The sequence below is a fragment of the Triticum aestivum genome, chromosome 6A, assembly GCF_018294505.1.
Source record: "Triticum aestivum cultivar Chinese Spring chromosome 6A, IWGSC CS RefSeq v2.1, whole genome shotgun sequence".
Lineage (NCBI taxonomy): Eukaryota > Viridiplantae > Streptophyta > Magnoliopsida > Poales > Poaceae > Triticum > Triticum aestivum.
The window spans coordinates 284,679,121-284,751,209 of NC_057809.1; the positions used below are offsets into that span (position 1 = coordinate 284,679,121).

Sequence of the window (72,089 nt, forward strand, 5' to 3'; positions counted from 1 at the left end):
GAGGAATAGGAGGGGACTGCCCCCCCCCCCAACCCAATAGTCGGGCAGGTTGTGAATTGTCAGGAGGAGCTTAGGGTTGTTAGTATTTGTAGGTTGTGAATTGTGTTTTGTGTTGTCTATTTTGAGAGTACTTTCAGATATGAATGTCTTTTGAATTTCATATTTGCAGTGCTGAGCAAATGAAGTATTTTATGAATTCTAGAGATCTATTTTTAGCACTTAAAAAATGTAGTTTCATGTAAAAGTGCAGACAATCTAATTCTCAAATAAGAAACTAGAAGTTTCACAGGCAGAGCATTTATATTAACACGCCCTTTTCAAGCAGGGATAACATCATATTGGAAGTTTTATTCATGGTCGAAAATGGAACTACCAGCCAGATAACATGATGCTGATCAACATTCATGCATAGCACATCTTCATATGATGCACAGTCAAAAAGATATGTTATTTTCAAAATGCCCACACAATGTCGAGTGTGCGAAAAATAGAGAAACCGAGGGACGAAGTTTTGGCAAGTGTTGGATGTGGTGTGCGTAGATGACAATGAAGACCCACATGTCAATAATGACAGGCAAAAAAATTGGAGATATTTTCGTTGCATCAGGTGGAATTGAACCCGGGCGGAACAGCGGTCGGGTAGAGTCACTTGGCCACTGGGCTAGTTCGGTAGTTTCGGTAGAAATAAGGCATTGCATCTAGTATGCCTTCGCCGGCTCGGGTGGTTCGTTCTCATCCGCTGCCTTTGTGCGCTCGCCGGGGCGCCGCTGTCTGCCGTTGTGAACATGCTGAACAAATAAGAGGAATCTGGAGAGGGCTATACGTGGAGAGGTGGACAGTCAGGACCCACCAGGTATATGGCCGTACGCAAGCAAGTGCCTCATTGAAAAAATACTTCCTTCTAATGCTATACTGACATTGGGGCTCACGGGTTTGTCAACATAGTTACATTTTTTTAGGTGCTTCAACGTAGTTACTAAGAGCATCTCCAACAGGCGCCGAACGCGGCGCGTGCAAAAAACAACTTTAGAGCGTGCCCATCGCCTGGTTTGGCACGGCGCGCAGCGACCTCTCCAGCAGTCGTGCTAAAATGCAGCGCGCACGCGCCGCTCCAGCAGCGCGCAAAAAATGCAGCGCGCGCGCTCATTCTACAAACTAGAAATGTAGGCATTGGAAGCATAAAAACTAGATAGATTGCATAGATTTTAAACGATACAAAGGTATTTTACATCAGAAACATAGATTGCATAATAATAAACGACAAACGATAAAAAACGAGATAGATTGCATAAAAAACTACTCTAAGTCGCTAAGATCATCACCATTATCATCCTCGGCGGTGTCGTCCGAGGTATCTAGCCAGATGTCCAGCCATCGATCCGGCGTGAAGAATGACTGCCCACCTGCTGCAACGAGATCGGACTGCGCATTCATCGACGCCTTCCGCCGACGCTTGTCCAACCGCTCCTTGCGGCGCCTTCGCGTGTCCTCCTTGCGGCGTCTTGCCCAGTAGACCTGCTCGTAGGCGACGTCCTCCGGGTGGCGCCGGCGCCATTCCGCCATGACCCGCTCGCCCTCCTAGGCGACGAGGAGGCGGTGCTGCCGCTCGGCGTGCTCCGCACGGTCATAAGCCATGTTCAGACGAGGCGGCGGGGCGACGTCGAGCGCCTGCTGGAGCGTGTACACATCTTGGAAGTTCATCTGGTCGCGCGGCCAGCCTAGGCGCCGCGCCCCCGCGTCGTACGCGCGGGCGGCCTTGTGCGTCGTCCCGTAGGTGCCGAGGCCGAGCCGGAGATCGCCGGAGCGTATCTCCGAGTAGTAGCCGCCGTTGGGGCACAGGCGGACGCCGCGGTAGCCGGATGCTCCTCGGCGACGCGGCGGCATGGCGGCGCGGCGATGGCGGGGCGCTGGAGCAGTGGAGGCGCGTCGGTGACGGGGCGCTGGAGCGGTGCGTGGCAGAGAGGGAGAGGAAGAGGAGAAGAGGAGGCATGGAGAAGGCGCGTGGCGCGCGCCGCACTTTATAGGCGTGCCGGAAGCGGTGCGCAAAAAATGGTGCGCGAGCTGGCGCCTTTTCACGCGTGCGCGCAAACGGTTCCCGCATGCGCGTGTTTCCCGCCGCCGCTGGAGCGCGGCAAAAAGCCCCGCACACGCTAAAAGCTGGGTTTACCGCGCGCACGTCGTTTGGCGCGGCCGTTGGAGATGCTCTAAAGGACATAAATTTACAACGAAGCCGGGGAGCTGGCAAGTATCATTTATTATCAGCGGGCCAGCAAGTTACTAAAGGAGATAAATTTACAACGAAGCCGGGGAGTTGGGTTGTGGGCTGCCCCGTCTAGACTTTCTATTTTAACTTGTACAGTCCACGACATGCTGGTTTGTATTTTCTTGAGGAACATCATGTATCGACCGGCCTATGGATCTCCCATCCTAGGTTTTATTTTGCCTGAAACATTCGCAGCCCAACTTATGTATTTTTTTGAAGAAAACGCAGAGGTCTGTTCTATTTTTCTATATAAGAATAGGAACGACAGGTCCAACTTATGTTTCCCTTCTAACTATATTATATATATTTATATTATTTTATATATTATTATATATTATTGTTATTGTCATCATATGTTTAATAGATACTTACATATATAAGAAAACAATATCCCACGTCTTATTAACTTATAAAAATAATTTTTTAACAATAAAATCCTAGATTTTTTTACATTAAGGCAACGAAAATCCTGATGATTGTGTACAAAAGCTTGGTAAGATTTAACGACCAATGTAATAATAAACCACTTATTATTTAAATATATTTCTAAGAAAATGCTCAGCCCCTGTTTATTTTTGATAACATTGCTGCGCCCAACCCAACATTATAATTAGAACCAGCCCAGCAAAATCATGTATTTCGAGAAAGTGCAGATGGGCTATAATTTTTAGGAAAAAAATAAATAGGCCGCATGGACGCTACATTATTTGTTCAGCCAGCCCAGCAAAATTCGTGTATTTCGAGAAAGTGAAAATGGGTTGTAGTTTTGAAAAAATGGGCCGCATGGACGCTACATTATTTGTTCACCCAGCCCAGCAAATGGACTGTAATTCTTAAAAAAAGCTCAAATAGACTATAAATTCTGAAAAAATGGGTTGAATATGTGCCACATTTTTGGAGGCTGAAATGTGGGCCAATAGGTCGAAGCCAACGCAAGTCGTTGTCAACTTAGTAGATAAATGATTCTAACATTGATAGCCATTGGATTTACATCCAATGACCGGAATCCATCTTTAATCTCTCGTCTTCTTCCTCTAGCGCCGCCAAGACCACCTGCTAGCAGTTCTGCTTAGCACGCTTCGCTGTGAAGCGCTACCCCATCGCCGGCCAGGCCATCCCTCCACCCCTCCACACCTCCTTTTCTTCTCCACTGACTGCCGAACCATGCCGCACCAGAACCAGTTAACCCTCGTACACCTCCCCATCTATGAGTCCACTCCCGCGCCGTCCCATCTCCGGCTCGTTGCTGTCCGGGGCCTCGCCGTCATCCACCACCTTGGATGCGCTCGACGCGGCGTGGTCAACACACAAAAAATGAATACTCCCCCTGCTAGCTGGGACCCACCATAGTGGGAGGCTGACTTGTGGGGCTACTAAGTTGACGCGGACGGAGGGCTTTGTCAACTTAGTCAATATGAACGATTCTAGCTCTAGTGACCGTACGATGTCCATCCAACGGCCGTAATGCTTCATCAACCTATGGTATTCTTGCTCCAGCCACCCAAACCAGCGCCGGTCGTGCCGCCTGCTCCTGCCTCTCGTGGCCGGCTGTGCTGCCGTGGAGACCTCACCGCTCCCTACTAGTCCCATCGCTAGCCAGGCCATCCCTCTACTCACCCACACCCCCTATTATTTTGCGATGACAATAGCCTCATGCCGCAACCGAACCAGTCAACCCTCATACTACTCTCCATGTGGGCATCCACTACCGTGTCTTCCCCGGATCCATGTCATCTCCTTCCTAGGCCTCGCCATCGTCCACTGCCTTGGTGCTCTCGGCGTGGCGTGGTCAATGTGGTCAAGGAACGACTTTCATCGAAAGAGTACTGTACGTGGAGAGGCTGAGATTTGGGTCCACAACCGCAGCAAGGAAGTGCAACCTTATTACACGTAAGATAATGATTCCTCCACCTGACAGCAGGGACCCATCGGACGGGCCACCGTATTTCATGAAAAAAATATTCCCCCCCCCCTGACTACTGGGACCCACTAGCTACATCTTCGCACGCAAGGAAGTGCCTCCTTATCCTCCCTGACAGTCGGGACCCACCTGGTCGAAGCGTACGTAGCGTTGTCATTCTGGTCGCAAACATGTACGTACATGCTGGTCGATCGGTCTGTCTACAGGCTGCAGCGATGAACCGTGGCCGAGTAAGGAAAGGCACGTGCTGTAGTAGAGGCGCGCACGTAGCATGTCACACGGTCCCGTCAATATCATGTACACGTACGTACAGCCAGGGTGCAAGAAAGAAAATACGGCCATGTACGTACATACGGGCAGGGTCTTGAATGCTTACTCATGCATAAGTACGGCTAGGGCTCGAGTACATGGAGAGGCAGCGATGGCGTCCTGTTCATCGGCAGCCAACCGGCTGGGGCGGAACGGAGAAACGGTGTCGTCTTCATCGGGAGGCAACAGAATGCGTGTTGTTCATCGGGAGCCAACCGGCTTGGACGGAACAGCCGAAACGAGGCCTGGCGTACCACAGAATGGAGGAAACGGCCTTGTGTTCAATCGCCTATGGTCAAAACGGGATCCTGTTCACTGAGAGGGGTCTGGCGTACCGCAAAATGGAGGAAACGGACTTCTCTTCGACCTCCTACAGTCGAAACAGGGTCCTGTTGATCGGGAGGGGTGTAGCATACCGCAAAACGGAGGAAACAGACTTCTCTTCGACCTCCTATGGTCGAAAGGGGGTCTTGTTCATCGGGAGGGGTGTGGCATACCACAAAACGGGACTCCATGGGTTACTGTTCATCCACCGTCTACTACCTCGCTCCAGCCTCCACGGGCTACTGTTCATCCACTGTCGACCTCCTCCAGCCTCCGCATGTGTCTGTTCATCCATGGCATCTCCCTCCTGTCTCCACCAGCTATTGTTCATCCACGGGCTCCTGTTCATCCAGCCCCCACCGGCTACTGTTCAACCAGCCCTCTCCATAGGGTCCTGTTGAACCACCCCTCCACGGGCTACTGTTCATCTAGCCCTCCACCGGCTACTGTTCAACCAGCCCTCCACCGTCTACTGTTCATCCAGCCCTCCACGGGGTCCTGTTCATCCACCCCCAACCAGCTCGATCGGGGTCCTGTTTATCCAACAGCAACGGCCTCTACTACCACGGGGTCCTGTTCATCCAACCCCCACCGGGAACTGTTCATCCAACTCCCAACAACGCTCACTGCTCATCAAGAGGCAGCAGGTTCGATCGGCTTCAGTTAGCAGCAGTAGCAAAGGAATCGCTCGATCGGGTTCAGTTAACAGCCAGATCAATCGATCGCTCGTGTTTCAGTCATGCGTAGCCTGCAGTGCAATTGCTCGGGTTCAGTAAGCGAACGCCTCGCTCGGGTTTAGTTAGAGCCCAACGCCTCGCACCCACGCGCGTATGTGTACGAGAGAAACGCGCATCGCTCGGCCTCAACCACCCACCGTAACCAGGAACTCCCTGATATTTTCCTCGCCCTCGGTTCTACCACGGTTTTTTCCGTCATGGACGGCCCAAAGAATGTCATGCAGCTGCGTCTCTGGCCCGCCCTGGACGAAAAGCCCATTTTCTGTCATGATTTTTTGTCATAGAAGTAGGATCCCACCACATCTACGATGATACCGGGTTTTGTCACATCGTCATAGAAGTGTCATACGCATGACAGAAAAAAAATTCGTTCAGCCCAAAATGTCACGGATGTGTCTTTTTTTGTAGTGTTTGCCGAGGTTTAAACCATTAACCACCTCAGCTTGTTTTAAGAAAAGCCCATCATTTAACACGGATGACCTCCAATGATCTTTGTTTGACACAGTCATCGGGTCACCGACCAGTTTATGCTTACTAAAACAGTCGGTTTTGGCTTTCTCCACTGAGGCGCTTTACACTCTTAGCCAAGCGAAGCGGAAACATAAGCGGTAAGCACAGGAGTCGGACAACCCAATGATACGTCTCCAACGTATCTATAACTTTTGATTGTTCCATGCTATTATATTATCAGTTTTAGATGTTTTATAAGCATTAATATGCTATTTTATATGATTTTTGGGACTAACCTATTAACCTAGAGCCTAGTGCCAGTTCCTGTTTTTTCCTTGTTTTAGAGTTTCGCAGAAAAGGAATACCAAACGGAATAAAACTTTCACGATGATTTTTCTTGGACCAGAAGACACCCAGGAGACTTGGAGTGCAAGTTAGAAGAGCCATGAGGCGGTCACAAGGATGGAGGGCGCACCCCCCAACCTTGTGGGCCCCTCGGTGACCCCCTGGCCTAGATCTTCCTCCTCTCTATTCTCAAATACCCCCAAAAACTTACAGGGGAGCCACGAAACCACTTTTCCATCGCTGCAACCTTTTGTACCCGTGAGATCCCATCTAGGGGCCTTTTCCGGCATCCTGCCGGAGGGGGGTTCGATCACAGAGGGCTTCCACATCAACACCATTGCCTCTCTGATGAAGCATGAGTAGTTTACCACAGACCTACGGGTGCATAGCTAGTAGCTAGATGGCTTATTCTCTCTCTTTGATTCTCAATACTCTTTTGCGATGTGTTTGCCGAGATCCAATGAATTGTGCATTTATGATCAGCTTATCTATGAATATTATTTGAATCTTCTCCAAATTCTTATATGCATGATTTGATATCTTCGCAAGTCTCTTCGAACTATCGATTTGGTTTCGCCAACTAGATTGGTTTTTCTTGCAATGGGAGAAGTGCTTAGCTTTGGGTTCAATCTTGTGGTGCTCGATCCTAGTGACAGAAGGGGAACTGACATGTATTGTATTGTTGCCATCGAGGATAAAAAGATGGGACTTTCATCATATTGTTTGATTTAATTCATCTACATCATGTCATCTTGCTTAAGGCGTTACTCCGTTCCTTATGAACTTAATAGTCTAGATGCATGCTGGATAGCAGTCGATGTGTGGAGTAATAGTAGTACATGCCGAATCGTTTCGGTCTAGTTGACACGGATGTGATGCCTATATTCATGATCATTGCCTTAGATATCATCATAACTTTGCGTTTTTCTATCAATTGCTTAGCAGTAATTTGTTCACCCACCGCAATAATTTCTATCTTGAGAGAAGCCTCTAGTGAAACCTATGGCCCTGGGGTCTATTTTCCATCATATAAGTTTCCGATATACAGTTCTAGTTTCCTACTTATTTTCTTTGCAATCTTTTACTTTCCATTCCATAAACCAAAAATACCAAAAATAATACTTTACCGTTTATCCATCTATATCAGATCTCACTTTGCAAATAACCGTGAAGGGATTGACAACCCCTTTATCACGTTGGGTGCAAGTTGGTGTTTTTTGTGAAGGTATTCGGTGGCTTGTTGCGTTGTCTCCTACTGGATTGATACCTTGGTTCTCAAAAGTTGAGGGAAATACTTACTCTACTTTGTTGCATCACCCTTTCCTCTTCAAGGGAAAAACCAACACAAGCTCAAGAGGTAGCAGGAAGAATTTCTGGCGCCGTTGCCGGGGAGATCTACGCCAAGCCGAGACATACCAAGTACCCATCATAAACTCTCATCCCTCACATTACATTATTCGTCTTTCACCTCTCGTTTTCCTCTCCCCCACTTCTAAAGCGATTTTCAGAAAGATTTCCCTTTTCTTCGCCCTTCTTCTTTTCGTCTTTTTGTTCGCCTTGATGTCTTATTTGGCTCGTTTGCTCGTTTGGTTGGAATAATCGTGTATTTATTGCAAATCAGAGAACCTAAGATTTATGGATCCTCATCCGCTTGCTAATCTTTTTAAGAGATCCAATTACGATGAACCAATTGCTAGTGAGTTTTGTGCACTAGATTGTCCTTATGAAGTTTTGCTTGAAATTCGTGAATCTGAAAATTGTGATGAAGTACTTTATGAAGTGATTCACGATAGATCTTTAAATAAAAAGCATGATTGCAATGATGTTATTATAAATTCTATTAATGGCAATTGTGCTAATAATATGCAAAACTCTAAGCTTGGGGATGCTAGTTTTGCTATGTCCACTACTTGTTCCAATGATCATGATTGGGGTGATTCTTCTTACGATCTTGAAAATTTATTTAAGCCCCACGATGAATATGAGATTGATAATAATGTTTGCAATAATATCGAAAGTGGGTTTGGAAGTTTCAACTATAGATCCTACATATTTGGATAATGTTCAATCTTATGAATTTCTTGATAAAAGTGGGTTTGGAGAGGTCATGACTTTATTTGATGATGATCCCACTATTTTGGAAGAGTGTCAACTTTGCATGCATGTGGATCGTGTTGAAAATATGTTATGTGATAGCTATATTATTGAATTTGCTTATGATCCTACATGTAATTATTATGAGATAGGAAAATATGGTTGTAGAAATTCTCATGTTACTAAATTTCCTCTCGTTATGATGAGATTGTTATTGTTTCTTTCTTCTTCATTGAATATGCTAGATCTTGCTTGTCTTGCTAATTTGTTTTCCTATAAAATGCCTATGCATAGGAAGTATGTTAGACTTAGATGTGTTTTTACGTGCTATATGATGCTCTCTTTGTGCTTCAATTCTTGTCTTTCATGAGAGCATCGTTGAAATTATCAATGCCTAGCTTAATGGCTTAAAAGAAAAGCGCTTGTTGGGAGACAACCCAATATTTTTCTTTGCTATTTTGCAATAAATATTTAATCTAGCCTCTGGGTTAGATGTGATTTTGTGTTTTAATTAGTGTTTGTGCCAAGTAAGACCTTTGGGATAGCCTACGGTAATAGTTGATTTGATCTTGCTAAAAAACAGAAACTTTTGCACTCACGAAAACAATTCTAGTTTTTAGATGGAGAGTGCTTTTTAGTTGATTCTGTTTTCAGAAGATTAATAGACAAATTTTCTAGGACTTCCTAATTTCGCGGGATTTTTGGAGTTACAGAAGTATGCTAAATATCCAAATTGCTACAGACTGTTCTGTTTTTCACGTGTTGTTTGCTTATTTTAATGAATCTATGGCTAGTATCGGGAGGTATGAACCATGGAAAAGTTGGAATACAGTAGATATTACACCAATAAAAGTAAATAATGAGTTCATAATAGTACCAAAAGTGGTGATTTATTTTCTTATACTAACGGAGCTTATGAGATTTTTTGTTGGAGTTTTGTGTTGTGAAGTTTTCAAGTTTTGGGTAAGGATTTGATGGACTATGGAATAAGGAGTGGCAAGAGCCTAAACTTGGGGATGCCCAAGGCACCCCAAGTTAATATTCAAGTACACCAAGATCCTAAGCTTGGACATGCCCCGGGAAGGCATCCCCTCTTTCGTCTTTGTCTATCGGTAACTTTACTTGAGGCTATATTTTTATTCACCACATGATATGTGTTTTGCTTGGAGCGTCTTGTATGATTGAGTCTTTGCTTTTTAGTTTGCCATAATCATCCTTGTTGTACACACCTTTTGAGAGAGACACGGATGAATCGTGATTTATTAGAATGCTCTATGTGCTTCACTTATATCTTTTGAGCTAGGCAATTTTGCTCTAGTGCTTCACTTATATCTTTTTAGAGCACGGCGCTGGTTTTATTTTAAAGAAATTGATGAACTCTCGTACTTTACTTATATTATTTTGAGAGTCTTTAAAACATCATGGTAATTTCCTTTGGTTATAAAATTAGTCCTAGTATGATAGGCATCCAAGAGGGATATAATAAAAACTTTCATATAAAGTGCATTGAATACTATGAGAAGTTTGATTCCTTATGATTGTTTTGAGATATGAAGATGGTGATATTAGAGTCATGCTAGTAAGTAGTTCTAAATTTGAGAAATACTTGTGTTAAAGTTTGTGAGTCTCGTAGCATGCACGTATGGTGAACCGTTATGTGATGAAGTCAGAGCATGACTTATTTATTGATTGTCTTCCTTATGAGTGGCGGTCGGCGACGAGCGATGGTCTTTTCCTACCAATCTATCCCCATAGGAGCATGCGCATAATACTTTGTTTCGATGACTAATAGATTTTTGCAATAAGTATGTGAGTTCTTTATGACTAATGTTGAGTCCATGGATTATACGCACTCTCACCTTTCCGCCATTAATAGCCTCTCTAGTACTGCGCAACTTTCACCGGTACCATAAACCCACCATATACCTCCCTCAAAATAGCCACCATACCTACCTATTATGGCATTTCCATAGCCATTTCGAGATATATAGCCATGCAACTCTCCACCATTCCATTTATTATGACACGCATCATCATTATCATATTACTTTGCATCATCATGTAATTAACATCGTATTTGTGGCAAAGCCACCGTTCATAATTTTTATACATGTCCCTCTTGATTCATTGCACATCCCAGTACACCACCAAAGGCATTCACATAGAGTCATATTTAGTTCTAAGTATCGAGTTGTAATTTTTGAGTTGTAAGTAAACAAAAGTGTGATGATCTTCATTATTAGAGCATTGTCGCATGTGAGGAAAGGATGATGGAGACTGTGATTCCCCCACAAGTTGGGATGAGACTCCGGACAAAAAAAAAAGAGGCCCAAAAAATGAGAGAAGGCCCAACAAAAAAATGAGAGAAAAGAGAGAAGGGGCAATGCTACTATCCTTTTACCACACTTGTGCTTCAAAGTAGCACCATGATCTTCATGATAGAGAGTCTCCTATGATATCACTTTCATATACTAGTGGCAATTTTCATTATAGAACTTGGCTTGTATATTCCAATGACGGGCTTCCTCAAAATGCCCTAGGTCTTCGTGAACAAGCGAGTTGGATGCACACCCACTTAGTTTTCTTTTTGAGCTTTCATAAACTTATAGCTCTAGTGCATCCGTTGCATGCCAATCCCTACTCACTCACATTGATATCTATTAATGGGAATCTCCATAGCCCGTTGATATGCCTAGTTGATTTGAGACTATCTCCTTCTTTTTGTCTTCTCCACAACCACCTTTTATTCCACCTATAGTGTTATGTCCATGGCTCACGCTCTGCGTGAAAGTTGAAAATGTTTGAGAACATCAAAAGTATGAAACAATTGCTTGGCTTGTCATCGGGGTTGTGCATGATTTGAATATTTTTTGTGATGAAGATGGAGCATAGTCGGACTATATGATTTTGTAGGGACAAGCTTTCTTTGACCATGTTATTTTGACAAGACATAATTATTTTGTTAGTATGCTTGAAGTATTATTGTTTTTATGTCAATATTAAATTTTTGTTTTGAATCTTACGGATCTGAATATTCATGCCACAATAAAGAGAATTACATGGATAAATATGTTAGGTAGCATCCCACGTCAAAAATTTTGTTTTTATCATTTACCTACTGGAGGACGAGTAGGAATTAAGCTTGGGGATGCCTGATACGTCTCCAACGTATCTATAATTTTTTATTGCTCCATGCTATTATGTTATCTATTATGGATGTTTTATATGCTATGATATTTTATATGCTTTTTGGGACTAACCTATTAACCTCAGTGTCAGTTCCTGTTTTTTTCCTTGTTTTAGAGTTTCGCAGAAAAGGAATACCAAACGGAGTCCAAACGGAATAAAACTTTCGCGATGATTTTTCTTGGACCAGAAGACACCCAGGAGACTTGGAGTGAAATTTAGAAGAGCCACGAGGCGGTCACAAGGGTGGAGGGCGCGTCCAGGGGGTAGGGCGCGCCCCCTGACCTTGTGGGCCCCTCGGTGACTCCTGACCTAGATCTTCCTCCTATATATTCTCGAATACCCCAAACACTTCCAGGGGAGCCAAGAAACTACTTTTCCACCGCCGCAACCTTCTGTACCCGTGAGATCCCATCTAGGGGCCTTTTCCAGCATCCTGGCGGAGGGGATTCGATCACGGAGGGCTTCTATACCAACACCATTGCCTCTCTGATGAAGCGTGAGTAGTTTACCACACACCTACGGGTCCATATCTAGTAGCTAGATGGCTTCTTCTCTCTCTTTGATTCTCAATACAAAGTTCTCCTCGATGTTCTTGGAGATCTATTCGATGTAATACTCTTTTGCAGTGTGTTTGTCGAGATCCGATGAATTGTGCATTTATTGTCAGCTTATCTATGAATATTATTTGAATCTTCTCTGAATTCATATATGCATGATTTGATATCTTTGCAAGTCTCTTCGAACTATCGATTTGGTTTCGCCAACTAGATTGGTTTTTCTTGCAATGGGAGAAGTGCTTAGCTTTGGGTTCAATCTTGCGGTGCTCGATCCTAGTGACAGAAGGGGAACCGGCACGTGTTGTATTGTTGCCATTGAGGATAAGAAGATGGGGTTTTCATCATATTGTTTGAGCTATTTCCTCTACATCGTGTCATCTTGCTTAAGGCGTTACTTCGTTGTTTATGAACTTAATACTCTAGATGCATGTTGGATAGCGGTCGATGTGTGCAGTAATAGTAATAGATGCGGAATCGTTTCGGTCTACTTGACACGGACGTGATGCTTATATTCATGATCATTGCCTTAGATATCGTCATAACTTTGCGCTTTTCTATCAATTGCTCGACAGTAATTTGTTCACGCGCCATAATAATTTCTATCTTGAGAGAAGCCTCTAGTGAAACCTATGGCCCCCGGGTCTATTTTCAATCATATAAGTTTCCAATCTACAATTCTAGTTTCCTATTTATTTTCTTTGCAGTCTTTTACTTTTCGTTCCATAAACCAAAAATACCAAAAATATTACTTTACCATTTATCCATCTATATCAGATCTCACTTTCCAAAAAAAACGTGAAGGGATTGACAACCCCTTTATCGCGTTGGGTGCAAGTTGTTTGTTTGTGAACGTATTCAGTGGCTTGTTGCGTTGTCTCCTACTGGATTGATACCTTGGTTCTCAAAAGCTGAGGGAAATACTTACTCTACTTTTTTGCATCACAGTTTCCTCTTCAAGGGAAAACCAACGCAAGCTCAAGATGTAGCACCCAACTATTGACCAAAATCATGGTTCGAAACTAACTCATATAATGCAACATCTGAGATGCTGAATAGACTATTGATGCGGAGCATCCCAAGGCCATCCCCATGGACCCAACTACATCTCCTACGACACCTCTTGGACTCATGACACGAGCACGTGCAAGAGCTCTTGAAACCGAGGTGACATCTTTCCTCTCACAATTCCACTTCAATGCACATGAGGCGTGGCTACTACCTCACATGGACACTTTGTGCATACTCAGGTATCATGGAGAAGCTAAGGAGCAAGGACAATAAGAAGAAGAAGATGGAAGAGAAGACGGAGAAGGAGGAGGGCTGCAGGAAAAGTCCCAGCCACCGGACGACCGGCCGGGACCGGACGTCCGGCGCCTGATGCTCCAGCCGAACCCCAGCGAGCGGACGTCCGGCCCAGACCGGACGACCGATGCCCCTGCACCCGAGCCAAATGAGCGGGACGATCGGTGCCAGCGGACGACCGACAGCCACCAGAAATCCGCTACACCAGCATCCGAGCCAGAATGAGCGGATGATCGGCAGCCACCGGACATCCGGCCGCTCTTGAGACACCGGATGACCGGTCCCCAGCGGATGTCCGGTACCTGGCTGTGTCCAGATTTGGGCCCGAGGCCCATGTACCCCTACTTTCACCCCCATTTGCACTTAGACTATAAATAGACCCCCTATTCATCCTAGCTAGGGTTAGCGTTGGTTTAGCTCATTTCAGAGATCGAGCTACGCTCATCCACATTGGATCTACTCCTCGTGAGAGACCGCGGCCTCTTCGGAGAAGATCCCAATGGATTCAAGACCTCCTTGCAGAGAAGAACATCAAGACCTCCTCACGGAGAAGACCGTTACCCTTGTATCATCCTTAGTTGATCATGTACCGTGTGAACTCTATGTATCCGTGGATCTAGCACATGTGTGACTATCTTGTGTTGGTTTAGTGTTTCTCCCATGTTTTCCTTTGTGTTCCCCTTGTTTTTTCCCTTGTGTTCTTCATGTTCATCGCGGAATCTGCTCCTACCGTGAAAGATCGGCCCCTAGGGTTCCTACCCTACATCATCTTGGTATCTAGAGCCACGTTGATCATGATTTTGGAGCCTCCCCGTTGTGTTTCTAGCCTTGTTTTTGTTGTTTTTCGTCCTAATTCGAAAATTCCCCTCAAAAATAGACCAAAATTTGTTTTGTGATTTGTTGGTGTGTTGAAATTTTGTTGGTTTTGATCCGTGGATTTGCTTTGTTTTGAGTGGATCTAGCTTTTCCCCCTTGTCTCCACCATTTCCATCCATGAAATCGCCCGCAATCGACGAATTTCACCTCATCCGCCTCGGCCAAGTGAAGTCCATCCCTTTCCCGAACAGTGCCCGGGCACCGGACGTCCGCTCGCCACCGGATGTCCGACGACCGGATGACCGCTCACCCACCGAACGTCCGGAGTTCCCTGACGAAACTAAATTTTATTCAGCCTAGTCACCACCACCGCCCCACATTTCCGCATACGCACTCCCACCAATATACACCATCACCACTTCCGCATACCACCACCATTTCTTACCCATTTCGCTCTTCGACACGTTTGCTACCTAGAGCTTTGAGAATTTGAGTTGCGGTACCGTGTCCTACTTGCGTTTCGGCTATCTAGGTTCGGTTCGACATCGACATCACCGCCGCTCATCTTCGCCATGGACGCATCATCAACAACGACAACCTCGACTACACCTTGGTATTGGACATATCATTCTTGCCATTACATTGATAACCATCATAGCCTTACTTCTTTGTGTTGCTTACCCATCGAGACTAGCCTTTGAGTATTGCCGGCAACAAGACTTGTGCACATTAGTGATCATACTTCCCATAGCATACATACATCATTGTTGCATATCTTGGCATCATCTCTTGTGTCACAAAGTTGTCATCGCATACACAATTGCTATCTTGGTTCGTCAAGCGTTGCATGAGAAAAGAGCTCAAACAACAAAGAGCCAAACAAGTTTTTAAGCAAAAAGGAAAGATAAGTAAAGAGCTTTTAAGCAAGAACCATAGCATCATACAACATTAAGATTGTCATACTAGATCATCTTGGATCATATCATAGAAACACCTTGCATAGAGCATACTTGGGATAGAAGTCGTTACATTTTTGCTAAGTAGGTTGTGCACAAGTTCTTTGTATCCGCCTATTGTGCAATCGTGCTAGCGTCTCTCTAGTGTTGTGCAACAAGAGCATTTTTGTGGATTCCATATTTTGGCTCACCCTTGGTTGCACGACCCCACTTATCTTTTTGCGTGTGTGTTTCCGTGTACCTTATATGCTTGGTCTACTTGTTACGTTGCATCTTGTGAATCTTTTCCAACATTATTGAAGCTCACTTACAATTGCATCAAATTTTGTGCCACCATCCTAACCAAGCTCCACCATAAGCTTTTACCTGTGTAGGTGTGACAAACCAACAAGAGCTAGTACCAATTGTGGTATTTCCTTGTCCTACATTGGAGTGATCATCGATCCACTTTCAACTTCGGTCAAGGTACATTTGGTATTCGTTCTTCTCTTTCTACCACTCACATTTTTCTTGGAATGATGGATAGGCCAAGTACTTCTACCAACCCACTCTTCATTGAGCACAACGACGACATGAACTCCTACGTCACCAAGAGTCACCTCTTTGGTGCACAACGTGCTTTGCATCAGAGCAATAAGCTATGAGTGAATGCATCGACAACCTTGCCGCCGACTTGCGACTCTCCGAGCAACGTACAAGGGACTACTTCGACCACAAGCTCGATGATCACAAACAAGAGAATGACACAAGGATGGACGAGATTCGCGCTTTGTTGCTCAACCGCTCTTCTTCCACTTCGTCCTCGACAAGGAGCCATGCAAGTCGCCACTCCGACTTCACCCTCTCCGGCTCAAGTACACCCACATCGAACACTCTACGCCGTGTTGCGCGCAATGATCGTCAAGCAAGCCTCAATCCTCTACGCGACACCGACTCTCAAGAGCATCGACGACGTCAAACCCAAGAGGCTTTTGCGCTAGCACGAGAACGGCAACGACAACGCCAACATGAAGAGGAAGAGCGAGCACGCCTACACCAAGTAGCACAAGATGCCGAAGCACAACACCAAGAACAACAACTCCGTGAAACTCAAGCACTTGAGGCGCAACAAGCCCTCCAAGATTCAAGTCGAACCGTAGCCAACCGAGGCCGACAAGCACATGAACAAGAGGAAGCACTTCGCGAAGAAATCCATGAACGACGACATCAAGCTCGCGTGCACCGTCAAGCTCGACAAGCTCCTACACAAGCTCGCCAAGAACATCAAGTTCATCAAGAGCATGAAGAGAATGGACATCCTCCACGACAAGTCCAACATGAGGTCGACAACCCTCCGCGCCATGAGCAACACGAGTTGGACAATTATCAACAACATGGGCGTCATCATCCCCGACCCCGACACAATGAAGAGCAACGCTATGGCAAGCTCAAGTTCACCATGCCCAAGTTCAACGGAAGCAACGATCCCGAAGAGTACCTTTCGTGGGCATTGAAAGTTGACAAGATCTTCTGTTTGCACAACTATGACGAAGATAAGAACATCGCGATGGCATCCCTTGAGTTCCAAGACTATGTCCTCATTTGGTGGGAACAAGTCATCGAGCGCCGTGAGGCAAGAGGTGAACCACCCATCACTACTTGGGCACAAATGAAGGACGTCATGAGAGCACGCTTCGTGCCTACCTACTACAACCGCGACCTCTTCAAGAAACTCCAACTACTCAAGCAAGGAACCAAGAGCGTTGAAGAGTACTACAAGGAGATGGAGATTGCCATGATACGAGCCAATGTCACGGAAGATGATGAGCAAACTATGGCACGTTTCTTGAATGGACTAAACCATCCTATCAAGAAGATCGCCGACTTCCAACCATACTCGAACCTTATCGAGGTAGTGCATCAAGCTACCAAAGCGGAACGCCAAGTGCAAGATGATTTCAAGTATGCCAAGTTCTCATCCAAGTCATACGGCTTCTCCAACACCCAAGCTTCAACGACTCCAACACCGTCTACCAAGCCTTCTACTATCAACATCGACAAGTCGAGTTCCAAGAAAGCTTCGTCTACTCCAAGTCATCCTCCTACTACAAGCACTTCAAGTCGAGAGCTTCATCATCATCAACCCCAACCGATGAGACCGTCAAGACGAGTTTCTTCAAATGCTTCACGTGCGGAGGCCGAGGCCACAAGTCCTACGTGTGCACCAACAAGCGGACCATGATCCTCAACGACGACGGAACCTACGACTCGATGAGTGAAGGAGAAATGGACGCTCTTTAGCAAGTCGCCATGCACCGGCAAGTGAACGATGAAGAAGAACAAGTCTTTTGCGATGAATATTCAAGTCCCGCTCTTGTTGTCTCCAAAGTCTTGACTCTCCAACATCATCAAGATGAAGACCAATGATGCCACATATTCCACACCAAGGCCGGCATCAATGGACGATCCGTCAAGGTCATCATCGATGGAGGGAGTTGTCATAACCTCGCAAGTGAAGAACTTTGCTCCAAGATCCAATTTCCCAAGACGAAGCACCCACATCCATACAAAGTGCAATGGCTTAGCGACTCCGGCACTATCCAAGTCGAGCATCGAGTACAAGTTTGTAGCGACCCAACCTCAGACGGTCAAGTCTCTGTGCTTAAGTGTCATCCCTGGATCGGTATGCTGACACACATAGTACTCGAGGATTTATAAAAGAGGTAAATCACATGTATAAAGTAATGTAAAATATTATTACCTCAATCCAAATAGCGGAAGTAACAACAAGGTTGTGGATTCCCATCAACACCAACGGCAAAGTTGAGTGTAGAAATCGTAACCCTAACGTATCACTTACTCGTCGTAAGATTTCCTACAACATGAGACGTTGCAGCCACAAGGGTCAGTACATTGAATGTACTGGCAAATTCACACCATAGGGTAAGAGATGAATAATAACTATCACTACATGCATATATGGCTGGTGGAAAGGCTCTATGGTTATAATGTTTTTGCAAAAAGCCAATTTTTTCCTACTGCAAAGGAATATATTTTATTAAACTACAAAGTTGGTTGAAAACATTGAGAATGGTAAACCCCATCTCAATCCCAATTAAAAGGTAAATAATAGCCCAATCAAATTATATTTAAGAGTGATGAGATCCACATGATAATTCAAGAACTAGATACTCAAGATGTCCATAACCGGGGACACGGCTAACCATGATTAGTTTGTACACTCTGCAGAGGTTTGTGCACTTTTCCCCACAAGACTCGATCTCCTCCGTTGGATTTCTCGCACTACAAGATGTTTGAGAAACGGATGACCGAGACACAGTCTTCCGAAGAGGTCCCCTTAACCGATAGATAGGCCGGTACACCTACAATCCCCTACATCTGCTAGCCCATCATGGAAAGGTTTCCCACAACTTACTCAACTATGTCAGAGCCCATAATGGCATGTGGCTGCACACGGAAGTTTCCAGCATGAATAAACTTATGATCCCTTTGAGCCTGGGTGGCAGTCCATAAGAAAATCACACGGTACCCCGGGATTTCCAAAAATACAGTCAATCACTGGGTTCCCCAGGTGCCTCAATCCATCCAGATGTGTATTAAAGATGCCACCTTAAGTTAACCATTAAATTAACAACTCACACCTATCATGGATACACTCAAACCCAAACCACGTCTACGAGCATAGCATGGCAATATAAGCAACGTAGAAGTAACTCCCAGGGTCTGATAATAAAACAGGTGAATAGGTACTACCTCATCTACTTCCCAACCCACAATTTATTTAGATCCTAACCATGCAATTATTTGAGGGTTGATCTAATGCAATAAAACTGGGTAGTAAAGAGGTATGATCAAAGTGTTACTTGCCTTGTTGTTGATCTGTCAAACCTCGAGACTCGTAGTAGCATGCTTCGCACTCCGGGTACTCTATCGCAATCAAACAAGCATACAATAAGCAATCAAGCAAGGGCCACGGGTAAAACTCAAATAAGAAGATCTAACCAAAAAGTTCAACTTAAGAACTCCGGTTTGCAAAAAGAATCAAATCAAACGAAGCAACGAAACTCAAACTGCGAAAGAAACAAGCTTTGTTTACTAATCTGGACTAAAGTCAAATTTTACAGTAGCAAAAACTTGTTTAAGTTGGTTAAACAGAAAGCGAGCTTCGAGACGAAACTCTAGGCGCTTGAACTGCCTAATTCCGATAAACGAGCTCAAAGATAAACTAAAACGAAAATCGGATCAGAAATCACGATCAAAAATAATCACGATAAATCTGAGAAAAAGAAAAACTAAGGAACAGGCTAACGAACGAACGATCGCTGTCTGCGGCTAACGGGCAAAAACCGTTCGTTAAAACGAACGTATGGATGAACGTCCGCTAAATTACTAAACCAGAAAAAAAAACCGAACCAAAACTAAAAAAATGGATCTAGGGTTTTCGAAAAAAACGATCGGTTTTTCTCGCGAAAACCAAGGCAGCGGCTACCTCCGAGGGTCCGGCGAGACGGCGGTGGCGGCGGTGCGGCTGCGCGGCTAGCGGGACGGCGGCGGGTGGCGGCGCGGACGGCGGCTAGCGGGGTCGACGGCTAGGGTTGCGGGGCGGCGGGCTATTGGGCTCGGGGCTCGGCTGGCGCAGCTTATAAAGCCCCCCCCCCCCCCCCCACGGCGGAGTCCCGCTCGGGTACGGCCCGTAGTCGGTTGACTTTTTTTTTAAAATAATTCTAACATGCAGAAAAAGAAAGAAAAGAAATACTAAACGGACTCCAAAAATCCCAAAATAAATTTTTCCCGTCTACTAAAAATATGTCGGACAAGGTGAACATTTATTTGGGCCTAAAATACAATTTTGAAAAACGCAATGTTTTTCCTAATTCAAATAAAATAGCAATAAAACTCCGAATAAAAATATTATTTGATTTTAATATTAAATCTCCAATATTTCTTTGTTTTGAGGATGTCATTTTATCCTCTCTCTTTTATTTTTATAAAAGAAATATTCGAAGAGAAAATAATTGAAATCAAACGATCCTCTTTTCAAAATTTGAGAAAAACTCAAATATGAAAATAACGAAATCCCTAACTCTCTCTGTAGGTCCTTGAGTTGCGTAGAATTTCTAGGATCAAGCCAAAATGCAATAACATATGATATGCAATGATGATCTAATGTATAACATTCCAAATTGAAAATTTGGGATGTTACAAAGTCTCCTTCGAAATTGGCGCCTACGAAGACAACTTGGAGTGCGACGTCGTGCCAATGACCGCTTGCCACCTTCTCCTTGGACGCCCATGGCAATTTGATAGAGGAGTCATCCACAACGGCCGAACGAATCACTACATCTTCAAGATGAAGGGCAAGGAGTACGTCCTTCGTCCAATGTCGCCAAGCCAAGTGATCGCCGACAAGCAAGCCACCCATCGTGGAGATCATAGTGAGAGAGCGAGCCACCAACAAGAGAGTGAGCGCCACAAGCCCAAATCAAACACCTCCACGATAAGCGAAAAGAAGAACTTAGTCCTATTTGCTACCAAAAGTGAGATAAGAGGAGTGTGTGAGAACCCATCTAGTGTCCTACACTACGTCCTTGTGTGCAAGGACAATGCACCACAAACTAACACTTCTCACACTCTTCCTCTAGTGTTGTCTTCTCTTTTGCAGGAATTTCATGATGTTTTCCCCGACGAGCTACCTCCGGGACTACCTCCACTACGAGGCATTGAGCATCGCATCGAGCTCATCCCCGGAGCACCGCTTCCGAACAAAGCTCCCTACCGCGTCAACCCCGAAGAAACTTAAGAAATACAAATGCAAGTAAAGTATCTCATAGACCATGGACATGTGCGTGAAAGTTTGAGCCCTTGTGGCGTCCCGGTCATTCTTGTGCCAAAACGAGACGGTAGCTTTCGCATGTGCTCCGATTGTAGACCTATCAATGCTATTACCGTTTGCTGTAGGTATCCCATTCCACGCCTAGATGATATGCTTGATGAACTTAGCGGTGCCACTATCTTTTCCAAAATTGATCTTAAGAGTGGTTACTATCAAATCCGCATACATGAGGGTGATGAATGGAAAACCGCTTTCAAAACCAAGTTTGGGTTGTATGAGTGGTTAGTCATGCCTATGGGTTTTCCGGAAGCACCGGGTACTTTTATGCGTCTTATGAATCATGTCTTTCGCCCTTACATTGGTATATTTGTTGTGGTCTACTTTGAAGATATCCTTGTTTATAGCAAATCTCTTAGACATCATGTCACCCATGTTCAAACCGTTTTGCAAACTCTTCGAAAAGAGCATCTCTATGCTAATATGGAGAAATGCCTTTTTGGCGTTGACAAGCTCGTTTTCTTGGGTTTTGTTGTTTCCTCTAAGGGTGTTCATGTTGACGAGTCCAAGATCAATGCTATTAAGACTTGGCCACAGCCAACCAATTGCAACAAGTGCGTAGCTTTCTTGGCCTTGCGGGTTTCTACTGTCGCTTTGTGAAAGATTTTAGCACCATTGCTTCGCCTTTGCATGCTTTGAGCAAGAAGAATGCGCCTTTTGTTTGGGGACCATCCCAAGATACCGCTTCCAATGAGCTTAAGAATTTTCTTACTCATGCTCCGTGCTTGCTTTACCCAACTTTGACAAACCCTTTGAGATTCATTGTGATGCTAGTGATAATGGCATAGGAGGTGTGTTAACACAAGAGAAGCGCCCCATAGCTTACTTTAGTGAGAAACTCCCCGGCGTGCAACTCAATTACCCCATCTATGACAAAGAGCTATATGCTTTAGTCCGTGTTTTGCATGAATGGGAACACTATCTTCGCCCTCATGAGTTTATCATTCATACCGATCATGAAACGCTCAAATACCTTAAGGGCCGAACCAAGTTGAACAAGCATCATGCTAAATGGAGTGAATTTATTGAGTCTTTTCCTTATGTCATCAAGTACATTAAGGGTAAGGAAAACACTGTGGTGGATGCCCTTTCTCGCATATGCATTCTTGTTACTCAACTTGAGTTGAATGCCATTGGCTTTGAGCACATAAAAGACTTGTATGAGCATGATCCTACTTTTGCTACTCCTTATGCCAAGTGTTTGACGCACACCTCTTGGGAACGCTATTACATCAACGATGGATATCTTATGAGAGCTAGCAAACTTTGCATCCCCGAGTCTTCTCTTCGTTTGTTGCTTTTGTAGGAATCTCATGGAGGAGGCTTAATGGGACATTTTGGACGCGACAAGACTTTCGCCACGCTCTCCAAGAACTACTTTTGGCCCAAGATGTAATGCGACGTCAGCCGCTTCACCAACCGATGTTCTACATGTCGCAAAGCTAAGTCCAAAGCTCAATCCCATGGTCTTTATATGCCCCTACCAATTCCATATCAACCATGGGAAGACATTAGCATGGACTTTGTACTTGGTTTGCCTAGGACTAAAAATGGGAAGGATTCGGTATTTGTCGTTGTGGACCGTTTCTCAAAAATGGCACATTTCATTCCTTGCAACAAGATAGACGAGCTTCACATGTGGCTAATCTATTTTGTAGGGAAATATTGCATTTACATGGAGTGCCAAAGACTATCGTCTCGGACCGCGACGTCAAGTTCCTTAGCTACTTTTGGAAGACCCTATGCGCCAAGCTCGGAATCAAGCTACTCTTCTCTATGGCATATCATCCACAAACCGACGGCCAAACGGAAGTTACCAACCGCACTGATGAGGACATGACTACCTTGGATACGACCAAAAATATTGCATACATGCATATTTGTCAGGTGATTTCTAATGCAAACTATTCAATAATCTATTTATGTTATCCAAAACAAAAATACTTCACACACTTTTGTGTTTTGTCTAATTGCAGGTGTATGGGACATTTGTACAATACACATATGAAGATAAGGGAAAAGGAGAAGTTTATGTTGTGTTCAAAAAGTCCTCTCACGTCACTTTTGGGCCAAGAGAAGATAGAGTCCAAGTCTTTCACGTTCTGGATTCAGATTCGGACTGCACAGACATACCTGACTCAAAACGCCAACAACTTTTCCATACGGACTCCGAATTGGGTGATTCTTTTTTTGTTGGAAACTAGATTTCGTGCTCTTTCCAACCCAATTGGATTAACCTTCAAATTCGTCTGGACTGTTGAGTTACGGACGAAACAATCTGACGTTGCAGCAGAATCCGAGTCAAACTACAAGCCCAAAGGTGTTGCATCACCTCCACTTGGGCCCATGAGCCTTGTACGACCTAGGGTTAGTTTTAGGCTGCCTTGGGACGTCCTCTCACCTCCTTGGCCGCCACTCCTTGCTCCTATATAAGTAGATCCATCTAGTAGCTTTTTTCCTTGGGATTTGTTTAGTTAAAAGTTAGCCATTGCAACTTCGTGTACTTCGTTTGTGTCCAACGACCAGACCAAGACCGCTTCCGGATCCCCACCATTATCAATACCTCATATATATATTTGCAATATTCAGATTGCTTTATCATATTCTTGCTCGTTCTTCGATTGCTTGCAGGAATAGACCTTCGTGGTCAGGCTGACCGTGCTTCCGGCATCGTCAGTAACCTCAGGAGATTGGTTTAGCGATTGCTAAGGCGCAACGTCGTGCACGTTTGTAGTCGGATCGTCAAAGTCGTCTCCACCAAATCGATAGTTATCATCTCATCAAAAGATCGGGACCCTCGCCTCTATCAAGTGGTATCAGTTTTCAGGTTGCTCGGTGAGAATTTCTAGTTTTCCTAGATTAGATTTATTTTCTTACCTATTGTCCAGGAAAAAGCCACAAAAAAGAGTTAGATCTATTCATCCTTGGTACAAGCCAGTCTGAGCCTTTGCAATTTTCTTTTCATTGCTTGCATAGTTGAATTATCGGTTGCATCGTCGTGTCGAGTTGCTGGTCTTAGTGTCTAGTTCGTTTCGAGTTTCGAGTTCTGTTCACATTAGTCACGCCACCGCTGTATCATTATCTCTTCCGCTGTCCACCACCCATCCATTAATTTCCACCACGTGCTACCCACCATTCATTGTCATAATAATAGTTGAGATCGTTCACATCTTCGCTTGATCCAATCTGCGTCTTATCTAGTTTGTTTTGGAAAGAGGGAGAAAAAAAGAAAGAAAAAACGAGAAAAAAAGAGAAAAAAAAGTCAGAGAAAAAAAGGAGAAAAAAAATCAAAAAAAATCGGCACAAACTTTTTCAGAGGAAAGTTGGAGACAAAGTTGTTGATATATCCTACTTGGCTGTTGTTTCACATCATTATCTTTACTGCCGTTGTGATCTTCACTTATATCTTGCTGTCCAGAGCTACTTAGTATCCTTCATTGATGCTAGTTGTGCTACGACGTGACCTCATTAGTGTTCTAGGCTCGCGTCTCTAGTTCGGTCTAGCCTAGGACCAGCACAGTACCGTCGTTGAGCGTTTATTCAACATTGCATCTTTGAATTGATTATTGCTAATCTTTTGCTACCATATATAGCCAACCCAGCTCCACATATTTCTACACCGTGTATACGTACGTTCCCCTGGCAATCGCTTTACACAATCTTCAGAGTTATTTGACACCGTTGGTTGCCTGTCACCACCTGTTGCTTGGTAAGAACTTGTAAGATATTGATATTTGCTTTACTGTGAGCGCTTTACCACCACACCCTAGTAGTTCATAGGAACATTATTCTTGATTTTTGTTTCTTGTTTCTACTAATCATGACAGGTTCTGAAGATAGAAGTTCTTGTACGACGGACACATCTTCACCATCACGAGAGTTGGGACAACACACACAAGCACATGGTCAGGTTATCTTTTTACCGTCATTTGAGGGTAGATTTAATCCTACTACATATCTAGCTTGGGAGCTTGAAGTAGAACAAGTTTTTAGTCACCATGACTTTTCTGAACTTGAGCGAGTGCGAGCAGCCACTAGAGCATTTACTGATTTTGCTTCTGTTTGGTGGAGTGTACATTGTAAGAAAAACATTGATAACCAACCCACAACTTGGAAAGTTTTGAAAGCTGTAATGAGACAACAGTTTTTCCCTCCTTATTATCGTCGTGAATTGCTTCGCAAATTTGAACAATTTAAACAAGGCAACAACACTGTTCATGCTTACTACCAAGAGTTCAAATCTTATATGCATCATTGTGACATAGAAGAATCTGAGAATGATACAATGAATAGATTTTTTGGTGGTTTGAACCATGATATTCAGGCAAGATTTCAGTATATTCCTCGTTGCATTACTGGTATGTATGTCCGTGCTTGTACCTTTAAGAGACAGATAAAGGAGGATGCATTAGGTGACTACAACAACTACTATTCCAGTTCATGCTCGCCACCGCCGGTGGGTTCCTCCATCATTGCACCTCGGATTATGAGCACGGCATCATCTCAAGGGTATGGTACATTGTCAACGTCCGTACCTACATCAGCTACATCTTTGCCACAAGGTAACAGTAAAGGTATTGATGATATAACTTCACATGAGAATGATGCATGCCTAGTTAACTTGAATCCGTCATGTATTGAGTTACCTGTTGATTTGAGCACACCACCTATTTTAGAGAATCTTGTTACTGTCATGAATGCGTCATGTGATCAAACAACTGAAATATCAATAATTTTGAGTGCACCCATTGAATTAACTGTTGATGCAAAAGAACTAATGTTTAATCATTTTGATATGGCCTCCAATCTTGGTGATGATTCTGTGTCCAATGACTTATTGCATGTTTGCTTATTTAAGCATGTTGTAGCATGTAAATTTGATGCAAGTAAGGTTTATTCACCAAAGTTGGGATGGTTTAATGATGAACATTGCGAATCTTTTGAAATGAATAAGAGCTTCACTTATATGTGCAAACTGAGTTCTAATATTTTCATGCCTTCTACTTCTTGTGATAATTTTTGGCTTTAGTTTTTATGAAATATGAAAGTTACTTATGTATACATGTGTCATACGTGCAAAAATCAAGGGAAGTTAAACTGGATGACATATACATATACAACATGTACACCTTGTCTCTTTTGTTAGCCACATTTCAGATTAAGCAACGCCGAGGACGGCTTTGTTTTCAAAAAGGGGAGGATGATGAGGACATGACTACCTTGGATACGACCAAAAATATTGCATACATGCATATTTGTCAGGTGATTTCTAATGCAAACTATTCAATAATCTATTTATGTTATCCAGAACAAAAATACTTCACACACATTTGTGTTTTGTCTAATTGCAGGTGTATGGGACATTTGTACAATCCACATATGAAGATAAGGGAAAAGGAGAAGTTTATGTTGTGTTCAAAAAGTCCTCTCACATCACTTTTGGGCCAAGAGAAGATAGAGTCCAAGTCTTTCACGTTCTGGATTCAGATTCGGACTACACAGACATACCTGACTCAAAACGCCAACAACTTTTTCATACAGACTCCGAATTGGGTGATTCTTTTTTTGTTGGAAACTAGATTTCGTGCTCTTTCCAACCCAATTGGATTCACCTTCAAATTCGTCCGGAGCGTTGAGTTATGGACAAAACAATCTGACGTTGCAGAAGAATCCGAGTCAAACTACAAGACCAAAGGTGTTGCATCACCTCCACTTGGGCCCATGAGCCTTGTACGACCTAGGGTTAGTTTTAGGCTGCCTTGGGACGTCCTCCCACCTCCTTGGCCGCCACTCCTTGCTCCTATATAAGTAGATCCATCTAGTAGCTTTTTTCCTTGGGATTTGTTTAGTTAAAAGTTAGCCATTGCAACTTCGTGTACTTCGTTTGTGTCCAACGACCAGACCAAGACCGCTTCCGGATCCCCACCATTATCAATACCTCATATATATTTGCAATATTCAGATTGCTTTATCATATTCTTGCTCGTTCTTCGATTGCTTGCAGGAATAGACCTTCGTGGTCAGGCTGACCGTGCTTCCGGCATCGTCAGTAACCTCAGGAGATTGGTTTAGCGATTGCTAAGGCGCAACGTCGTGCACGTTTGTAGTCGGATCGTCAAAGTCGTCTCCACCAAATAGATAGTTATCATCTCATCGAAAGATCGGGACCCTCGCCTCTATCACGCACACTCTCCGCTCTACTTCGAGTACTTATCAAGAAGAACATCAAGGAGTGGGAGGAATGCCTACCTATCGCCAAGTTCGCCTACAATCGAGCAAGACATTCAACAACCAGCAAGTCCCCCTTCGAGATCGTCTACGGCTTCAACCCTTTGTCACCATTGTACATTCTCCCTCTACCACTCCAAGAGCACATCAATTTGGATGCTAGTGCACGAGTGACACATCTCAAGAAGGTGCATGAAGATACAAGAAACAAGCACCCTATGGTCTTCAACATTAGTGATCTTGTGTGGCTACACCTTCGCAAAGACCATTTTCCACAAGAACGCAAGTCCAAGCATCGACCACGGGCGGATGGACCCTTCAAGGTGCTCGCACGCTACAACGACAACGCTTACAAGATCGACCTTCCGCGCGACAAGTACAACGTGAGTGACATCTTCTACGTCAAAGATCTCTCTCCCTTCCATGGTGATGAAGAATTTGATCCGAGGACGGATCTTCCCCAAGGGAGGGGAGATGATGCGGAGCATCCCAAGGCCATCCCCATGCACCCAACTACATCTCTTACGACACCTCTTGGACCCATGACACGAGCACGTGCAAGAGCTCTTGAAACCGAGGTGACATCTCTCCTCTCACAATTCCACTTCGATGCACATGAGCCGTGGCTACTACCTCATATGGACACTTTGTGCATACTCGGGTATCATGGAGAAGCTAAGAAGCAAGGACAAGAAGAAGAGGATGGACGAGAAGACGGAGAAGGAGGGTTGCAGGAAAAGTCCCAGCCATCGGACGACCGGCCGGGACCGTACGTCCGGCGCCTGATGCTCCAGCCGAACCCCAGCGAGCGGACGTCCGGCCCAGACCGGACGACCGATGCCCCTGCACCCGAGCCAAACGAGCGGACAACCGGTGCCAGCAGACGACCGGCGACCGGACGATCGGCAGCCATCGGAAATCCGCTACACCAGCATCCGAGCCAGAATGAGAGGACGACCGGCAGCCACCGGACGTCTGGTCGCTCCTGAGACACTGGACGACCGGTCCCCAGCGGACGTCCGGTGCCTGGCTGTGTCCAGATTCGGGCCCGAGGCCCATGTACCCCTACTTTCGCCCCCATTTGCACTTAGACTATAAATAGACCCCCTATTCATCCTAGCTAGGGTTAGCATCGAGCTACGCTCATCCACATCGGATCTACTCCTCGTGAGAGACCGCGGCCTCTTCGGAGAAGATCCCTTTGGATTCAAGACCTCTTTGCGGAGAAGAACATCAAGACCTCCTCACGGAGAAGACCGTTACCCTTGTATCGTCCTTAGTTGATCGTATACCGTGTGAACTCTATGTATCCGAGGATCTAGCACATGTGTGATTATCTTGTGTTGGTTTAGTGTTTCTCCCGTGTTTTCCTTTGTGTTCCCCTCGTTTTTCCCCTTGTGTTCTTTGTGTTCATCACGGGATCCGCTCCTATCGTGAAAGATCGGCCCCTATGGTTCCTACCCTACATCAACTATTCAGACATTAATTCAGGCGTGATACTAAATCCGAGCCCCTGGTCGAGAGCCGAGTACATCATAAAAAGTTTGTATCCGACAGTTATATTTTGCCCAAGGCAAGAAAGAAAAGAAAATAACACAAATATATGCGTAACGTGAAGGGTCTGTTCTATTTTGATTTATAAGGTCAAACTGTACATGCCGAGCTTTAACAAAGAAAACTTTAAAAGAACACAAAAGAGATAGGTTTTTGTACAATGCCGTTAAGGTAGGGATTGAAACATTTGTGGTTAGCCCTGCCGCACATATATTGGTTTTCGCAAAGAATGTTACGTTGTTCGAACACGACTACTTGGCACCACCCCTTTCATAGGGTACGCTCGTCGAAGGCATCAACATAGCAATGACGGCGTAGCATGTGAATTTACTTAACCTTGGGTTGTACAAGGTCATGCTACTAGATAACATGGAGGCATCCCGGTGGGCTTGTTATAGTGCCTTGATAATAACCAGGATGGAGATGTGCAATGCCCAGTTTAAGTCGAGCAATGAGCTTATTTTTAATGCTCCACAAGACCCATGGAATTTTAAGCGCAAAGATATGGAGCCGAGGTACGTAGTCCTCGGTTAGCAGAGGAAACCTGTGGAGCACGTACCCCTATTTGAGGGTATGACCTGGCTGCCGAGATGTTGAAGAGGCACCTCGGATGTGCTTCGATGAACACTTCTGTATTTTAGCGAGGGCCATGGATGCTTCCTCGACTTCTTGAACCTCGGTTGTGAAAGTCGCGGTATGTTCCTTCGTACGGAGAGATCGTTCGGTGTTACCATTGACTGTAATAACACCATTGGGTCCCGGAATTTTAAGTTTTAGATATGCATAATGTGGGTCGACATTGAATAGGGCGAAAGCGATTCACCCAAGTAGTGTGTGGTAGCTACTACGGAAGGGAACGATGTCGAAGATCAAGTCCTCACTTTGAAAGTTTCCAGGAGAGCCAAAGACTACTTCCAATGTTATGGTCCCCGTGCACTGTGCTTCTACCCCTGGTATCACACCCTTGAAATTGGTGTTGCTGGGCTTCATACTGGATGGGTTGATGCCCATCTTACTGACTGTGTCAGCATAGATCAGGTTTAGACTGATGTCGTCGTCCATTAGGACTCGAGTTACGTGAAACCCATCGATAATGGGGTTGAGGACTAAAGCCGCCAGCCCTCCGTGACGGATACTAGTCGGGTGGTCGCTTTATCGAAAGTGATTGGGCAAGCCGACCACGGGTTGTACTTTGGGTCGTCCTTGTTCCCTTTAAAGGGTTTATTTTTCTGTCTAGCTTTTGCATTGTTGAACCCAGCATTTAACGCCGCGTCTTCGGCATCACTGTCAGTGTTTTTATGTCGGTGCTTATTTTTATTGCGCCTAGGCTTGCCATTTCCATCGCGCACCTACGAGGTGTTGGCTTCGCCGCCATGAGAGCTGCGAGTCAGCCAACTACCCTCGCCCGCGCAAAAGTGAGTCATCAAAGAGGTGAGGGCCAGCATGGTCCTCGGCTTGTCTTGACCGGGCTGTCGTGCCAGCCATTCATCCCGGATACTCTATCGGAAGGCGGTGATCGCTTCTGCATCAGGACAATCCACTATTTGGTTCTTCTTAGTTAAGAATCGATTCCAAAACTTCCTGACTGACTCGCCGGGCTGCTGGATGGTGTGGCTGAGGTCGTCGGCGTCCGGAGGTCAGGCGTAGGTGTCTTGGAAGTTTGCCCTAAAGGCGTCTTCGAGCTGCTTCTCGCTTCTGATAGAGTTCTCGGGTAAGCTGTTGAGTCGATGCCTTGCCGGTCCCTTGAGCTTCAGGGGAAGACATTTAATAGCGTGGAGATCATCCCCGCGGGCCATATGAATGCGGAGAAGGAAGTCTTTGGTGCACACACATGGGTCGGTTGTCCCATCGTAAGCTTCGATGTTCACGGGTTTAAACCCTTCTTGGAACTAGTGCTCCATGACCTCGTCTGTGAAGCATATCAGGTGAGCTGGCCCTCAAAAACGAGCCGCCTCATTCTGCATATTAGTTCGCATTCAGGCGTATGTTTGTCCCCGGGCCCTTCCATGCCTTTCTAACCAGGCTTGATAGTCGTCTTGTCCAGCAAGTGCAAGTCCTCGCGATCCATATATGGATCGAGCAGGGACGGGATTTGCGTTTAGTTGTGTCCGCAAGTAGAACGTCTTGGAGATTATAAAAAACGGTTGCAATGCACGAACCCTTTTGCTAGTCTTTACCTAATAATAATAAAGCACGGAGTGCTTCTGCCCGTTCACCATCATTTAAATTACCCTCAAAGTTGGCAAAAATTACCCATCAATGCCACCCGTAAGTGAATAAAACGTTTTGATTTTTTCAGCTAAAGATGCATTAGGTCTGATTCTTTTGTAAAGTAATACTCTAAAATACAACAAACACGCATGTACCGCAGTGGCTCATGCCTCCCTCCCGCATGATACCCAGATTCGATCCCTGGTTCTATCGATTTTCTCTCCTTTTCTAGCAAGCATGCGACTCCACCTCCAACGTTCATGGGCCAGCCCACGACCTATTGGCCCACAACGTGTCTATGGGATTACCTTGATTTGTTTGTTACAGTGAAGTCGGAGCTGCGGTGGCAGGGCCCCTGTGGCAACGATGACATGCAGCAGATGGTTCGTTCGGTGGTCTTCCACGGCGCCAATCTGGCATAGTTCTTTGGATCTCTCCTTCAGAGTCAGAGTTGCGCTGCCCTCGACACGAGTGGCTGAGTTCCTACACGGATCTTCATGTGCTTCTGCACGGTCTCTGTTGTGAGAGTTGGATCGGTGCTCATCCACAGCAAAGTCGGAATCGCTTGCTCGGTGATTAGAGATGGCGATGACGCCTGCTAGAGCTGTGGCAACGATGACATGCAGCAGATGGTTCGTTCGGTGGTCTTCCACGGCGCCAATCTGGCATAGTTCTTTGGATCTCTCCTTCAGAGTCAGAGTTGCGCTGCCCTCGACACGAGTGGCTGAGTTCCTACACGGATCTTCATGTGCTTCTGCACGGTCTCTGTTGTGAGAGTTGGATCGGTGCTCATCCACAGCAAAGTCGGAATCGCTTGCTCGGTGATTAGAGATGGCGATGACGCCTGCTAGAGAAGAAGTGATGACGATGACGCATGTGTGCTAGCTCGGCGAGGCACTCTTAGTAAAGATATGTGTGGGACATTTGTGTGCAGCTCAGCGTTTTATGACGGTTTTCGCCCAATTTTCCGTTAATTAACCGGGCAATTTTCTTCTGCTTAATTAATGGATAAGGCAAATCTTTTGCCTCCTTTTCAAAAAATATATATCACCAGCAAAATAAAAGTATTCACAGAATTTCTTTTAAAAAATTGAAACTTCAAAATGGCGGTTGCTACATGATACTTCGGACTTGGAGACAAGCCTGTTATTAGACAAAAGCAGAATATCACTACTCCATATTTTATTCGCCACAGGCATACATTCCCCTTTTTGGATCGGGTACATAAGCAAAGGCACGGAAGTGCCAAATTCCTCCAGAGTTCACTAGCATTGGCGACCTAGCTAAACATATTCACCATATGGCGGAAGACGTTATTTATACAACAAGCGGCATACTGGCCTAGCCTGTGTTCTGCATGCCAGCAGCAATGCCCTTCATAGTCAGGATGAGGGTGTCCTCCAGGCCTGGGGCATACTCGCTCCCACGGTTCAGTTGCACCAGCTCGGCGGGCTCCTTGTCGCTGAACTCCTTGGACAGGGGCGGCTGCTGTGGCGTCACCTCAAAGCTGGGGTCTCTTATCCGCTTCAGGGTGTAGGCTTGGCAAACATTCAAGGTTGTGATGTAGGACTCACGCAACCGCAGACGCTGCTTTAGGTAAGGATCCCCTTCAAGAACGTCCTTGTGACCAGCAACCTGGACAGATCAACAATGGTTAGAAGAGCCATGCGCGGAGATTCTGGTAATTATTTTTATTATGTCTGATAATGTATAGGTCAGTACATTTGAACAAATCATTCAACTAATCATTTTATCTACCTCCGAAAATGGCACCAGCCAAATTCAACTAACCATGTAAAAGGCTTAATGACCAATCACGTACAGATCCGAGTTGTTTTGGACATTCAAAGTCTCTAAGGTTACATCTTGACCATCAGTTTTATGAAAGATAGGTTTCCTTAAATGAGCCTACGTACACATTACGGAAGTATATTTCAGGATGGACCTAGTAATAGTATTATCAAGTTACGTGGTGTTAGCACTTTACCTGAAGGAGTAACTGTTTTGTCTCTTCAAAGTTTTGCCTCAACTGTTCCCCAAAGGACTGCAGATCTTCAGCCACAAGCAATTTGTCATATAAAGCAGCAATTCCTGGATCTCCCTTGGCAAAAACCATCTCAAGTAAGTCAAGGGTGACCCTGAAGAATGGCCACTCATTGTACATTTCTTTCAGAGTATGGATGTTCCTGATGTCCTTCTGAATGATATGTTTAAATGCTGCACCAAATCCAAGCCATACAGGAAGATGAAACCTTGTCTGTGTCCAAGCAAAGATCCATGGAATTGCACGGAGTGATTCTATGCCCCCACTAGGCTTTCTCTTTGATGGCCGGCTGCCAATATTCATCCGACCATATTCAGTCTCAGGTGTTGCCTGAAACAATGGATGCACAAGTTCGTACAAATTAGATCTTGATCTCCACCAAGTTCAAACCCAGCTTCAATCAGCACTGTGATACAATTCAGTGACATTTACATTGTTAATATGTCAACCATACAGTCGTTCAGTATAAGTCAATGCTCACAATTTAGAGAGTGCACATGTAAATCAAAACTGACAGTCCACATAGCAATGGGAAAGGAGCATATCCCTAGGTTGGTATTTGCTCTCTTGAAGAGTCCAAACAGTAGTTTTTGTGCTCTATGCGAAGCCGTATAGTGCCATACCCTAGATGGCTAAAGTCCAGTAGCCGAAAGCATCACTAGCTTACGCTCTGACCCAAGGCAGGCTTTAGGTACGCTTTAGTTTGAAATCATTAAATATATGCTCGACCTAGTTTATGTCCATGGTACAATCGTGCGTACCTTCTACTATCAACCAGATGAGATAGGGCTTTGATAGGTCAGAGTCAGTCTCCCGTAAGACTCTAGGTTCCTCCTATTTTTTCTATAATCAACCAGAAAGCCATGGCATACACGCTCAAAAACAACAAAACCAACAAACCTTTTAGCATGCAGCTTTGTAGAAACGATGACTTCATGCTCATGCTAACTGCAAGGTATATGATAAAAGCATTGGATACAACAGGTGAACGTACCGAGCGGAAGTATTCAACAAAGCGTGGTTCTTGGAAGACTATTGATCGATACTCTTTTGTTGCCACAACAGCCATCTCATCCATTAGAGCACGCCATTCTGGCTTGGGTGAAATTGGGGGATGCATTCCATGCTCGAGAGTAGCTGCAGTGAAGCGCTGCAGAGTTCTAAAGCACAAGTGTTCCTCTCCAAATGAGTGCTCTATGACCTCGCCTTGAACCGTTACACGGAGTGATCCATGTATTGTGTCTGGTGGTTGAGATAATATGGCAAGATGACTGGGACCCCCTCCTCTGCCAACCGTTCCACCTCTTCCATGAAACATTGTCAACTTTACTCCGTAATGCTTTGCAACCTTTATGAGCTCTTCCTGTGCTTTATACATTTGCCACGCTGCAGAGAGACGCCCAGCATCCTTGCCAGAGTCTGAGTATCCAATCATGACCTCCTGCTTGCCATTGATCCTATCCATATACCAGTCTATTGAAAATAGGCGTGCAACCGCTGCTGGAGCTGCTTCAAGATCTGCAAGCTTCTCAAATAGTGGAACAACTCTCAATGGCTTTTTTATATGGCACTCACGCTGTAAAAGCTCAACAGCAAGCACATCGGACGGGGCAGTTGCCATTGAGATGATATAAGCACCAAAACAATCTGCTGGAAGCTCAGCAAGGATATGAAATGTGCTTAAAACATCAGCAACTTCTTCAGTCTGAGGAAGATCTGAACCGAACAATGGGCGTTTGCCCCTTAGTTCGGACAACAACCACTCCTGGCGTTTCTCCTCAGACCATTCAGCGTAGGATCCAATCCCAAGATGTGTTGTTATAGTATCAAGGACATCAGTGTGTCGATCAGATTCCTGCCTGATATCAAGTTTCACAAGAGCAAGCCCAAAAGTTGATACTTGACGTAAGAAATCAAGAAGGCTTCCATCAGCTATAGGTTTGTCACCACAAGCACACAAAGATCTGTAGCATAGCTCAAGAGGCTCGAGAAACTGCAACATAGGAGAACAATTAGACAACTAATGGCAGCAACCTTCACGAAGAAGTCACATCTGATGATAAGAGCTCACCATCTCGACATTAGTAAAAGTAGACTCCTCAGGAATGTCAGAAACTCCAGTTGTCAATATATGGCGAGAACGTTCGCGCGTATAATACAATTTATCCCTGACATCACCGAGTATGACACGATAAGGTTCATTTGAAGGAACTTGCTTCCAGAACTCTGCAGCAAAGACATTTCTTAATAATAGGCAGTTCGGCAAGAAAATTATTCTTCGCAAGAAAAGGAGTAAAATCAAGCGGTTAACACGACTAAAAATAATTTTCGGTGCCAAGCAAAAAATACCCATGACTACAAGATATAATTATTGAAGTTTTCTCTGAGACCATGATATAATCTATACAAGTTAAAGTCCAAGTTAACCATGTCTACTTTTTATGGCCATATAGCATGGACCTGCATACACATGAGGATATCAATCAAACCAGACAGCAGTAATCAGCTAGGTGTAGATTGAGGAGAGGGAAAATATCTATAAGTTATGAAATATATCAGATTAGTTGTTTAGATAGAGATAGATATTATTATTTTTTTGATTTGAGAATAGATAGATATATAATTGATCATCTTTGAATTAGACATCACCTTCCTTAGCTATAAGAAAAGCTTCTTAGAGGTCAATTCGGACATGTAGCAAGCCTCAGAGTCTCTCTAACCAACCAATGGATATTAGGCCTTGAGAGCAAGTGCCCCTGTTGTTCTGACCCTTATCCTATCCACGATATTTCTGTTTTCAATGGCTCATAACTGTTGAACTAGTATATGGGCCTGGCCCATCTCCACTCTAGCCCAAGCCCGTGTGAGGGGCTGACCCAAGAAAGGAGGAACCAGACGCTGTCTGGAGTAAGGCGCCGCTACAGACACATGGATGGACACGAGCTGGTACCCCTCAACCCCTTCCCACCCCACCCCACCCCCCCTCCCTCTGCCAACATGGTATCGAGCCAAGCAGTGGCAGCGTACTCACTTGCCAGTGAAGCGGCAGGGCCCGGCTGGGTCAGGCGAGGGAAGGAGGCTGCTCGCGCGGCTGCAGCAGGGGCTGTGACGCAGGGCAGCGGCGCGGGTGCTGCGTAGCCAGGCGGCAGCTGTGTGCGCGGCAAAGGAAGAGGAATGGTACGGCCGCGCCAGTGGAGACAAGAAGGGATGTGCTGACTTGCTGCTGCGCCGGGGGAGGGGGGGGGGGAAGAGAAGTGCTTCTGCTGCTTGCACTTGATTGCTGTCTGCTGCTGCTCCTGAGAGTTGCTGCCGCTGATTGACAAAGACGCTGGAGTGCTGCGGCTGCTGCCTCTTGCTCGTGGTGCTGCTGGATATTGTGTGCGGCTGCTGATTGCCGATTGCAGAGAGTCACGGCTGCTGCTGAGTGCAGCTCTGCTGAAGGCTGCTGTTGCTGGTTACAAAAGGATGGAGGCAACGACTGGAGCTGCTGCTGCACGCAGCTGTTTGCAAGGGGGAGAAGAAGGGGAAGTAGCTGGTCAGGAAGATGAGTGAACAAAAAGGACTTGCTGAGGTTCTCGAGCAGCTCACTCGGTTCATCACGGACTTGGACTCTGGGGTAATCGTTCCTCGACAGGAAGTGGCTCAGAAGATCGATAATGTGGAGCATCCCAAGTTCATCCCCATGTACACTCCGACTACTCTCCAAGCCTCAAGAGGACATATGACGAGACCTCGAACATATGCCATTGGACACAAGATGAACTTGCTCCTCTCCGAACTTTCACTTTCTACATGTGAGACATGGCTACTACCTCCAACGTGTGTGTTGTGCATGATCAGGTACTTAGAGGAAAGCCATGGAGCCACCACATCCAACGGACGAGCTAGCGAGGACGCCAAGTACAAGAACCAAGAGAAGAAGCTGCCAGAAATCTACAGCCACCGGACGACCGGTCTGGACCGGATGTCCGACGCCTGGAGACTTCACCAGCCAGCCCAAGTCCCAGCCAGCAAGACCTACAGCGGTCGGACGACCAACGCTGACCGGACGTCCGACATCCTCCAGCGCTCGGACGACCGACCCCGTCCGGAAATCCGACGATGGCTTTCCCGAGCCAAAACGCCGAACGTCCGACAAGTACCGGACGACCGGACCATCGCGAGACACCGGACGTCCGGTATCCGTCGGACGTCCGACGCGTGTCTGTGCACAGTGTATCGGGCCGAGCCCATGTATCCCTTTGCCCTCACTTACCCCTTCGTGGCCCTAGACTACATATACTCCTCCATCTCCACCATTTGAGGGTTAGCATTGGTTTAGCTCATTTGAGAGATAGAGCATTGCTCATCCACATCGGATCTACTCCTCGAGAGAGACCGCGGCCTCTTCGGAGTGGATTCAAGACCTCCTCGCGGAGAAGAACATCAAGACCTCCTCACGGAGAAGACCGGCTACCTTTGTATCATCCGTAGTTGATCGTGTACCGTGTGAACTCTTATGTATCCGAGGATCTAGCACATGTGTGACTATCTTGTGTTGGTTTAGTGTTTCTCCCGTGTTTTCCCTTGTGTTTCCCCTTGTTTCCCCCTTGTGTTCATCGCGGGATCCGCTCCTTTCGTGAAAGATCGAACAATTAGGGTTCTACCCTACATCATCTTGGTATCATGAGCCACGTTGATCATGATTTCGGAACCTCCCCTCTTCGTTTTCTAGCCTAATTTTGTTGTGTTCTTCCCCAATTTCGAAAATCCCCACCAAAAATAGCCCCAAATTTTTTTTGTGATTTGTTGGTTTGACGAAGTTTTGTTGGATTTGATCCATGGATTTGCTTGGTTTCGAGTTGATCTAGCATTTCCTCAAGTTTCCCCATTTTTTACCCACGAAATCTCATCAATTTTGACCCCAAAATCCCCAAATTCCGCCCAAAATCGCGTCCCGAAACTCGCATCTCGCGTTGACCCCGACCCCCCGGACTCCGACACTTTACGGACGTCCAGAGCCCCTGGAACGACCGGACGTCCGACCTTTTCCGGACATCCGGAACCCCTAACCCGAGCCGAATTACGGATTTCCGAGCCCGCCCGAACGTCCAGCCCCCGAACATCCGACCTTGTCCGGACGTCCGTAACCTGTAAAAACTGATTTCGCTCAAATTTTGTTTCGGCCATAACTAATTCATCCGAACTCTGATTTTGACGTTCTTTAACTCGTTTTGAAGCTCTTGACATCCCCCTTCTGACAAAAATACTACCATCACCATTTGACTCCCATCAAATTTTTGAAACTTTGGCATCTTTGTCTAGGGCTTCCACCACATCATCCACTACACCACCACCGACTTCCGCAACCTAACCAATATTGATCCCCATCGCATTAGTGGTTGCTTAAGGAGTGATTTGAGTCTCCTAAGGTGTCTAGGCTATTTAGGGATGGTTGCTTCTTCATCAACCACCACCACCACTTCCGCATAGGCTTACCAACCATACACTTCTTCCACACCGACTTAACCCAATTTTGTTTGTGTTGAGAGTTGTGTCTCCTAAGGTGTTTCAGCTACTTAGGGACCGTGCTTCCGACTCCGACACCGTGTATAATCCACCACCTTACCCTCCATTTCCGCATTGCATACTCCGCAATCCATCATTGCCATTCCGCAATTCCATTGAGCTTTCACAAAACCACCACCGCATTCCCGCTACCACCATTTGACATTTGACATTTGAGATTTTGAGTTCACGGTTTTTCCGTTTCCTAAGGTGTTTCAGCTACTTAGGGACGAGTCTCCATCATCTTGGTATCTCCATCAAGATCACCGCCACTCATCATCGACACGAACGGTAACCTCCATATCATCTTGGTATCGTGGTATCCCTCCATTGTATATTCCCTTGCCATTGCATTGATAACCCCTAGCCCATTTTGCGTCACTTGCCTATCGAGACTAGCCATTTGAGTATTGCCGGCAACGTTACTTGTGCACATTAGTGATCTACACCTCCCATTGCATATATACCGTATCATATTGGTATCATCATATCATCTCTTGTGCCTCAAGTTTGTTCCCGCATATATACAATTGCTATCTTGGTTTGTGCATTGTGCCAAAGTGGCCATACAAAAAAAAACAAGAATAAACTTTTAAGCAAAAGAGTGAACAAAGAGCTCGTAAGCAATAGCCATAGCATCATACCACATTGCATATAAGATCATCTTCGATCACCTTGTGAGAAACACCAGGAACCATACATACATAGCATACTTGGGATAGAAAGTTATCCATTTTGCATCTTATAGGTTGTGCACAAGTGTCGTATCCGCCTATTGAGCAATCGTGCTAGCGTCTCTCTTGAGTTGTGCAACACGAGCGTTTTCCGTGGATTCCACATTTTGTGCTCATCCTTGGTTGCACAACCCCATTTATCAATCCGTGTGTGTGTTTCCGTGTGCCACATATTGCTATTGATCTACTTGTTTCACTTGCGAATTTGTGAATCTCTTTCAACATTATTGACTCTTGCTAACATTTTGCATCAAATTTTTTGTGCCACTATCCTCACCGAGCTCCACCATCAGCCTTATTTGTGTAGGTGTAAGAAACCGACAAGAATTGGTACCAATCGTGCTATTTCCTTGTCCACATTGGAGTGATCATTAATCCACTTTCAACTTCGGTCAAGGTACATTTGGTATTCGTTCTTCTCTTTCTACCACTCACATTTTTCTCTTGGAGTGATGGATAGGCAAGGCATTTCATCTCCGGTCTTCCACAACAACGACGGCGTGAACAACTACATCACCAAAGCGTCAATCTTCGATCTACAACGACAAATGCAAGGCGCACAATCAAGATTGCGAGAGCGCATCAAGAACCTCTCCATCGACATTCGTCACTCCGAAGCAAGGAGAAGGGACTACATCGACAACAAGCTTTCCGTGCACAAGGAGGAGCAAGATGCAAGGATGGAGGAGATTCGGACCTTGTTGATCAACCGTTCTTCCCCTTCATCATCCTCAAGGCGGCGACGTTCAAGTCACAAGTCTTCGGAGCGCAAAAATGATGCAAGCGCAAGTCGTCCACGTCCACATCTCCATGGCGACCACCATCACGTTCGTGATCCACCTCGTCATGAAGGGCAAGTCACCTCCAAGCAACATGTGTACGACGACGACGAACGACATCTACTACGAGCTCAAGTGCGACAACGACACCATCATCATGAAGATGCTCGCCAAGCGTAAATGTACAAGTCCCAACAAGCTCTACTTCACGCCAAGTCCAAGCTTCATGAGCAAAAGAGAAGACCGCGAGACGAGCACCACCAAAACGGAGCTACGGCTACAACAACCACTTCGACATCTTCGTCAAGTGCTATCAAGGCATCTTCGCATTTGGACGTACGGCATCTTCGCCTACTTCCCCTGAGTTCGCCTACATCGACATCATCAAGTACAAGGCGACCACCTACGAGCGAGGGCGACACTTCCATCTTCGAAAGCCCCTCAAGGAAGATGGTCGAGCATGGGAAATTTCCTTCGGTCATGGTGACGAGCTATGAGGTGCCACATCATATGGACCTCCTACAACAACAAGACGACGACAAGAAGGTCGAGCAAGGGCCATCCCCTTCGACCACGGCGACGAGCATGAACCTCTTCAACAACATGAAGACGGCGTCCATATTGGACTCATAATCCGAGTCAAGCTACGAGACCGCACATGAGACCTTATCTTTGGTCTTAGAGGAGAGTGATGATGTGCCATCTTCGGCCTTTATCCACGGCTACAACTACAACATGATTGAGCATGAAGACATTTGCACCAACATCTCTCCGACACCCACATATAAAGAGATGCCCCAATTCCCATGTGAGGAGAGCCACCCCACCATGAGTGATATGAGTGACTCCACCATTTGTGACATTGAGTGCATTTCCTATGAGAGGATGAGTGTGACCACCACTAGCCCCACACTTGAGAGCATCCAAGAGGGAGTGAATGAGCCACCACACTTAGTGAGTGAGGTAGTTGACACGGCACGTGAGGCCACTTTGATCTCTAACGACTTAACCTCTACTCCTAGTGTGTTTTCTTCTTTGGTGCTAAATCTCCTACATGACGACACGTCTATCCTCGACGAGTCCATGCCTCCAATGGAGACGACGATGGCCATGGTGGACGATGCTACACCCCCCCCCCCCACATGGTTCCATCAAGATGAAGATGACCACGACTCGGTCTTTGACACCTCACCTACAACACATGAGCAATGCTCCAACGGTAACATAGGTGACGGTACTTCTCTTGTCCCACTAGTGGACTATCTCACCAATGATTGCTTGCATGATGTTGATCCACCTATTCCCATGCTTCATGCTAGTGCGACTTCTTCATGTCATGACTTAACTATCTATGATGAATATGATGATGAGCATGTTGATTTCTAGTTGTGATGTTATGCTCCATAGGATATCATGTGAAAATTCTATTGGTCACATCATGTTTGATAATCTTTTAAACTTGCCATATGCTATGAGTGAGATCTCCCATATCGCATCGTTTCAATCTCAACATAGTAGCTATACATGCCCCATTCAAATAAATCCCATTTGCACTTATGGCATAGATGACGAGATGATGGTCATTGGCTTTTGTTTTTCATGTGATGAAATTGCCATGCTTCCTTTACATGATTTGCGCAATTCATCTAATATGCCATGCCATGATCACATTGTTTCAAATATGCATTGTTTTGGATGTTGCCAATATTCTCCATGTGATGTTTCCATTAATGCTCATGAGGAGACCCCCATAGTTTCCCCATACATATTAGGAGATTTTGATGCATTCCATACTTTGCATGATTCTCATAATTGCTTACACCATATGCATTCCACGCATAACAATGCTCTACATATTTCTCATGATGCATTGCCCAATTTGAGTCTTCATTATGCTATACATCACAACAAACCTATCATGATGGATGACATGTTTCTATATCACGCATCTCATTTATTTGAGCATTGGATATTTGGTGCTAACCAACACAAACACGTGCGCATCATGATGGATGATGTGTACATATACCACGCACACACAATTTTTCCTTTGCATTTGTTTTGTGTAGGTAGTTATGAACTCGTCAACCTCACAATCCCATGAGTTGACGAAACGAGCTCTTGAGAGTAAAGATGACTTGGGATCCCGTGAACTATCGACTACGCGCATCTCTTTTACTTGCCTCTCACACGGCTATGAGATATTTACCATTTGTCACCTTATGCCCATTATATCGTGTTCATTTTGCATGTTATGCCTATTTCTATGCCTTTGTCATGCAATTGTGACCCTTGCTTGCATCTACCCATGATTCACCATTATGCTACTCCTATGTGTATTTGCATGCTTGGTGGAGATCCTTGTTGCTATTGCCATGTTTATCATGCGCCTCATGCTATTGATACTATTTTGCTCATATCCTCCTTTCATGCTTGTGCTATGTCATGTGAATTATTCATGCACACTATTTGCACCCATGACATGCTTGCTATGTTTCCCTTAGTATGTTGCATCTTTGCACTACTAGCACACACCACTTGATTGCTATGATTGCTTGCTTTGTCGCATCACCCATGTTCCATTATTACTTGCTTTCTTGGGTTGATGACGCATATGTTCATGCCTCTCACATGATATATTTTGTTCATTGTCGCTTGCCTCCAATTGTTGCATCTATGCTTATTGATCGTGGAGACTTGAACACCTTACTTGTGATGCATGCTTGCTTGATTACGCCTATTTTATTTGGTTGTTCTCGCATCATATGCCTTCATACTATGAAATGCTCCCTTCTCCTTTCTTATGATGAGCATGATGCATACACTTGTTGGGTATCTTACCACACAAATGATAGGTTTTGCATTACCGCTAACCTCATTTGTTTTTCCGACTGTTTGTCATGTTCTTTCGTTTTGAAGGATTCACAAGGTGGTACCATCACGAGACAACTTGGTCATGTGAAGGCGTATACACGATGCGCGACATCAACATTTTTGACATTCTCATAAAGGTGAACTCCTTTTCTTTGAGCCATCCTCAAATATGCATATTGGATAGGTCACTCCTTCATTGTTGTCTCCTTGTTACCTACATGATACATCTCGCGAACGAAGGAGCGACATGGGAGATTGGCTCTATGGACCTTCACATTAAGGAGCGCTCGAACTTATTGGATGCACCTTCAAACCGCCACTCATGCCACGACATCGAGCATTGGTACACCAACACATCCATATTTGTTGATTGTGCTTACACATGTCATGCTCGATGGACGTCTCACACACATGACAAATTTACATCTTATGCATGGATTGACTCATATTATGATTGCATTGTTGCATCTTGTATTTCCATGTCATCCATGATATATGAGCTTGTGCATTTCCTTAGCAAATTTGTTGTGATTTTTCTTGATGGCATATTCATACATCATGATCTTATTGCCTACCATCAATTGCATGACCACATCACATTGAGCATCCTTTACCATATTCATGCTATTGATAAACCGTCTCACTATGACACCATTTTGCACCGTGGTTGCATTGACCATATTCTTGCTTTTGCTCCCATGAATGTTGTGCATACATTTTCATATCTTTTGGATAAGCTTCATGCACCTTGTCATGACCAATATTGTCGCACAGACACATGCTTACTTGATGGACACTTTGTGTGCTAACCATTGTATTTCTAAGTGTACTTCGTGTTTGCTCATTTTGCATGTACCACATACCGGAGACACCTTGTACTTGGATTGCGCCATGCCTTCAACTCCGTCCAACTACAAGTCCGTCCACGACAACCGTTTCCATGATGATGAGGATCACGATCCGACGTCGGATCTTCTCCAAGGGAGGGGAGATGATGCGGAGCATCCCACGTTCATCCCCGTGTACACTCCGACTACTCTCCAAGCCCCAAGAGGACATATGACGAGACCTCGAACATACGCCATTGGACACAAGATGAACTCGCTCCTCTCCGAACTTTCACTTTCTACATGTGAGACATGGCTACTACCTCCAACGTGTGTGCTATGCATGACCAGGTACTTAGAGGAAAGCCACGGAGCCACCACATCCAACGGACGAGCTAGCGAGGACGCCAAGTACAAGGACCAAGAGAAGAAGCTGCCAGATATCTACAGCCACCGGACGACCGGTCTAGACCGGACGTCCGACGCCTGGAGACTTCACCAGCCAGCCTAAGTCCCAGCCAGCGAGACCTACAGCGGTCGGACGACCGACGCTAACCGGACGTCCGACATCCTCCAGCGCCCGGACGACCGGCCCTGTCCGAAAATCCGACGATGGCTTTCCCGAGCCAAAACGCCGGACATCCGACAAGTACCGGACGACCGGACCCTCGCGAGCCACCGGACGTCCGATACCCGTCAGATGTCCGACGCCTGTCTGTGCACAGTGTATCGGGCCGAGCCCATGTATCCCTTCGCCCTCACTTACCCCTTCGTGGCCCTAGACTATATATACTCCTCCACCTCCACCATTTGAGGGTTAGCATTCGTTTAGCTCATTTGACAGATAGAGCATTGCTCATCCACATCGGATCTACTCCTCGAGAGAGACCGCGGCCTCTTCGGAGTGGATTCAAGACCTCCTCGCGGAGAAGAACATCAAGACCTCCTCACGGAGAAGACCGGCTACCCTTGTATCGTCCCTAGTTGATCGTGTATCGTGTGAACTCTTATGTATCCGAGGATCTAGCACATGTGTGACTATCTTGTGTTGGTTTAGTGTTTCTCCCGTGTTTTCCCTTGTGTTTCCCCTCGTTTCCCCCTTGTGTTCTTCGTGTTCATCGCGGGATCCGCTCCTTTCGTGAAAGATCGGACGATTAGGGTTCTACCCTACATCAATCGAGTTGTTGCCCACTGACATCAAAATAGAGGGGGCTACCAACTATCTGAGCTGCTCTTAGAGGGCAATGCTGGCCGTGGACCACAAGGACCTTGATGGGTACTTGTTGGGCACTGTCGAAGAACCAGGAGACCAGATTAATGCAGAGGGAAAGAAGTGGAGGACCATCGACTCTTTGCTTAGAACATCTCCAACAGCGGCTGCAAAAATGCGATTTCAGCGCGCGCGGGACGGTTTCGCGCGCTCTAGAGGAGGCGGGAAACTCAGGCTCGCGGGAAACGATTGCGCGCGTGGGGAAAAAGCGAGCGGTCGGCCTCCCATCGCTATCCACATCGCCATGCGCTCTCTCCCCGCTTCCTCTGCCGCTCCCTCGCCTCGCCACCACCGCGCCACCATGCCGCCGCGCCGCCGAGGATCTTCGAGCTACCGCGGCGTGCGCCAGCGCCCCTCCGGCGCCTTCCACGCTGACATTCGGTCCGGCGACGTCCGCCTCGGCCTAGGCACGTTCAAGACCGCACACGAGGCCGCCCACGCGTACGACGCGGTGGCATGGCGCCTCAGGAGGCCTCGCCCACAGATGAACTTCCAGGACGTCTGGACGTGCGAGCAGGCGCAGGCCGTCGCCCCTCCGCCGCGGCTAATAACTAACGCCGACCGTCAGAAACACCGTCGGCAGCAGCGCCGCCTCCTCATCGCCAAGGCGGACGAGCGAGCCATGACGGAGTGGTGCCAGCGCCACCCGAAGGACGTCACCAACGAGAACGCCTTCTAGGCGGAGGAGGGCAAGGCGGCGCGCGAAACGGGCGGACAGGCGGTCGTCGGAAGGCACTGGTGATATCGCAGTGCGATCTGGGAGCGGCATTATTCTTCTCTAGCGACGATAAGCGGTGGGAAGACGTGTGGCTTGATACGTCGGACGACACAAGCGAGGAGGAGGACGACGACTCGGAGTACTTTCTAGTTGCACCGTAGTTTTTACCTCGGATTAGTGTCTTTTTTTACCTATCTATGCTAGATGAACTATCTATGTATCGCTTTTTTATCCATGTATCACTTTTTATCTATGCCTATGGTTTTTTATTTGTTTTGAGTGCATATCGGAGTTTTTTTTGCAGCGCCTGCTGGAGCGGCTCACACGCGCTAAACTTTGCGGCAGCCGCTGGAGGCACCAAACTCTCTTGCCTACTATTGATGAGGCTATTGCATCAATGACTCGAGAGGAGGAGCTTTCTCTTGAGCAAGCAGACGTGAAGGTTGTGCCTACTTCGACGTTTGCAGCAAGTGACCGCACGGAAGGGAGAGATCCCAGGGACTATTATACATGTGGGGAGGTAGGTCACCGGAAGTGGGAATGTCCAACTTGCCGTAGAGGCTAGGGGCAGAGGTGGATACTCGGGAAACTCATAGATCAGAGGGCACACATGACAGTTGAAGGGGACACTGGGACGTCAAAGGGCGAAGAAGTAGGTGATGTTGCCTATGAAGACTTTGCTCACTAGGCCTCCGCTGATGAAGATAATATGGAAAAGGCATCTCTTGCGACTGATGAGAATGCTCCAAAGTAGGTTCTAGACTCTGGAGCATCTAAGCATGTTGCGAATAAATCATGTGTGTTTGAGTCTTACAATAACCATCCTCCTACTCACAAGGGCACTATATGAACTATTGATGGTACAAAACAGCTTGTTGTAAGGGTTGGCACAGGAAAGTCCATCGACCATCTACCTATCCTCACTTTTACATGAGCCAGCTTTTCCTGTCAATTTGGTCACTTCCAGTGCTCTAACTGATGAAATAGACTTACGTGTGATCCGTGACAAGTTCGGTTGCCTTATTCAGGAGTGACAGACGGTTGGGACTTGCACCAAGCGTAGGGGGCTCTGGTATATGGACCAAGAGGTGCAGCCAGACTTGGTGTGTGCTGCGACCATGGAGGACAAGGAGAAGCAGGCGATGATCCATCACGGTAGAATGGGGCATATATCTTTTGATAAGATGAGAAAAATATTTCCGGATGTTATGTGCGAGAGAGACAAGGGCAAGTTGACAGGAGATGCTTGCGAATACGCCGAACACATAAGAGCCTCATGTGGGGCCTTAGGAGCATCTCCGTTTATGGATTCCTTCGGATGTATGGACTTGCCCAATAGTGTCAATGAATGGAATGAAGTATTCTATTACCTTTATCAATTGTTATTCTCGTATGACTTGGATTTATTTGATGCATCACAAGGATGAGGTGTTGAGCTGTTTTCAGAATTTCAAGGCCTTGGTGAAGAATCGAAACTGTTTTCAGAATTTCAGTGCCTTGGTGAAGAATCAGTTTCAGGTGAGTGGTAGAAAGGAAGAATCAACATATTCTTGAGGTTGCTCGATCATTATGTATACGCTGAATGTGCCAAGTTCTTGTGGAGCCTGATCAACCGGACACCATCAAGAATACTAAGCATGAAATCTCCGTGTGAGTTGATGTTTGGAGAAACTAAGTTCGTTGTTCATCAAACTAAGCACTAAAGAAAAATAAGATATGGGTGCTAACCACATTGCCGGCAGAAAAGGAAGCAGTAAGTTGTAAAGTGGATCTACGCCATGAAGCAGAATCCCGAGGGGAAGGTGAAACAGTATAAGGCCAGATTGGTCGCCAGAGGATATAGTCAAACTAATGGGATTGACTATGATGAGATGTTTGCTCCAGTGGCAAAGATGAACATAGTAAGGATATTGGTTTCGTATGCTACAAACTATGGGTGGAAGCTGCACCAATTAGATGTCAAGAATGTCTTCTTGCATGGTGAGCTGCAGGAAGAAGTGTACATGGAGATACCACCAGGTTTTGGTACTTCAGAGATCAAGAGGAAGGTACGCAGGCTGAAGAAATCCTTGTATGGACTGAAGCAATCCCCGAGGGTCAGGCATGGTTTGATAGGTTCAGATGTGTTGTCTGTGTTATGGGGTATGGTCAATGTAACGGTGACCACACGATGTTCTACAAACACTCTGATAGGAAGATCACCATTCTTGCAGTGTATGTGGATGACATTATCATCACTGAGATGATAACAAAGGAACAGAGAGATTTGAAAGGGTGTCTGAGCAAGGAAATTGAGGCAAAGGATTTGCGCAACCTAAAATACTTCCTTGGCATTGAAGTGGCCTGGATATAGAAGGGAATATCTTTGTGCCGACAGAAATACACCTTGGATCTCTCGAGTGACATGGGCATCATGATGGGATGTCGTGCAGCCCCTACTCTAAAGGGCCGCCCAGTGCATGTAGCTCCCGCTTGCGCAGGGTCCGGGGAAGGGTCCGACCACTTTGGGTCGTTTGTACGCAGTCTTTCCCTGGATTTCTGCAAGAGGCTGTTTCTAGGACTTGAACCCGTGACCTCATGGCACAAGGCAGCAGCTTTACCACTGCAGCCCCTACTCTGATTGAACAAAATCATCAAGTGACAAAATCATCAAGTGGCAGCACAATCAGGACAACTAGTGAATAAGGAAGATTATCATAAACTACTTTGGAGGTTATTGTACTTGTGTCGTACAAGGCCTGACATTACGTATGTCGTGGGTGTGGTGAGAAGATACATGCATGAACCAAGGAGTGGGCATCTTGATAGTGTGCACAGAATCCTGAAATACTTGAAGGGCAATGCGGGTAAAGGGTTGTGGTTTGCGAAGAGTGGACTTCTGTGCTTGTGGGGGGGAATTTGGTTTCATGGAGAAGTAAGAATTAGACAGTTGAGTCTAGATCAACAGCAGAAGCTGAGTATAGAGCCTTCTCAAAGGTTGAGTGAGATACTCTGGGTGAAGCACCTAATAAGCGAGCTGAAGCTTCTGAGGAAGGGACGGTGACAAAACATGTGGAAATTGATCCCTTCTTCATTAAGGAGAAACTTGCATCAGCCTTACTCATGTCAGCTCTGGTAACAAAAGGACCTCCCTCCCTCCCTCCCTCTCTCTCTCCCCCCCCCCCCCCCCCTCCCTCTCTCTGCCAACAATAACAATATATGATCCCTCTCTCTCTCTCTCTGCCAACAATAACAATATATGATTGGTGTTTATAATGAGAACTTCCAAGCCTCTAGAATTAATATCAATACCTTATCTCTATAACAAAAAATAATCAACACCTAAATCTTGTCAAGGTAACGTGCCTGATCCAGTAGATTTTAGCAGATATTGATCTAGTAGATGCACTTATCGAATCATCTGACAAGCTAAAATTAAATGATGATCCACAACATGTGGTAAATAATAAATGGCAATAGGCATGCACATTTTTATATGCAAAGGAACTAAAGCATATAGTTTGTAGTGAAGTGAAGATGCTCTTATAGAGCTGAGTCTGATGTGGTTAAACTAACAAAACATGGCTAAAAATATAAAAGAAAAACTATGCAAAGTTTCTTTGTGTTGAAGTGATACTGCATGTGTCAAGAGCAAAGCAAGAAGTGAAAAGAGCATCCAGTTTTTCCGATGATAAGCTGGCCAACACTTATGCAAATTGACCAAAACACTTATTGCCAAAATTAAATTTCTGTTACCTATATAGTGCTTTGCAGATTTTTTTGAGGAACAATGTAGTTCATCTGCACGGACCCGAAGTTCATCACTGCAGCGCCACATAGAAAGCTAGAAAAACATCTTTTGTTCTTAATATTGGGATATTATAATATTGCAAGAGTACCTTACAGCATGTAAAAGTACTTCTGTTGTTACAATACCTCAAACATCAGATCTTCTATCTGAGAGAAGTACAAGTTAGCAGCCATCATCCTTGCTAACAAGCAAACATCACGTGTGACCTCCGGTGTAACCCTTGGATTTCCTATGGAACAAGAGAGTATAAGATAAGTTCTAACATTATTTATTATGGACAGGAAAAAAGCCTCTAGTTCTACCGTAAATATCATGTCCGGACCAACCAAAATATATATAGTGTGGGCCGAACAAGTCCCGGACAGTCCGGCCAATTGTTCGGGCCTTTCTTATCTAGTTCTAATATATACTCCCTCCGTCCCAAAATAAGTGACTCAACTTTGTACTAACTTTATAGTCATCTCAAGATGGCTTCAAATTGAAAAACGTGTGCTCCTGCGGAGGATGCATATACGGCCAAACAGTCCACAGCCAAATTCGGAGTCCAGACTAGTGCCCTCCAAGTAAGGTTAGTTAGACAATTTGGACGGAAATTGGAGTCATTTTCTTGTTCTTGTACGGAAAGTCCAGCCACCTCATATATAGATGAGAGGTGATGGCCGATTGAACAGCACAATCGATCAATCTACCACTTTTACCTTTTACAATGGTAAAATGTCAACTTTTACCTTTTACTGTTTTGGCTATTATGGCCGCATATGACCTCAAACGGAGATGACCCAAAAAACAAAGTTGTTTGTCGTGACGAAGCGCGCAACTTTCATGTTGAACACTTATTCATTTGAGGCCATATTAAGGACGTTTTTGTGCAGGCCAAAATCTGGTGTACACTCACATGTACCACTACGAAATCTGGTATCTTCCCCGCAAAAAGGTCTAGTACATATAACAGACTCTTCATAAAAGCATAATTCCCTTTCCTAAATGATCACTGATGTACAAAGTGGCATAGGAGAAAGTACCATCACGGTCACCACCCATCCAGGAGGAGAACTGAATGAGAGGAGCGTTGTAAGGAAGACGCTCATTAATCCCAATATTTTTCAAAGCAGTGTCAATACGGCGCAAGAATTTTGGTACACCCTTCCATATAGTTTCATGGAAATAACTCATTCCGGCACGCATTTCATCCTGAGGAGTGGGAGGTGTCCTGCGGATTTCATCGGTTCGGAAGGCAGCTTGAATCTGTGAAACGTGTTAAGAGATGAATCAAAAGAGAAAAACGTGATGGGACATAATAGTAGAAAACAAGAAGTGATTTTCCACATACATTTAAAGTTTTAAACTTGCATATAATAAGCTACGCCTACCATGTTGCATAGATTATTTACATTATCTCATTATCTTATTTGACTAAAGATGAATATGTGACCAGTTTGGTCAAATCATACTGAGATCTTGTGTTGAATGTGTCATGAAAGCTATCATAGGTGTGGGTTTATAACAGTTAAGAGGGGTACAGGCTACATATTAAATGGGCAGTTCCAGCTATTCGAAAATAATACAATACTAGTCAAGAAAGGTTTTGGTGTACCCTTTATATTGAAAGATCAAATTTACTTTATAATATTCTCAAGTTTCTTCAATTTACCTCCCTCTGCAGAGCCTCATCGAGCTCCTGCTTGTCATCGGCAGTGATATCCTTTGCATACAACTGCCTCAGGCAATTCCGGATCCTGCACAATCAATTAACGCCACAAAATTTTAGAGTCTCCACAAAGGCGAAAGCAATGGGAGTGGGATTCATTGTCCATCGCATCACCTCCCGTGCTTCTGGAGCAGGGACCTCCTGACGGATTGCGTGGGGTGCGCTGTGAACACAAGATCGACAGTCTGGTTCTTGAGTGCATCGAACACCTCCTCACGGGATTTTCCGAGCTCAGAGACCAGCCGTTTGAGTGTCTCCTCGATGTCAGACTCGGTGGGCGCTGATGCCTCGTCACCGAAGTCACCCCGCTTGAGCTTGCTCCGGCGGCGGAACGCGATCTGCACCTCCTCGGCCAGGTTTGCGAGGTTGAGCATGTGCGAGAACGAGCTGGAGACGACGATGGAGTCAGCGGGGGACAGACTGGTGAGCTTGCTCCCGAGCTCGGCTATCCGGGCCTCGTCCCGATCGGTCTCGTACTCCGCCGAGAGCTCGTAGCACTCCTGCACCTGCATAGGAGAAGAGAACCAAACAGTCCGTAAGGGCATGACGTCGGACAGATGGTGTGCGGATCTGGGAAGTAGATGAGACGGGAAGGGCGCACGAATTCGCGGAGGTGGGGGCCGTGCAAGTCCTGGAGGATGTCGAGGAAGCGGTCGACAAGGAGGGCGTCGTACTCGACGAGTTTGTCGTCCTCGGAGACCTTGCCGGGGACGAGGAGCCGCAGCTGCGCGTCGATCGACTGGTGCCGCTCCATTGCGGCCTTCCCCGAGGGCGCCGCCATCTGGCTGCGCGCCCGCGCCTGCGTTAAATCAAGCGGGTCCCCTCTGGGGTTTGCGGGCAGCTCGCGCAAATCCCCTCCGGTGCGTGCTCGCACGTGGCGGCGGCGGTGGAGGCTCGTCGGCGAGGGATATGGGGCGGAACTATAGGTAGGCAGAGATCGGAGTCTTCTTTTTCAGGTGAGGTAGAGAGCGGAGTCTGCTTTGGCCTGCCGGCCTCCGTTCGTCGTTTCCTCACTAGTCGCTGACAATCAGGTCCACACATAGGATGGATCCCATAGTTACAGGAGACAATAGCTAGAATGCCACTATAAGAAACTGAATTTGTCAAAATACCACTGTGAAAAATCAACTTACCAATATACCACTACTTTCAGTTTTCTCTAGCCAAAATATCACTAATGACTAACGGAGAGTAACACCATCCAAAAAAGACTTCTATACCCTTACCTCTTCACAGCCCAAAGCATACATTTCAACAACAAAAGGAGCAACTATAGTGCAACATTTCAGGAGCCAATTGACATGAAAACATCACCAACTCAACATAATCTTACTTTGCATCATCCAACAACAAGATAGCAACTTTTCAGCATCATTTTGAAAAATTCCAACAGCATTTTGACAACATTTCAGCAGCATTTTGACATGAAAACATCACAAATTCAACATAATCTAAGTTTACATCATTGAACATCAATATAACAACATTTCAGCAGCATTTTGACAGCATTTTCAGCAGCATTTTGATATGAAAACATCACCAATTCAGCATAATCTCAGTTTGCATCATTGAACAACAATATAGCAACAAATCAACAAATCAACAATGATACACAATGGTTCGAAATAAGATAACATCAACAACGATACATAATGGTTCAAAAGAAGCTAGCATCAACACATAATGGTTCAGACCACCATTTCTTCAAACAAAAGATCATGGTTCTCACAACCATAAATAAAAGATGATGATTCTCCCAACCAAATGCACTAAACTCGCCGTAGAGGGCTAGGAGCAGCAATTTTACTCCTTGTAGATCCACTAGGAGGTGTACAAGCAATTGCAATAGTTGTTGTCCTTTGCCTTGTCATTGGACTCGTAGGAGTATCAAGTTGAGTACCTTATTTAGTTGGTGTCTTAGGAGAAGTAGCCGCGATGCTTGCTTCAACCTTTGACTTTTTCCTACATTCAAAACAATATTGTTAGTAATTAATATGCATGACATTTGGCAACAATGTGAGAAGAAGTAGTGTGATGAAAGAAATACCATGGAAGAGGAGTAGCATCATGAAATAAATATAAGTGAAAGAGATGAGACTTATGAAATAAATACCGCGGAGGAGGAGTAGCATCTCGATCCGCGTCACTTTCCATCTCAGGCTCCTTGCATGTCTTTCGAAGATGGCCTCTTGCTCCACATCTTTTGCATTTGTGTCTTCTACCGGTTCCACCTTCGATGTAATTCTTTATCCTCCTAGTTCTTGGACGTCCAACACTCTTGGTAAGTTTGGGAGGGATCATATCAAATCCAGGATTTACCTTGGGCCATTGGGATCTGCCCCTAATTGGCATGAGAACTCCAGCATATGCCGCTTGGAACCTTGCCACTGAGAAGCACTCTACAACATAATCCTCTAGCTTGGCTTTTTTGGAGAAGATGAACCGAAGAGCATGTGTGCAAGGTTTACCACAAATCTGCCATCTTCTACAAGAGCACTCGTTTTTCTCCAAGTTAACGATGTGCCTCCATCCATTTCCTGAAATGTCAGCTATTTGGCGATGCTCTTGCTTCCAAATAATGTAGCCCCTTACTTTTCAGATTCAACTCCTTTATCACACTAGGTAGTATGTAACCTAGCAGCGCTTCACCAACGGCTCTCCTTTTCTCGAACAATATCATTATCATTTCTCTAAGGTTGTCCAAAAGCTCAACAAGTGCAAGTTGCTTCACATCCTTAATCCAATTGTTGAAAACCTTTGCCAAATTATTGCTAACATACTCAACTTTTGTCATTGCTGAAAAATTGCTTCTTGTCCACACACGGTTGTGATGCATGTTCAAATAGGCTATTACTTCAGCGCTTTGTGCTTGTATTTCTGCCATTAGTGAATCATGCTTCTCTACTTCATATGTCCAAGCTGCAGGCCACATATTATCTAGTATGTCACCTTTGAACTTTTTCTTGAAGTTGAGCATTAGATGCATCATGCATTCTCTATGTTCACAATTTGGGTAGACCTTAGAAATGGCATTCTCCAACCCCTTGCATGCATCGGTATGGATTGCAAGCCCTTGTGGTTCTCCAATAGCCATTTTCAACTGCTCCATGAACCATACCCAATTTTCTGTATTCGCTTTCTCAAATATTCCAAATGCTACCGGAAACATCCAACTATGCCCATCTACACCAATTGCGGCTGCCAATTGGCCAGTGTATTTCTCACAAAGAAAAGTTGCATCAACCCCCAAATATGGTCTACACCCTGCCAAAAACCCATCAATGCATGGCTTGAAGGCAATGAACAACCTATCGAAAACATGCATAATTTCACCCTTACTATTGGTAGTTGTTTTTACATCTATCTCAAATATACTTCCAGGATTGGCTGCCAACAATTCAGCTCTAAAGTTCCACAACAACTGAAAATTCTCTTTATATGTACCTTCTAATTGATCCTTTGCACGAGCTCTCCCTTTCCAAACATCGGTGTATTGAAGCTTAATATCATACTCCCTTTGCAAGCGTTCTTTTAGCTGTTTTGCACTCACCGTGGCATTCTCCTCAAGTGCAGCCTTCCCTTTATCAGCGAGCCAATCTCTATTTGCCATTCCTTTGCTGCAGTTTTTGCTCCCACAAGTATGTTCAAAGGGAAGTTTCTTTACCTGCAATGACATCAAGAAACACAAGTGTCAAATAAATAACAATATAAAGAAAAGAAATAAACAATACCATGTGCCAAAGAAAGAAGCAAACAATGCTACTAATCATACCATGAAAGTGTTAGTGTTCGGTAACTTGGAGGCATGTACCCTCCATGGACAATCCTCATCGGTGCAACTAGCCCTGGATCTTTTAGTGTCACTATACTGCGTGTCAAAGGACCAATCTTCTCTAATTGCTAGTTGTCTCAATGCAACTCTAAATGCTTTGGAGTTAGGAAATGTGGCTCCTACTTCGATTCGAGGATTTTTTTTATCGTGGAGATAAGTAGGAGCCACATTGTTTGCGAGTAATGTCTCATCATCCCCTCGCACATGATGTGGATCATAAGAGTTGTCAACATCTAGTGTTCCCAGTGGTACTCTTGCAGCCTTTGGCTCGACATTTTTCTCCTGTGACTCTGCATTCTCCTTTGACTCCGCATTCTCGTGCAAATAGGTGTTCTCCTCACCGCATCCTACAGGCTCATCATCCTCATACTCGCCTTCATAGGCTTGCTTCGGCCAAGCAAAGAATGGAGCATGAATAGGTTGATCATCCATATCCTCGGCCATGATAGGAGCTTGTTCCTTGTGTTGCTGTTTGTTCTTAATGGTCACACCAAACCTCACTATTTTCGTGTTAGAACACCTATCAAACAATTCAGCTATCTCTGATTCAGAGAACAATGGGATGGTGTTATATCCTGTTCCATACCAAATGGTCATTCTTTGATCAGGAGACCACTTGAACTTCTCCTCCACAACCTCCTTTATCCGCGCCACAGACAAGTCCCGACCGACCATGAAATCCCATGTTTTGCCCCTTCTGTAAACTCTTTTGCCGTCTTCAATCGTCAAGTAGGACTGAACATCTATTTCTACTTTGAAATCGGCCATCGAATCAACTCTGAAACACACAAACACAACAAATTTAGACTGCACTTACAATGAAAAATAACTATGAAAACAGGGGGAAATTTTGTACCTTTTGCCGCTGGAGATGTACTAGAGGGTTGGAGGCAGAGGAGCCACTCGAAGGCAAGGTTGCAGAGGAGGCCGCGAGCTGGTCCGGTCGGTGCCAAGCAATGGAGCGCCGCCGTAGGACTGATCCGGGACGAACTCGAGCAGATGGACGAGCTGGGTAAGGTTGCAATGGAGCAGAGGATACCGGCAAACTGATCTGGGACGAGCTGGGGCGGATACCTCTGACCGGAGCTGCGCCGTTGGGCTGGTTGGCGCCAGAGCCGATGCGTCAGAGGGAGGGAGGAGCCAGCCATGAACCCAGGGAGGAGGAGGAGGGCGGTGCACGGGGGACCTGGGGGATGGGTGGCGGAGAGGGTCAGAGGGAGGGAGAAGCTGCGGGGCGGCGCCGGCGACGGCTGGTTCCTCGCACCGCCATGCTCCTGGTGTGTGCGTGTGGGAGGAGAGGGGGGAGAGGATAGGGTTGAGCCACGGGGGTAATTTTGGAATATCCAAAAAACTGACAAGTTGCCTCCGGTTTGACTAACAAAAAAAGTTTGACAACTAACAGAAGTGTTATTTTGACAAGAAAAACTGAGTGTGCAGTGGTATATTGGCAAGTTGGTTTTTCATAGTGGTATTTTGGCAAGTTCGGTTTCTCATAGTGGCATTTTGGCTATTGTCTCTAGTTACAGAGCTGTGTAAAACCGAGCTCCCACATTCACCAGAGCATATGGGTCGTTAGATTCGATTTCCTTTGCGATCCTGGCAGCCGGATCTCAGGCCGAATCGTTGTGAGTCGTTGGATACTTACCCGATCAACCTCAACCGTCTGATAAAATTGCAATTGCAAAAAACTATAATATCCCAGGCCCATTAGGGTATTTTTTTCATTTCACATAGAGGTGTCTAAAAGGCAGCAACCCCAGGTGTAGAACCCTAGTCGCCGCCCCATCTGCACATCCTCTTGTGCACTCACTTCCTCCCCTTCCCTCGCATCGCGCCCAGCAAGCCGTCAACCAACCGCTCCTCCATTTCCATTAGGACCGCAACCTCCTCTCGAGTTGCTGCTCCCTCCCCCCTACCCCCACCCCCCTCGATGAGGCCGCCACCTCAATCCGTTGTCCAGCCTGCTTCGGCATGAGCAGCAGGAGGACCCCGCCGCCTTGGAGCAGGCCACGACACCGAGGGCGGCGGAGGGCATTGCGAGGTGTATCTCTACCCCCCCTCCTCCTCCTCTTGTGTGTGTGTCTGAGAGAGACTAATCTATATTTAAATTATTATACAACTTCATGGTTACATTTGCAAGAGGTTACTATTTGTACAAAGTGTTGCTGCTGGATAGATATATGCTAATGCGTGTATAAACTCTAATTGTGTACCCCTTTCGAGCGTTGTTCTTGTTTAAGTCGGCACATCGCCTCATTTTCGGATAAATTGTCATATGACCGCCAATGTTATGAACCAAACTTCTCTTACTGAAGATGCTTACGTCTAAATCGTGCGTCCTCTTTATCAATATATCTATCCGATGTGTTTTCGACATCTAAAACCTGTCTTTGATTTTGCATCTTATTGTTTTGGTCATTTGTTATGGTAAACATCATTCTCTTTTTATATACGTCCGTCTATAACCAAATGATCATGCTTTCTCTAGAGACACTCTGGCAATTGACATAGTTCGAGCTAACAAGGCCTCCAAAGAAGCCGCAATGGGAAGCCACTCGATTGTACATTAATGACCGTGCCATCCTATATTCTACCATTATATGTACGAATTTATATGAGTTCTGCTTATCTTTTGTGAACTTACTTCCTATGGAAGTTTTGTATTAGCGACCCATAGTGCTAAATACTATAGTATTGCTATTGTTCCATGTCTTGCCACAATCTCGGTATTCTTAATAATTTTGTTTCATTTCCTACCAAATGTATCATCAGGTGTGATGGACCTTAATATACTATGATCATGATCAATTCCAAAGAATACTATTTATTAATAGTCAGATTTACTTATCTGCTTTCCTTGCATTTCTGCCTGGCTATATACAATTTCTGCCACCGGGTCAACTAAAACGAGAACGTATGGGGTGCAGCTGGCTGCACTTCCTATCTAGTGATCATAATGCATCGACGATCTCACTCTGCTATATTTTTCTATTTTAGACAAGCAAGACGTACGCTGCTGTGTAGAGACTGAACCGGCACATCATCTTGAGATTAACGAAGTCGTCACAGGGCTTTCATAGTCGACGGAAACATGTCCTCTCACTAAACGCATATCGTCGAAAGACACAACATAAATTCAGGAAAATGTGAGTACCAATGTCAAGTTTAGGACCTGAACTGTGGTGGTCGGGATACCTTCTGTCCTTCTACCCATCCAACCACAGGTTGACAGTGATTTCTCCTACCAACAATGTGTATGGAGCACCTGCCTATCCAACCTAAAAATAGAACATACCTCACACAGGAAAAAACCCGGATACATACTATCCGTCACAACGACAAATGATGCGAAGCCGACACAATTGAACAACCTGGGACCGAGTGAAAAAGAATGCACATCATTCATTGCAACGACAATGCATGTTGCGAAGCCGGCATACTCAACCAAACGGGGCTGGCTAAAAAGGACAATCAGGCCTCTGCTCGGAGCGAAAGTTTGGCCATGTTTAAGATGTATCACTATGTCTTAGGTATTCACGCATGTTCTTCCTCATGTTGGTCTCTCATGTGTGCAACACATGTGCCCTAGTTTTGTGCTAGAACTAGGCCTTCATTGATGTTGATGATACACTTCCATATCTCACAGCATATACACGTCCTTCACTTCATAGTCTATTTTGCGTCTGGCACAGCCGCATCGCCCATTTTTTGTGGAGTGTCTTATCAAGATAGGTCTTCAAGGTATCACGGGGCTGGTCAATGATTGATTGATGATGTGATGTCAGCAAGCTATTCTTCAGGCTTGCCTTCGTCAAGCACCATCCATAGCCTCTGGATGTCGACGAAGTTTGAATTTGTGATGCCCCAACAATCTAGCTTATCTACATCATCATAGATGCAAAATCCAGCGAATGTGCAGCCTCTGTGGTGGAGGAACCGCCTAAGAGAATTGTTTCCCCCTAGCAACATGCATACCTGGTAGAGGAGACAACTCTGATTGTAGCACAACTGGATTAGCGATGCTTTCTGCTCACGCTAACCATTGGCATTGGGTGTGTACTCCATGTCGATGTCGACGATATTAATTCTATGGCCTCGCAGCCACGCCTTGCACTCTCTTATCTAGAAGTTGACGCGGGTGTGACGGTTGGTGTACACGGTGTGGATGGTGCGCCTTCCATGGGTCTCCACATTGATGAGGACATGGCTACCATAGTTACACCCACAACTCCTGTTGTTATACCTATTGGACCAATTACTAGAGCTTGCACACGCTAGTTAAATTTGCAGGTACTTTCGTTTCTTGGTAATGTTTCTAATGTTCATGAGAATATGATGTTGATTAACTTAGATACATTTGTGTTGCTTACAATTGAAGAGTCTAGTATGGACAAGAAGAATGAACAATTGTGATGCCTCCATTTATAATCGTACACTAGCAATACATGCATCATGCACGATCATGAATGGTGACTCACGTTAATATCACACCACAACTATACGACACAGATATAAACATAAATCTTATATTACAAAGGGACATTTACATCTATGCCCCTAATTTGCGCCCACTCTCAGATTTACCCCTAATTTCAAAGCATGCTCAAATTTGCCCCTCTGCCGTTAGGTGCACTTACAGAAATACCCTTCTGTGCCGTTACCGTCCGGTCAAAGTAGGTCAAAGCCGGTCAAAGGGCTTTGACCATCCTGAAAAAATAGCAAAAAAATTCTAAAAAATCTGAAAATTTGTGGGATCTAAGATACTCAGGTTCGCAAGGTGCGTGCAAAGTTTCATGTTGTTCGTACATTCCAAGAGCTCGTATCAGAGGAAAAACAATAAATATGTAAGCCTGTGAACAGTGAATTCAAAAAAAATAGTAAGAAAATTCAAAAAAATATGAAACTTTTTGGCATCAAAGAGGCTCGGGTCTGCAAGCTGCGTGCAAAGTTTTGTTGTGTTCGGACATTGGAGGGGCTTGTGGAGAAAAAACAAAATTTGGCTCGGGAAAAAACTTGGGAAAAATGACTATTTTGTTTTTCTTGCTAGAGCTCCTCGCATGTCATTTGATCACAAAAACTTGCAAGCACCTTGTGCACCCAAGCCACTTTGATGCCAAAAAATTTCATATTTTTTTTTGCTATTTTATTTCAAATTTATTGTTCATAAGCGTGCAGATTAACTGTTTTTCCTCGCCACGAGCTCCTGGAATGTCCAAATAGCACGAAAATTTGCACACACTTTGGGCACATGAGTATCTTCGATCTCACAAAATTTTAGAATTTTTTAGTTTTTTTGCTATTTTTTCAGGACGGTCAAAGCTGTTTGACCAGACGGTAACGGCGCAAAAGGGCATTTCTATAAGGGCACCTAACGGCGGAGGGGCAAATTTGAGCAGGCTTTCGAATTAGGGGTATATCTGATTAGGTGGTTCGAGTTAGGGACAGAAGTGCAAATGGCCCTATTACAAACTAGGGTCACGAGGACCCATAATGCATCAATCATGAAAGCAAATATTATCTGGGTACAAACATAGTTAGACAAGTTTTGCCTTAAGAAGGCTCAGCAAAACAACGACGCTAGATCGAAAGGTGTCGTGGTTTTGTGACGGCAGATGCCCTAGTGAAAGGACTTAGGTGTGGAGCCATCGCAACGTAGGTTATCTCGAAGGGGTTGAACGGGACGAGAGACACGAGTTTACCCAGGTTCGGCCCCTCACCAACGAGGTAAAAGCCTACGTCCTGTTTTTTGTTGTATTGATTGAGTATCGATTACAAGGGAGCGAAATCGCTTAACCTAGCTATCGATCGATTGTAACTTGAGTTAACCCGCCACAGGGTCTCGCCTTTATATACACAGGTCAAGGCCCTGGGCTTACAAGAGTCCAATTCGGATCACACTACGTGACCAACTTGGGTTCTAAGTTGCCTTGCCTTGCTAGGCAAGTCACCATTGGGCGGCTCACATCTCCCGGTTACAGCACCCCCTCCGGGTCTTGGGCCTTTAACAGGCATGCCTCGTAAGCTGCCTCCAGTCTTCATATCTCATCTTCTTAAGCCTACTTAAGCCCTTACCATTGAGTCACCAACAGTGTAACCCGACCCCTCCTGGGAAGGTCACACCGCGGGGTTATATCCCCAACATTAGGCCCCAGATTGATTTGAACTTGTTCATGTCAATCTTCACTTCTTCTGGTTGGCAAGTCTTCTTTGATTCCTTCGAACACTTAACCTTGAACGAATCCTTGTAACCCGCCATGACGTCATGCAAACTAAATCCAGAAAAAACTCATGACATCACAATGGATCTTTTTGCATGAACTGGCTTTTCGATAATCGAGGCACCTCCTTTGTCTAGATAATAATTATGCCTCCTCGATTTCTGTGCATGCCATTTTATCGTTGTACCATCCTTTCCTTATAAATAAGCATGGGGGACCCCCTTTTCACTTTTTACCCCCATCGCCGCTCCTTCTTCTTCTTCTTCCTTGCGACGCCTGTTGCCACCGGAGCTCCACCGTTGCCCCTGAACTGCGTCAACCACTCCGTCAAGGTCATTGCATCACCCTATTCATACCAAAAAACAGTGGTTCTCATCCACTATTCACTCAATTCATCAGGTAATGCTCTTTTCCTTATTCATATCCACATTAGGATACCCTAGTTCATAGAGTTCATTATAGTTCATCCTAGTTTTGAAGGAAATATGCCCTAGAGGCAATAATAAAGTTGTTATTTATATTTCCTTATATCATGATAAATGTTTATTATTCATGCTAGAATTGTATTAACCGGGAACTTAGTACATGTGTGAATACATAGACAAATAGAGTGTCACTAGTATGCCTCTACTTGACTAGCTCGTTAATCAAAGATGGTTAAGTTTCCTAGCCATAGACATGAGTTGTCATTTGATGAATGGGATCACATCATTAGAGAATGATGTGATTGACTTGACCCATCTGTTAGCTTAGCACTATGATCATTTAGTTTATTGCTATTGCTTTCTCCATAACTTATACATGTTCCTGTGACTATGAGATTATGCAACTCCCGAATACCGGAGGAACACTTAGTGTGCTATCAAACGTCACAACGTAACTGGTTGATTATAAAGACGCTCTACAAGTGTCTCCGATGGTGTTTGTTGATTTGGCATAGATCAAGATTAGGATTTGTCACTCCGATTGTCGGAGAGGAATCTCTGGGCCCTCTCGGTAATGCACATCACTACAAGCCTTGCAAGAAATGTGACTAATGAGTTAGTTGCGGGATGTTGCATTACGGAACGAGTAAAGAGACTTGCCGGTAACGAGATTGAACTAGGTATGATGATACCGATGATCGAATCTCGGGCAAGTAACATACCGATGACAAAGGGAACAAACGTATGTTGTTATGCAGTTTGACCAATAAAGATCTTCGTAGAATATGTAGGAACCAATATGAGCATCCAGGTTCCCCTATTGGTTATTGACCGGAGATGAGACTCGGCCATGTCTACATAGTTCTCGAACCCGTAGGGTTCGCACGCTTAACGTTTGATGATGATATGTATTATGAGTTATGTGATTTGATGTACCGAAGATAACTTGGAGTCCCAGATGTGATCACGGACATGACGAGGAGTCTCGAAATGGTCGACACATAAATATTGATATATTGGAAGGCTATGTTTGGACACCGGAAAGGTTTCAGATAGGTTCGGGCATTTTTCGGAGTACCGGGAGGTTACTGGAACCCCCCGGGGAGTTAATGGGACTTAATGGGCCATGGTGGGAGAGAGGAGGAGGCGGCCAAGTGGGAGGCGTGCGCCCCCCAAGCCCAATCCGAATTGGGAAGGGGGTCGGCCCCCCTTTCCTTCTCTCCATCTCCCTCTTCCTTCTACTCCTACTCCAACTAGGAAAGGGGGGAAACCTACTCCTTCTAGGAGTAGGAATCCCTCCTTGGGGCGCGCCATAGGAGGCCGACCCTCCCCTCCTCCACTCCTTTATATACGGGGGAGGCGGGCACCCCATACACACACAAGTTGATATCTTAGTCGTGTGCGGTGCCCCCCTCCATAGATTTCCACCTCGGTCATATTGTCGTAGTGCTTAAGCGAAGCCCTGCGTCGGTAACTTCATCATCACCGTCAACACTACAAAAAAAGACACATCCGTGACATTTTGGACCGAACGAAATTTTTTCCTGTCATACATATGACACTTCTATGACGATAATTGTGACAAAACCCGGTATCATCATAGATGTGGTGGGCTCCTACTTCTATGACAAAAAATCATGATAGAAAATGGGCTTTTCGTCCTGGGCGGGCCGGAGACGCAGCTGCATGACATTCTTTGGGCCGTCCATGACGGAAACAACCATGGTAGAAGCGAGGGCGAGGAAAATTTCGGGGAGTTCCCGGTTATGGTGGGAGGTCGGGGGCCAAGCGATGCGCGTTTCTCTCGTACACATACGCGCGTGTGTGCGAGGCGTTGGCTCTAACTGAACCCGAGCGAGGCATTGGGCTCTAACTGAACCCGAGCGATTGCACTGCAGGCTACGCGTTACTGAACCCGAGCGATTGATCGATGGCTGTTAACTGAACTCGATCGAGTGATTCCTTCGCTACTGCTGCTAACTGAAGCCGATCGATGCTGCCTCTGGATGAACAGTGAGCGTTGCGGGGGGGGGGGGGGGGGTTGGATGAACAGTTCCCGGTGGGGGTGGATGAACAGGACCCCGTGGTGTTGCCTCTGGATGAACAGGACCCCGATCGATCGAGCCGGTTGGGGCTGGATGAACAGGACCTCGTGGAGGGCTAGATGAACAGGACTACCCCGTGGAGGGCATGATGAACAGTAGACAGTGGAGGGCAGGATGAACAGTAGCCCGTGGAGGGGTGGTTGAACAGGAGCCCGTGGAGAGGGCTGGTTGAACAGTAGCCGATGGAGTAGCGCGCGGTGGAGGCTGGATGAACAGGAGCCCGTGGATGAACAGTCGCAGTTGGAGGAATAATTATTTTGCATGTAATAAGGAGGCACTTCCTTGCTGCGGCTGTGGACCCAGCTGTCAGCCCCTCCATGTATAGTCCACGTCCGATGGAAGCCGTTCCTTGACCACGTTGACCACGCCGTGCCGAGAGCACCAGGGCGGTGGACGACGACAAGGCCTAGGAAGGGGACGACGCGGAGCCGGGGAAGACACGGCAGTGGATGCCCACGCGTAGAGGAGTACGAGGGTTCACTGGTTTGCTGCGGTGTGGGGCTGCAGACGCCGCAGAATAACAGGGGGTGTGGGTGAGTAGAGGGATGGCCTGGCCAGCGGTGGGAGTAGTAGGGGGCGGTGAGGCCTCCGCCGCATCGCAGCCGGCCACGGGAGGCAGGAGCACGAGGCACGACCGACGTTGGTTTGGGCGGCTGGAGCAAGAAGACCAGAGGTTGAAGAAGCACTAGGCCATTGGATGGACATCGTACGGTCACTGGAGATAGAATCGTGCATATTGACTAAGTTGACAAAGCCCTCCATCCTCGTCAACTTAGTAGGCCCACAAGTTAGCCTGCCACTATACTGGGTCCTAGCTAACAGGGGGAGTATTCATTTTTTTTGTGCGTAATAAGGAGGCACTTCCTTGCGTGCGAAGATATAGCTGGTGGGTCCGAGCTGTTAGCGGTGGAAACATTTTTTCGCGAAATACAGAGGCCCTTTCGGTGGGTCCCTGATGTCAGGTGGAGGAATCATTATTTTGCGCATAATAAGGAGGCATTTCCTTGCGTGCGACCGTGGACCCAGCTGTCGGCCTCTCCACGTAAAGTCCACTTCAGATGCATGTCGGTCGTTGACCATGTTGACCAGGCCGCGCCGAGAGCACCAGGGCGGTGGACGACGGCGAGGCCTGGGAAGGGAACGACACGGAGGCAGGGAAGACTCGGCAGTTGTTTCCCACGCGGAGGGGAGTACGACTGTACAAGGGTTTACTGGTTCGTCTGCCATCGCCAGAGAATAACAACAGGTGTGGGTGAGTAGAGAGATGGCTAGGCCAGCGATGGGAGTACGGTCGGGCGGTGAGGCCTGCGCGGCAGCAGAGCTGGCCGCGGGAAGGAGGGAGCAGGCAGTCCCGCCGGCGCCTGTTTGAGCGGCTGGAGCAGAAAGAGTAGAGATTGAAGAAGCATGATGGCCGTTGGATGGCCATCCAACAGTCACTGCTTGTACGTCAACCTTTTTTTAGGAAAGCCTCAAATCTGTGGAAAATAGCATACAACCCATCTGCCATTATTTCTAATAATTTACAGCCCATTTGCTAATTATTAAGGTTTTTTGGAGCCCATATTCTTTTTGTTAGCATTACAACCCATATTGTGGCCACGGTTAAAAAATTATACGAAATTTTGCATATTTCGGTGCGGTTCGAACTGTTTTTAATCCCGAAATTTCGACTCACATTCAAACTGATTTTAAAAATAAATGTATATCAATATAAAATCCAACAAATTCTCCACGCATAAAAATTAATGTAATTTCAAATCTCGAAATGAAAAAAAGATATTTGAAACTAATTGTCGGTTTGATGTGTTTTAAAAATGTACAACCCATTTCTCATTATTGATGGGCCATTTTCTCGGCCAGCTGAATGAAAGCTCTCCTTGTCTTGAAAGATTTGCAGCCCAACAGGCCTGACAAAGCGACTTACTTGGCAAATCACAAAAAAATTGGGCTGTGGCTGTGGACCCAGCTGTCAGCCTCTCCACGTACAGTACTCTTCCGACGGAATGTCGTTGACCACATTGACCACGTCGCGCCGAGAGCACCAAGGCGGTGGAAAACAGCGAGGCCTAGGAAGGGGACGACGCAGAGCTGGGGAAGATGCGACAGTGGATGCCCACGCGGAGAGGAGTACGAGGGTTCACTAGTTCGGCTGCGGTGTGAGGCTGCCATCGCCGCAGGGCCTGGCTAGCGGTGGGAGTAGTAGGGGGCGATGAGGCCTCATCGACAGCACAGCCGGCCACTGGAGGCAGGAGCAGGCGGTCTCCCCGGCGCTGGTTTGGGCGGCTGGTGCAAGAAGAGCAGTGATTGAAGAAGCAGCAGGACTGTTCGATTCAAATCCAACGGTTACTGCTGCTAGAATCATTTGTTGACTAAGTTGACAAGCCCTTCGTACGCGTCAACTTAGTAGGCCCACAGATCAGCCTCCCAACCGATGCGCCCCAGATGTCAGTGGGAGGAATCATTTTTTTCGCGTAATAAGGAGGCAGATGATTGCGTGCGGCCAGGCCAGCGGAGGGAGTAGGGTGGGCCGGGGAAGCCTGCGCGCCATCACAGTGGGCCACAAAAGGAGGGAGCAGGCAGTCCCGCTGGCGCTAGTTTAGGCGGTTGGAGTAGGAAGATCAGAGATTGAAGAAGCACGTCGGCCGTTGGATGGACATCCAACACTAACTGCCGCTAGAATCGTGTGTTCACTGACAAAGCCTTGTGTAAACAAGTCAGCCTCGAAATCTGTGGCGTGTACAGCCCATTTGCTAGTATTTTTATAATTTTTACTTATTTTCTAATTCATATGGAATTTATTGCAGCCCGTTTTCCATTTTTAAAATTGCTGGCCATTTTCTGGTCAGTACCAGGGTAAAAAAATAACTAAATATGTGGGAAATTTTGAAAATTCGCAAATTTTGCTGGGGAACGAAATATTCTTAATCCAAAAATCAATAGCCATACTAAAACAAATTTAAAAATAAATTAGTACTATGTCATGTTAAATCCAATGAAATACGTATAAGATATCAGTGAAGAACAAAAACAAAAAAAGAAACTTATATCCCATTTGCTATAATTTTTTTGGAATTTTCAACCCCTTTTGATATTACTTTTAATAGACATTGACCATACTCTTAAGCCATGCCGGAATGCATCCCTCCTCGTCTTGAAAGATTTGCAGCCCAGTAATTCGGAGAAAACAAATAGGCCTAGCTTAGGTATTCTTCAAAAAGAAATACTGGGCTACCTATTTTCCCAAAGAACTGGTGCATGAGCATTTATCTTTATTTATTTATTTACTTATTTATGTTTAGGGGACCATGAGCATGTACCTGGGCCGGATTCATGTGAGAGCCTCCCTTTCAGTTAATTATGGGCTTCTCTATTGGGCCTTCATCAGTGGGCTGCATGTTATCAACAAGTGGAAAATGTGTTCCGAGTTTCAAAAAAAATGTGTTCCGTACGATAAATAGTATGCGCTACGTACGGTACGGGGCACTAAAGGATCGAACCATGCAATGACTTCCAAAACATTGTGTTTGTCGTTCTAACAACACATTTATTCAACCAACATACGAAATATACTACTGATTGTACATTAAAAATAGCAGCAGCAACAGCAGCAACCAGGGCTGGGGGTGCAACAGAAGCAGTAAGCAGGCCAGAAGAGTGAAGACGCAGCTCTCTCTTCCAAACCAAACATCAGCCATCATTACAAAAGGGCTACCAAAAAAGAACAAGTGTATGCATCAAACTAAATAAAGATCCTACTACACTAAGTATACGCATCTAACTAACTGGCTCAGTTAGACGTTACTATTTATTAAGCTGTGGAGATTGGCTAACAACTTGAACCAGATGGGTGCCTGACAGGGGAAACTCCAGCCAGCAGGTCGAAGTCTGATACTTGCGACCCTCTCTCCTACTTTGGGCTGCAGAGCGTGGCGGCACATATCAGGGTATGGTGCATGCAGAGACGCATGGTACGCTGTGTACACACAGTTTTGCCTGATGAACGAAACCGCGCTGCCATCATGATCCTTGCCATCGGTTATCTCCTAGTTAATCGGATAATTCAGTCCGACAAACAGAGAGCGTGTACCAAGGCTACTTACCAGCCTCCAGTCAAAAATTCCTGAAGGCCCAGAGAAGCTGGGATCCTGCTCAAAGACTTTGCAGTGACTGTGATTGTATTCCGTGAAACAACACATCCGGTACGTGCGAACGATCATCAATCTTTCGCCGTCGTCTGATCGAGCCAGGAACCACCTGCAACTGCCATGCCGCTTTTCTTTGAAATGTTCTGGGATTAGGAAGGGTAGGTTTACCAGGCGGCCTACAACATCATATCAAGTTGGAGTCAAATAAAAAAGGGCTCTTGGTTTAGTCAATCTTAAGAATAACATGTTATGAGCATGAATATTTTTTCAGCAAATGTTGACAGTAATATAAGCAAGCCATCTTGATATCATAGGAAAGTAACATACTGCTGTAACAGCCGTTTGTAGCGATGAATGGAGTAGGCCAGCAATACGTCCAGCCATAGAAGGAGTCGACAACGTAAATGAAGCCCTTGTGTTCAATGGCATCAGAGAACCATGGAGGATGTATGATCCTGCGATGGACGTGCAAATTTATCCACTTACCGCAATGACCTGTCAGATAGGCGAGACCGCGGTTGAAGAACGCAATTAGCCTGAAGTCTTTATAATTCGCAGATCTTGTGGGCACTTGGCAGATTACAACCTTGAGCAAATCAAACTTGGTATCATGTTGGCTACTGTAAGATTCCGAGTATTCTGGGCCGCGGTGCCAAAGCAGTGCAGTGTTAATCGAAGGAAGGGGGATCAATCGCCGGGTGTAGACCTCCCGAGCATCCAGCTGTTGCGACCATCGACGAGCACCATCCAAGACGTGTTCATGCCGACCCAGTGCATAACCGTTAATGTAGTTGAGGCTGACGGGGATCGGATCGTAGTCAAGGGGGTTGATGCTCGCCACCCTACGATCACTGGGCTCCGAAGTGTCCTAACCGCTTTGAGGAGCGCGAACATGAGAAGAGCGGCAAGTCCTCTAATGTTGTCATCAGTGATGTTGATATGAAGGAATCAGGGTACGGTATTTTTCCTACCATCCTTTCAGTATTTCAATCCCCTGATTGGTTAATTGACACCGGTGCCAATGTACATGTTTGTGTTGACGCCTCCATGTTTTCTTCTTACCAGGCAATAGGGACTTCACCCGTGCTGATGGGGAACGGGTCACATGCCATCGTTCGAGGTGTTGGTATGGTCGATCTGAAGTTTACTTCGGGGAAGACTGTGCGTCTGAAGAATGTTCATCATGTGCCGTCCATAAAAAAAAATCTCGTTAGTGGTTCCCGTTTATGTCGAGATGGTTTTAAGTTGGTTTTCGAATCCAATAAAGTTGTAATTTCTAAGTATGGACAATTTGTTCGAAAAGGCTATGAGAGTGGAGGCTTGTTCCGCTTGTCTTTGTTAGATATTTGCACTAAAGTTATTAATAATGTTTGCCACAACAATGAGTCTGATATTTGGCATTCACGACTTTGTCACATTAACTTTGGTTGCATGACGCGGCTAGCCAATATGAATTTAATTCCGAAAATCTCTACTGTCAAAGGCTCTAAGTGCCAAGTATGTGTGCAAGCTAAGCAACCTCACAAGTCCCATAAGACTGTAGAGGCAAGAGACTTGGCGCCACTAGAGCTTATACATTCTGATCTTTGTGAGATGAATGGCGTGTTGACAAAAGGTGGAAAGAGATACTTCATGACGTTGATTGATGACTCCACTAGATATTGTTATGTGTATCTCCTGAAATCAAAAGATGAGGCTTTAACTTTCTTCAAAAACTATGAAGCTGAGGCAGAGAACCAACTTGATCGAAAAATTAAACGGCTTAGGTCCAATCGTGGTGGAGAGTATTTTTCCAATGAATTTGATCTGTTTTGTACAGAACATGGTACAATCCATGAGAGGACGCCTCCCTACTCACCTCAATCAAATGGGGTAGTCAAAAGAAAGAACCGAACTCTAACTGATATGGTTAACACCATGTTAGACACATCGGGTCTTTCCAACGAATGGTGGGGGGAGGCGCTAATGACTGTGTGTCATGTCCTAAACCGAGTTCCCACAAAGCATAAGACCATGACTCCATTTGAGGAATGGGAAAGGAAAAGATCAAAACTCTCTTACCTACGTACTTGGGGTTGTTTGGCGAAAGTCAATATACCAATTCCCAAGAAGCGCAAGCTTGGACCAAAAACCATGGATTGTGTTCTTCTGGGCTATGCTTTTCATAGCATCGGCTATAGATTTTTGATAATAAAATCTGAGGTATCCGACATGCATGTTGGTACGATTATGGAGTCGAATGATGCAACTTTCTTTGAGGACATATTTCCTATGAAGGATATGTCGAGTTCATCAAATCAGGAGATACCTACTCCATCTAGCGAGGAATTCACTGTAATTCCTGAACCCACCATTGCGATGGAACACGTTGAGAATCCCGTTGAGGGTGACAATGGAACTCCTGTGAGGAGTAAGAGACAGAGGACTGCAAAATCCTTTGGTGATGATTTCATTGTGTACCTCGTGGATGACACACCCAGGACTATTTCAGAAGCCTATGCATCTCCTGATGCTGAATACTGGAAGGAAGCTGTACGTAGCGAGATGGATTCCATCTTAGCTAACGGTACCTGGGAGATCACTGACCGTCCTTATGGGTGCAAACCTGTAGGATGTAAGTGGGTGTTCAAGAAGAAGCTTAGACCTGATGGTATGATTGAAAAGTACAAGGCACGACTTCTGGCCAAGGGTTATACCCAGAAATAAGGTGAAGACCTTCTTTGACACTTACTCACTCGTGGCTAGACTGACCACAATTCGGGTGTTACTATCACTGGCTGCCTCACATGGTCTTCTCGTTCATCAAATGGACGTTAAGATAGCTTTCCTCAATGGAGAGTTGAAGGAGGAAATTTACATGGATCAGCCAGATGGCTTTGTAGTGCCCGATCAGGAAGGAAAGGTGTGCATGTTATTAAAGTCTTTATATGGCCTTAAGCAAGCTCCTAAGGAGTGGCATGAGAAGTTCGAAAGAACATTAAATGCTGCCTACTTTGTAGTAAACGATGGTGACAAGTGCGTGTACTATCGCTATGGTGGGGGCGAAGGAGTTATTCTTTGTCTGTATGTCGACGACATACTGATCTTTGGAACCAAACTTGATTTAATCAAGGAGGTTAAGGATTTCTTATCTCGCTATTTTGAGATGAAGGATCTAGGAGTAGCTGATGTTATCTTAAACATCAAGCTGTTGAGAGATGAGAATGGTGGGATCACACTGTTTCAGTCTCACTATGTGGAAAAGGTCTTGAGTCGTTTTGGGTATAGCGACTGCACGCCTTCTCCAACTCCATATGATGCTAGTGTGTTGCTTCGAAAGAACCGATGGATTGCTAGAGATCAACTGAGGTATTCTCGGATTATTGACTCGCTTATGTATTTGGCGAGTGCCACGAGGCCTGACATCTCTTTTGCTGTGAGCAAGCTGAGTCGGTTTGTGTCAAAACCGGGAGATGATCATTGGCATGCGCTTGAGAGAGTTATGCGCTATTTGAAAGGCACTGTGAGCTATGGGATTCACTACACCGGGTATCCAAGGGTACTAGACGGTTATAGTGACTCAAACTGGATATCTGATGCTGATGAGATTAAGGCCACAAGTGGTTATGTTTTCACACTTGGTGGTGGCGATGTTTCCTGGAAGTCTTGCAAGCAGACCATCTTAACGAGGTCAACTATGGAAGCAGAACTCACAGCATTAGACACTGCCACCGTTGAAGCAGAGTGGCTTCGTGAACTCTTGATGGACTTACCTATGGTTGAAAAACCAATACCCCCTATCCCGATGAACTGTGATAATCAAACTGTGATCGTCAAGATAAACAGTTCAAAGGACAATATGAAGTCCTCAAGGCATGTGAAGAGGAGATTGAAATCTGTCAGAAAATTGAGGAACTCCAGAGTTATTACGTTGGATTATATCCAAAC

The 72,089-nt window shown here is 45.6% G+C and overlaps 1 protein-coding gene across 1 annotated transcript; it reads right to left on the reverse strand.

Moving 5' to 3' along the window:
- Positions 1-32,211: 32,211 nt before the first annotated feature.
- Positions 32,212-52,410, reverse strand: LOC123127443 (phosphoenolpyruvate carboxylase 1). Its single transcript, XM_044547150.1, has 10 exons — positions 52,039-52,410; positions 51,552-51,943; positions 51,381-51,465; positions 50,752-50,974; positions 49,855-49,958; positions 49,675-49,762; positions 35,262-35,416; positions 34,185-35,183; positions 33,134-33,520; positions 32,212-32,781 (listed from the first exon to the last, which is right to left on the reverse strand). The coding sequence occupies exons 1-10, from the start codon at positions 52,216-52,218 to the stop codon at positions 32,488-32,490; spliced, it is 2,907 nt and encodes a 968-aa protein (XP_044403085.1). The 5' UTR covers positions 52,219-52,410; the 3' UTR covers positions 32,212-32,487.
- Positions 52,411-72,089: the final 19,679 nt, after the last annotated feature.

Bases quoted from the DNA above. Each gene is read 5' to 3' on its own strand.
- LOC123127443 (XM_044547150.1), bottom strand. From the start codon at position 52,218: ATGGCGGCGCCCTCGGGGAAGGCCGCAATGGAGCGGCACCAGTCGATC. The intron at 51,944-52,038 runs GTGCGCCCTTCC...TCTCCTATGCAG, and splicing joins GCCCCCACCTCCGCGAATTC to GTGCAGGAGTGCTACGAGCT. The intron at 49,763-49,854 runs GTATTGTAACAA...ATGTTTTTCTAG, and splicing joins TAGAAGATCTGATGTTTGAG to CTTTCTATGTGGCGCTGCAG.